We start from the raw sequence: 71,662 nt of genomic DNA, 5'->3' as shown, positions 1-71,662 counted from the left end.
CAAGCCAGTAGTCATCATCACTTCTAATTTTGACAATACGAGGGTCATGTTGGAGGTAGTGCAACAAGAAGGCACTCATGTGTCTTGCACAGCCATGCGGACCAAGTCCACGCTGTGTTTGTGGCATAGAGGTGCTAACCGTTCTTTCTTCCTCTGACATCTCCCCCCAACCTCTTTCAACTGAAATTTGACCAAGGTCCCCCTCATCTGCTGAGTCTTCCATGTCCATGGACAGTTCGTCCTCCATATCTTCATGTCCTCCTGCACCTTCCTCAACATCTCGCCTGCTACCATGCGCCCTTGTTGATCCCTGTCCCCCATGGTCCCATGCCTGGCGCCTTGGTGATGATGAACGTCTGGACCTTGGTGATGTTGTTGTGTCTTGTGCATATGAATCCTCCTGTAGTTCCTCCCCTTCCTGTTGTCCCACCCCCTGACTCCGAATAGTGTTTAGCGTGTGTTCCAGCATGTAAATGACTGGAATCGTCATGCTGATAATGGCATTGTCAGCGCTAAACATATTCGTCGCCATGTCGAAACTGTGCAGAAGGGTGCATAGGTCCTTGATCTGAGACCAATCTAGCAGTGTAATCTGCCCCACCTCTGCATCTCATTGGCCTAGGCTATACGTCATGACGTAATGCACCAGGGCTCGGTGGTGCTGTCTCTGTATCATGTGGAGAGTCGAATTCCAGCGTGTCGATACATCGCATTTCAGGTGATGAACCGGCAGGCTGAAAGACTTCTGGAGCAATGCAAGTCAAGTCAGCTGCGGCGTTTAAACGGCAGAAGTGAGCAGAGAGTGACCATGCCCTATGCAGAAGCCCATCTAGGCCGCGATAGTGGGTTAAAATTGCTGGACAACAAGGTTAAACACGTGAGCCATACAAGGCACGTGTGCCAGCTTGCCCAGGCGAAGGGCCGCACCCAGGTTTGCAGCATTGTCGCACACGGCCTTACCAGGCTGCAGGTTGAGTGGAGACAACCATTTATTAAACTCGGACCGCAGAGCTGACCACAACTCCTCAGCTGTGTGACTCTTATTCCCAAGACATGTCAAGCTAAAGACCGCCTGATGCCGTTGCGCTCTGCTGCCAGCATAGTAATGAGGGTTGCGTGATTCCTTCTGCGCAGTGAGAACGCTGGTGGCCTGACCAGGCAGGCTTGGGGCGGAGGTGGAGGACCCAGATGAGGTGGAGGATGCAGAAGCAGTGGCGGAACTTGGACAGACAGAGGATTGACACACAAGTCGTGGGGACGGCAAGACTTATGCAGCAGACCCTTCACCATCTATCACCATAGTTACCCAGTGGCCAGTCAGCGACATGTAACGTCCCTGTCCATGCTTACTGGTCCAAGTATCGGTGGTGAAATGCACCCGTTCACACACAGAGTTTCTCAAGGAAGCGGTGATGTTGTGTGCGACATGCTGGTGTAGCGCGGGCACACCTTTCTTAGAGAAGTAGTGGCGACTAGGCATCTGGTACTGGGGCACAGCGACAGACATAAGGTCTCTAAAATCCTGTGTGTCCACTAGGCGGAAAGGCAGCATTTCGGTAGCCAACAGCTTACAGAGGGATAGAGTCAACCTCTTAGCTTTGTCATGGGTCGCAGGAAGTGGCCTTTTATTTGACCACATCTGAGGGACAGAGATCTGGCTGCTGTGTGTAGACGGTGATGAGTAGGGTGTCCCTGGAAAAATGCAGGTTTGTGAGGAAAGTGCAGGCGGAGACATGATGTTGCCTTCATCCAACGTTGGTGCTATCGATGTTTGAGAGAGCTGTACACAATCACTTGTTTCCCCTTCCAAACCAACTGACGACCTACCAAGCAAACTGCCTGTTGCGGTTACAGTGGTGGAAGTTGTGGGTGGAAAAACAGGTGTGACAGCTTTCCCCACAGTCCTAGAAGATGACGAGCGCGCGGATGCACTGGAAGGGGCAGGCGGTGGATGGTTGGCTCCGCTAGGCCGCATTGCAGCACGGTGAGCTTCCCACCAGGCCATATGATATTTATTCATGTGACGATTCATGGAAGAAGTTGTCAAACTGCTGAGGTTTTGACCTCTACTAAGATAACCATGCCAAATGTTACAGATCACATAATTTGGGCGATCTTTTTTTATGTCAAAAAAGGACCAGGCTAGGCAAGGCTTAGAGGCCATGCGACCTGTTGATCCACCCCGAATAATGCTCAGAGGCAGAGTGGTGGCTGAGGATGCAGTTGTAGACGTGCTACCAGTGCTCCGACTGTGTCCAGGAAGGCGCAAGGTTACTTCGTCGTCGGTTGCATCCTCCTCCACCGCCTCTGTTGACCTCCTCGAGTGTCTGACTGTGGGTTGACAGTAGGTGGGATCTAGAACTTCATCATCAATTGTTGTGTTTGCACTCCCCTCCCCCTCAGACCGAGCCTCTTCTTGCCCTGACCGAATATTTAAGTTGTCATCCCAATCGGGTATCTGCGTCTCATCTTCATCAGTATGTTCCTCATTGTCTATAACCACAGTTGTTGGAAAGGCAGCATTTTGGTAGCCAACAGTTTGCAGATGATGAAAGTCAACCTCCAAGCCATGTCATGCCCTTCTAAAAGCATGTAAAACACAGCGAGGGGACTCCAACCACAGTCTCCCTCGTTTCCACTAACTGTGCCACACACACCCCACTTGACTGGCATCGGTTGAGCCCCCTTTTGAAAAAGAAAAAGATGCTTTGCATGAAGCACTCTCAAAAATACGCGTGCCTTTCCCGTCCCCTGGCTGACCCAGGGGAAGAAAAGTCCGCTGAGAGCCATGACTTGTTCATCTTGGTTCTTTTAGAGACACAGCGAGGGGACTCCAACCACAGTCTCCCTCGTTTCCACTAACTGGGCCACACACACCCCACTTGACTGGCATCGGTTGAGCCCCCTTTTGAAAAAGAAAAAGATGCTTTGCATGAAGCACTCTCAAAAATACGCGTGCCTTTCCCGTCCCCTGGCTGACCCAGGGGAAGAAAAGTCCTCTGAGAGCCATGACTTGTTCATCTTGGTTCTTTTAGAGACACAGCGAGGGGACTCCAACCACAGTCTCCCTCGTTTCCACTAACTGGGCCACACACACCCCACTTGACTGGCATCGGTTGAGCCCCCTTTTGAAAAAGAAAAAGATGCTTTGCATGAAGCACTCTCAAAAATACGCGTGCCTTTCCCGTCCCCTGGCTGACCCAGGGGAAGAAAAGTCCTCTGAGAGCCATGACTTGTTCATCTTGGTTCTTTTAGAGACACAGCGAGGGGACTCCAACCACAGTCTCCCTCGTTTCCACTAACTGGGCCACACACACCCCACTTGACTGGCATCGGTTGAGCCCCCTTTTGAAAAAGAAAAAGATGCTTTGCATGAAGCACTCTCAAAAATACGCGTGCCTTTCCCGTCCCCTGGCTGACCCAGGGGAAGAAAAGTCCGCTGAGAGCCATGACTTGTTCATCTTGTTTCTTTTAGAAACACAGCGAGGGGACTGCAACCACAGTCTCCCTCGTTTACACTAACTGTGCCACACACACCCCTCTTGACTGACATCAGTTGATGCCCCTTTTCAAAATGAAAAAGATGCTTTGCATGAAGCACTCTCAAAAATACGCGTGCCTTTCCCGTCCCCTGGCTGACCCAGGGGAAGAAAAGTCCTCTGAGAGCCATGAATTGTTCATCTTGGTTCTTTTAGAGACACAGTGAGGGGACTCCAACCACAGTCTCCCTCGTTTCCACTAACTGGGCCACACACACCCCACTTGACTGGCATCGGTTGAGCTCCCTTTTGAAAAAGAAAAAGATGCTTTGCATGAAGCACTCTCAAAAATACGCGTGCCTTTCCCGTCCCCTGGCTGACCCAGGGGAAGAAAAGTCCGCTGAGAGCCATGACTTGTTCATCTTGGTTCTTTTAGAGACACAGCGAGGGGACTCCAACCACAGTCTCCCTCGTTTCCACTAACTGGGCCACACACACCCCACTTGACTGGCATCGGTTGAGCCCCCTTTTGAAAATGAAAAAGATGCTTTGCATGAAGCACTCTCAAAAATACGCGTGCCTTTCCCGTCCCCTGGCTGACCCAGGGGAAGAAAAGTCCTCTGAGAGCCATGACTTGTTCATCTTGGTTCTTTTAGAAACACAGCGAGGGGACTGCAACCACAGTCTCCCTCGTTTACACTAACTGTGCCACACACACCCCACTTGACTGGCATCGGTTGAGCCCCCTTCTGAAAAAGAAAAAGATGCTTTGCATGAAGCACTCTCAAAAATACGCGTGCCTTTCCTGTCCCCTGGCTGACCCAGGGGAAGAAAAGTCCTCTGAGAGCCATGTCCACATTGTCAGTGGACAGACACGTGTGCTTATCTGCTAGCAGACCCCCAGCAGCACTGAAGACAGGTTCCGAGAGAACGCTGGCTGCAGGACAAGACAAGATCCCCAAGGCGTACGTGGCGAGCTCAGGCAATTTATCCAGATTGGAAGTCTAAAATGAGCAGGGCTCAAGTTGCACAATAATGGAATCGATGTTTCCTTGCATATACTCATATATCTGTGTGTCCTCCTCTTTTTCCTTGTCCAGCTGTTTTGTTTTCGCATGAGTATATGTCCTTGTCACTTTCCCATGTGTTTGAGTTGTTTGTCACCTTTTGGACACCTTTGAGGGTGTTTTCTAGGTGTTTTTCTGTGTTTGTGATTGCCTGCCATTGTTTCCTATGCAGTTCGAGTTTGGTTCGTCGAACGTTCGACGAGCCGAACTCGAACGGGACCTCCGTTCGGCGAACCGGCCTCGAGCCGAACCGGGACCGGTTCGCTCATCTCTACTAATGTTATATACCAATTCTTTGGCGGCTGAAGGGTGATATTATCAGGCTGGGAGGGGCCAATAGCCATGGCTCTTCCTTCCCTAGTAAATACCAGCTACCTGCTTTACCTCGGCTGGTTATTAACAATGAGGGGGACTCCAAGCCATTTTTTTTTTTTTACATTACAAAAATCTGTACAGTAACATCTGAAGAGCTAAAATATGTAAACCTGAAATATAGAAATTTTTGCTCTGCATTACTGCTACTGGAAAAAATGAAATACGTGGTTTAAAAATTAGCCAATTTGTGTAACCCCGACAAAGACAAGGCGTACCACTTTTTTGTCTCATTTTTCCCAATAGCAGTAATGCAGTGCCAAATTCTCTGTACTACATGATTTCAAAGTTTAGCTTTTCATTTGCTGCTATACAGATTTTTGAAACGTTGAATTTTCAGTGTGCTTCTGTTCACACCTAGTGGATGTGCTGTCAGTCTTTTTATATTTTTTTTTTATATTTAATAAAAAAATCTGCATGGGATCCTCTATTTTTGATCAGCCACTGGAAAGCAGACAGCTGGGGGGGGGGGGGGGGGTTGCAGCCTACAGCTGCTGCTTTATCTCAGCTGGCTTTCATAAATAGGGCAATAGCCCAAGTCATTTATTTGTTTTTGCTTCTTCAGTGGTGAGCTGCTAATCACAGCCTTATCAATGCTTGATGCGGCTGTAATGGGCCGGTAGTGCCACATAGGAAATGCTTCCTGATTGGCTGCTCTGTATTCTCTTTATTCAGGTCATAAACCTAAACAGGAACCAGACATACAGGTAAAAGCTAGTGTACAGGTGCGATACCCGAACACCCAGTGCCCAGTGTTATCCCCAAACTTCACAGTTCAGGTTTGCTCTTCCTTAGTTAAGAACCATCCTGATTGGCTGCAATTTGCAAAACAAGAAAAAAACACCAGTTCGATCCCCCATCACTAAAAGCAACATATGGACCCATACAGCTGTACAGGGAGGATATACATCGCTATATGGGGTGTATGTGTGGCGCCCCTGAGGCTTCAGTCACCACAGGGTACTACGCCTTACCAGAGGTGCAGTAATCATCCCGGGCAAGGAAGAGGTCGGTGCCGGTCATTCACAATCCACAAACATACATAAGCCAGTTGCCCTCTCACCAGGACGGGGTTAAGGTAGGGTCATTTAGAATGGTCACCACATCGTCTGGGGCCTCCCACCCACTAGCTTAGGTGCTCAGTTGGGCTGGGCAACTGATCTGGGGAGAGAGGAGCCACATACAGCAGTCTAGAAACCAACGGGAACCAAGTGAGATGCAGGAGAACACGGTCGCTGAGGAGAGAGCTCATATCTCACTCATGACTGGCGCACATCTCGAAGCCCTAGGCTGGTGGGCACTTCATGGCCTGCCAGCAGAATTCGTCAGGCAGAAGATGTCAAGTCTTCTGGCCCACAACAGTGCCCTGGGAAAAGTAGCACATAGAGCCAGGAGTCGTGACCAAAGGGCGAACCCATCAACAGGCTCGCGCTGCCTGCTATACGAGACTGGGAACATAATCACCCCCAGGACTCTGATCCCAGCGTAGATCCAAGCCACAGGGACTCGCACAATACAGCACAGGACTCGCACAACACAGCGCAGGAAGAAAGGCCTCACGGAGCAATCCCACCGGTTCAGGCCTCCGAACTATCCGGGATCGGCTGGAGCCCATCACAGCGGAGTTTGGCAGTCAAACAGGAGCAAGTCATTCAGGATACAACTTAAACTGCAACCGCTCTGTTGTCTGATCCATACCGCGCCCTGCACTCTCGCACATGGTTGAATAGCCACCCCCAACCTGGGGCCTAGCTCTGCCTGTGGAGAGCTGCAACACCTAAGCTGCATCACCATCTGCCCCAGAAGAGAGACATTCTGCAGCGGCCGCTAACAACTGGCTGCATACCACAGGTGGCATTACAAATAACTACTACTCCCAACGTCCCCAACCAACCCCTTCATCTCTTATAGACACCGTCGGGGCACGGAACCGGGCCAGGCCGCTGTGACATCCCAAACTGGCTCAGTGACGGGTAAGGGTACTTTCACACTTGCGTTATTTACCTTTTGGCGCAATCCGCCTGTTACGTCCCCTGCGTCACCTGTCCAGTTGTGCCTCTTACGCACACATACAGCATACCCCAGGACCCCTGTGGAGTTAACAGGGTGTTCCAGGATTGGGTGTGTGAACCTATTATCCTCCTTGCCTTCCCAGTCAACGCTACTGGTGTGATCTCTTGGCCTGACGTGTCCTCTACATACGTCACCATTAGCGTAGTGACCAGAAACGCTAATCGAAGGATCGCTCGGCTTGTCGTGTCTAACAGACGTGGCCGACAGGGCGCTGTCGCAGCGGTCTTCTCGGTCAACACTACCTGGTCACCATCCGGCATGACGTGTTCCCTACACACGTGGTCGGGGTTGCGCCAATTCCACCGTAACGCTAACTGGGTTGTCATCCGGTCTGACGTGTCTCTACACACGTGACCGGTTCCCTGGTGTGCTGGTTATCTATGAGTCATCAGTCCTATAAAGTCCACTTAACCCACAGGGATCCAGCAGCTTCATTGCCATCTGGAGCACGGTGGGCCCTGACTGCCGATAGGGATATATACCCCCTTTTCCTAATCTGCCGGTCCCCCCGTAACACCGCCCTTTTGAAAAACAGTGGAATTCGTTAACGGATTCCTCTGTTTCCCATAGACTTGTATGGATGACTGATTGTGCCAAAAGTAACTGCGTTGCTTCCGCTGGCCGACGCTGCGTTGCTTCCACCGGGCGTAAGGAATGCAGCATGTAAAGTTTTTTGAGCGACTGAATTCTTTATTTTTCACTGCGCATGCTTTTTTTTTTTTTTTTAAATCACAGAAACTTTATTTTGTCTCTCGGCGGCCGAACTTTCAGCTGATCGCCTGGCGGCCGGCTATTGAGAGCGATCAGCTGAGCGGCCGGCTTTTGAGAGTGATCAGCTGGGAAATACAAACAGCCTAGTTGGAGTCGAGTGACAGTGAGAGGAGTGGAGTTGTAGAGCTGTCAGGGACCCGGCTAGGAGCCTGGGACCCTTGAACCATCAGGCAGGCAGACGGTGGTGGCCGCCTGCAGGAGTACTGGTACAGCAGCCGACGGAACCTTAGGGACCGGGCCAGGGTTGGAGCCCGCCGGCCCTGAACCAAGGAGTCAACCATTTACCGGAGCACCAGAAACCGGGTACTCAGACCCCATCCTAGCTTAGAAGCCACTGAGTATAGGCAAACTAACTGATTGCAGGCTGGACCTCACGGGTTCATCCTCACCCAAAGTCCAGAAAGAAGGCAAAAGCCCACCGATACCAGGTGAGAGCCACCGCCAAGGGCCAAACATCCGACGGGCCAGCACCTGCGGGCAACCGAGGGCTCCTCCGGCAGCTCAACGCCGGGGAGCGGGCTACCACTGTCCAGGCAGGGGAGCCAAAAACCACAACAAGAGGTGCAAGGGAAAGGGGCCACCATCAACCTCACAAGGGGACACAAGCAGCCGGCTGCGGGACCCTACCATACTCGAACTTTGGTTTACCAGCGACTCTGAATGTGAATTAATCGTAAGTACACCAGTACCATCCGGGCACGACACTGCACCGCAGCATGGCACCCTGCATCCCGACAACAACACCGTTGCCAGTCCCCCACCGGGCCCCGGGACACACCGCCCCTACCCACGGAGGGGCTAACATCTAGGCTGTGACCGCAAGACCGATCCCGGATGAGCCCGCACCTTCACTTCAGCCGCAGCGGTGGTGCATCCCGTCACCACGACCCGTGGGTGGCGTCATGACCCATAGGATGACAACGCGGCCCTCCCCGGCTGCGTGCCTTGTCCCACACCACCACCACACTACTGGCTCTCCCCTTAACAGAGCGACGTGGCCCCCGGTCCGGAGGCGCTCGTGCCACAGACAACCCGAGCCCGGACCTCGAGCGGCTTGCGGTACAATTAAGCCGGACCTGGAGAGGTATTACGTCAATTGCTGCCGTACCAGGGCAATTCGGGATGAACCGGGTAGAGTCCCTGGACTGTGCCATCTAAAGAATGCGGCAATTCCGGGCGGCTGCTGGCTGATATTGTTAGGCTGGGGGGCTCCCCATAACGTGGGGCTCCTCATCCTGAGAATACCAGCCTTCAGCCGTGTGGCTATACTATACTATTACTTATTTTACTGCACGATATAGACCCGCCCACCTGCGGCTGTGATTGGTTGCAGTGAGACATCTGTCACTCAGCGTGGGGGCGTGTCTGACTGCAACCAATCATAGGCGCTGGTGGGCGGGGAAAGTAGGGAATACCAGATTGAATAATGAGCGGCCCGCATTTTCAAAAGAGGAAAAGCCGCCGGAGCAGTGTGACAGCCGTGCAGCGCCGCGCTGGGGATCGGGGAGTGTGAGAGATGGGGAGAGACTGACCGACGGACAGAGAGAGGGACAGACAGAGAGAGAGACAGAACGATCAACTGACAGAGAAAGAGACCGACCGACAGACAGAGGGAGATTCACCGACATTGACAGGGAGACTGAAAAGACCTGCGTTTTGTTTGTCAAAAAGCATGCGGAACGCAACAAAAATGCAGTTCAAGTGCATTTTGGTTGCGTTTTGACCCACATCATTGATTTCAATGTGTGGAGAACGCAGCTACAACGCACAAAAGAAGTGACATGCTGCTTTTTTTTCCGCAGCAATTTTGGGCATCCAAAACTCTGCGTTCACAAACGCAGCGTGTGCATAGATTTTTCGGCTTTCTCATAGACTTTGCTGGGGAAGCTGAATGCATGCAATTTGGCACTGAAAACGCTGCAGTTCAAAACGCAGCATTTGCACGGAAAAAAACGCAACGTGCGCACATAGACAAGTGACCACCCGTGTGCGCATGTACATAGCGGTCTAGAGCTTAGATGTGTTCTGATCACTCCAATATCAGTCTTATCATCGCCACAAAGTTCACTTTCAAGAACTTATCCTCCACATCTGCCTGTTATTTAGCTGAGTCCTTTTGTTCTATAAAGTCATAACAATTGTAGTCACAACTAGAGATGAGCCAACCGGCCGCAGTTCGTCTCAATTCGGTTCGCTGAACGAAGGCCGCGTTCGAGTTCGGTCCGGCGAACCACTCGAACCCTATAGGAAACAATGGGAGACAATCACAAACACATAAAAACACATTATAAATGTACACATACAGTCAGTGGCGTAACTTGAGTTGGATGGGCCCCGGTGCAAAGTTTAGACCTTGGCCCCCCCTCCACATACACAGACACTTGGGGTAGGGGATAATGACACTGACATTCGGGGTACAGGATAATGACGCTGACACTTGGCTCTCACCCACAGCACCCTGAAATCCCTCTATCAGCACCCAGCTTTCCTATGTTTTGATATTTATCTTGTCCTCAGCACCCAGCTTTCCCATATCAGAGCATGAGAAACCTGGGTGCTGAGAGATGTATATCAGAACATGGGAAAGCTGGGTGCTGAGAGATGTATAGCAGAGCATGGGAAAGCTGGGTGCTGAGAGATGTATATCAGAACATGGGAAAGCTGGGTGCTGAGAGATGTATAGCAGAGCATGGGAAAGCTGGGTGCTGAGACATGTATATCAGAACATGGGAAAGCTGGGTGCTGAGAGATGTATAGCAGAGCATGGGAAAGTTGGCTGCTGAGGGAAAGAGCCTTTTTCCCTCAGCACAAAACATTTCCATCCCATACTTGTATCTTTGTCCCCCCTGAATAAAGTTCTCAAAATACTATAACAGCCCCCACATAGCCTTCCAAATAATTGTATAAAGGGTCCCACATAACCCTTCATATATTAGAATGCAGATACATAGCCCTCCATATAATATAATGCACCCCCATAATCCTCCATGTATAAAGTAGCCCTTCAATTATAATGCATTTCCCATAGTTCTCCATGTATTAAAATTCACCCCATAGTTCTCCATATATTATACTGCACCACATAGTCCTCCATGTTTTATAATGCACTTCCATAGTCCGTGTATAAGGTAGCCTCCATATATTATAATGTAGCCCCCATAGTCCTATATGTATTATAACACAACCCCATAAAACCTCAGATGGTATTATGCAGCCCCATACTCCTCCATGTATAATTCACCCCTATATTCCATGTATAGGGTGTCCCTTCATTTTGTATTATACAGCCCCCCCCCCACCTCCATTTTAATGCAGCCCTATAGACCTCCAGTATAAATCAAAATATTCCGTACAAATCCACCTTAAATTGTAATATAGATCAAAAATACCTTAGAGGTGGTCAGGGTTGTTCAGTATACCGCAATAACCCGACGCGCGTTTCAGCGTGCTTTCTTCAGAGCATCCCCTGAAGAAAGCACGCTGAAACACGTATCGGGATATTGCGGTATACTGAACAACGCTGACCATCTCTAAGGTATATTGATTATAGCAATACATTTTGCACTTTGTTAGCACTTTATTTTTACAGGCCATTTTCATTCCATGCCTTTTTTACCATATTTATATAGCGATATTTATGAAGATAGAGCACTTTGCACTTTATGCATTATTTATTTCATAAGCGATTTATGGTAGTTTATACGATTTGGTCTTAACACTGTGGAGTTGTACCTTTTGGTTTTACCGCTGCTGCTCTAACATGGGTATTTGATCCTGTTCTTTTATACTAATCTTTGAGTATGTACTTTATGTATTTTTAACTAAGATTTGTGAATAAAAATTAATAATTTTAAAGAAAAGACACCAATTCCTTTTTTGAACCGTTATTGGTTTTAACCCATTGGTGTAACCGTATTCAGCTGCGGTTTCAGTTACTTTTCCATCTCCCGCTGCTGTCACCCTCCTGCTCTCCGTCCATCTGATTATAGCCTGCGCCTCTGCATATAGGGGAGATTATATTGTGTGGATTCAGGTCTGGGGCAGCTCTACAATACTCCGGATACAGCGCAGTCCTGTCCTCCAGACCTGCTGCCCCCGCACACGGTGATCGCGCTGGATGGAGGATGAGCCGCCATTATTATTCTGAAGGGTTATTAATCTTTGGTGGCCGCCATCGATCCGAGACTATAGTGCCCAAGACGCGGTGATTACATAGAAGTCTATAAACCCGGTACAGTTCCTCCATCTATCCAGCTGCCTCATACAGCGTTATTCCCGGTGAGTATTCGCTGTACCCGATCACCCACACGGGTCTGATCCTAAAAATATTAAGCAGGATCAACACATTCATCTCACAGCAGAACTTTGCTTTTTGCTCTGCAGTAACCGCAGCACAGCAGAATATGCTCAGACTGTGCTCAGATATATCCATGTTCGGCTATACCACCCCCATCACACACCCCTGGGTTAGATGATAGATTAGTGAGAGTGAACAGCATTCACCAGGGCACAGGAAATCTGCCCTCCGCTCACCCCACAGCAGCAGGACATTGTAGCCTTTCAGGTAGATGTGGGCGGCTCTGAAAAGAGCCTTTGGGTTGTGAGGACAGAATAGAGCAGAATTAACCCCCGAAGCCGTAGAGAGTGCGGCCCTGGCGCTTCAGCGCGTACACCACGTCCATGGCGGTGACGGTCTTCCTCTTGGCGTGCTCGGTGTAGGTGACGGCGTCACGGATCACATTCTCCAGGAAAACTTTCAGAACTCCGCGAGTCTCTTCGTAGATGAGGCCGGAGATGCGCTTGACGCCTCCTCTGCGGGCGAGACGGCGGATGGCAGGCTTGGTGATGCCCTGGATGTTATCACGGAGCACCTTCCTGTGCCGCTTGGCGCCGCCTTTCCCAAGACCTTTTCCTCCTTTACCGCGACCAGACATCTTCAGAATAGTTACAATAGATCAAGTAATGAAATGGCGCCAACTCCTCCTTTATGTAGAGGATGGTCGGACCAGAAGGAAAACTGAGGAGATGACGCGTGTCCGGGGCGTGTTTTACAGACTGAGAACTCTGCCTTTCTTCTGCTGATTGGCTGAATACTGAATTGTTAGAGAGTTTGAATTTACCGCCCTTTCTGTTTCTGCCATTGTTCCTTCTAGACTCGAATATAACTTCTTTCCCCATGAGAATTATCCCAAATACAGTCCATAGATAAAATCCACCGAACACTAATGTGTTATGTAAGCAGCTTTCCAGATCTCCGCCATTATCTCCCCAGTCGCTTATTCCTGCAGTCTATGTACAGATCAGTTCCACAGCTACAAGCAGGAGGTCCGTGCTATAACATGAGCTTACATTTTCACAGAGAAGCGGCCTCATACTCAGGCGCCAATGTCCGCTGTGTGGAGGGATATAAACGGCTTCATCACCAGCCAGAGTATGAAGATTGCTGAGTAGTAGTGCAGAGCAGGCACGGGATGATGAGAGCGGTAGTTAGACAGCAGTCACACGGCCGTATAACTGGGGCGGGGATTACATACAATGCTCCCACTGGCGGAGGCTCTTCCTGACCGGAGCGTGAGAGGTCCATGGCAATAGAAGCTTATAAAAATAAAATTCCTTCAGATATTATCCAAGTAAATACTAGTAAAAAGATAGAGTAAAGGGAGAAACCTCAGGGAGACTTGTTTGGTTACCCATGAGGTGTTTGCAAAGCCACTACTAAAAAAAATGAAAAGAAAAACCGGAGAAACAAGTGGGGTATCATGCAAAACAATGACAAACATTTATTTGGGTACAAAAACCATATGAGATACAAATATTGTATATAAAAAAGAAAAGACAGATGCAATAGACTACTGGCAAAAAAACCCCACTACAGACCTGTGTAATTACATATGGGTAAGTAGCACCCTGCTGACAAAATAATAACAATTGTAGTCACCGCCATGTAGTCATTCCATCAAATAATAATTATTGCTATATGAAGGGATACTATGTAGGAGGAATTTTTCTTGCAAAAATAAGGGATTACATACCAAAAAAACAGAGTTTAAATCAATGCAGGAATAAAGTGCCAGCAATGCAAGGGTCTGGAACTTTTAACAAAACCCCTACAAACTTAAACAATTAGTACTGCCCTGCTTAAAAAAACAAAACAAAAAAAAAGCAGTTGTACTCACAAACATAGTCATTTCATCAAATATTAAGTATTGACAAGTGCTGCAATGCTGGAGGATTTTTTTTTTCCAAAAAAAACAAACAAAAAAACCAACAGTGATTACATACCAAAACAGAATTAAATGTAAACCAATGCAGGGATAAAGTGCCAGCAGTGCAATGGTCTGGAGTCCTCCAAGGGGAGGTAACCGAATTTTGCGTGTCACAGAGCAGGCTTCATCAGACCATTAGGGGAGTCTATTCTATTCATTCTATTATGTTAAGGTAATCTCTGGTCTTTGCAAAAATATTCCTCCTGCTTTGCAGCACTTTATATGTCAATCAATACTTAGTATTTGATGAAATGACTGCATGTTTGAGACTACAATTATGACTTTTTTTTTAGCAGTGTAGTACTTACCTATATACCATTCATGTAATTAAGCAGGTGTGTAGCAGCTTTGTTGCTAGATCCAGACCCTTGCACTGCTGGCACTTTACCCCTGCATTGAATTAAATTCTATTTTGGTTAGGTATGTAATCCATGTTTTTTTTTTTTTTTTAAAAAAAAATCCTCCTGCATTGTAGTACATTATCGCTTATTATTTCATGGAATGACTTTATGGTTGTGACTACAATTGTTATGACTTTGTAGAACAAAACGACTTTGTAGAGCAAAATAACAGCAACATATGAAGGATCAGCTCTTCAAAGTGAACTTGGTGGTGATAAGACTGATATTGAGGTGATCAGGAAAGATCTAATCTCTACAGCGCTATGTACCTGAAAACACGGGCAGTCACTTACAATCTAACATTAATGGGTGAACATACTTTATCACTCACTGCTCGCACGTGTCTGTTCTCAGTGATATGGAGCAAGATCAATCCGATTATTTCACGCATTGATTTCCAACTCCGCAGCAATCGCGGTAATGGAGAATGGATGTAGATACAGATATTGCTATATAAACCGTCTGGTGCAGACACTAGTACGGAACATTAGAGGATATAAGCGGCACCAGCTCTGATGAGGAGGATGTGGTGGCTCTGAGAAGAGCCTTTGTGTTGTACTCGGGGTGCAGGACAGATCAAGCCCTCTCCACACGGATGCGGCGGGCCAGCTGGATGTCTTTGGGTGGTGGTATAACCGAACATGGATATATGAGTATAGTCCATATCCTGCTGTGCTGCGGTTACTAGAGCAAAAAGCAAAGTTCTGCTGTGAGATGAATGTTGTTAACGATATTTTTAGGATTAGACCCGTGTGGGTGATCGGGTACAGCGAATATTCACCGGGAATAACGCTGTATGAGGCAACTGGATAGATGGAGGAACTGTACCGGGATTATAGACTCCTGTGTAATCACCGCGTCCTGGGCACTATAGTCTGGGATCTATGGCGGCCACCGAAGATGAATAATAATTCTTCAGAATAATAATGGCGGCTCATCCTCCATGCAGCGCGATCACCGTGTGCGGGGGCAGCAGGTCTGGAGGACAGGACTGCGCTGTATCCTGGGTATTAATTGTGCAGATAATGTGAATTGTACTCAATCGCCGGTACACAATACTCGTCCGCATTTCACAAACCTTGTCCCATATGTCTCCCAGCCTGATTCCTATATGTGCCATATTTCTTACATCAAGGTCCCCATATCTCCCCTATCACGGTCCACATGAGTTCCACTCTCATCCCCATATGTTTCCCATCCTGGTAACCATTTTCTCCTATCCTGGCCCCCATAAGTCTTCTATCCTTGTCCACTTATGTGTTCCTTCCTGATGCCATCTTGGTAACAATATGTTTCCCATTTCTGGTCCCTGTATGACATACATCCCAGTCACCCTATTGTGTGTATTTATATATACCCGTATATATCCTTCTCTACATGCATCCTCTGCTGTTGTACCGGGAGCGGCTCATTGTGCGTCGCCGCTGGCTCTGGTGGTGACGACGCATCTTTTGTGTACACCGGAAATAATACCGGATCCGCGGTAACACGAGCAATGAGGGGTTAACCAGAGTGAGAGAAGAATTAATTAGGAACCAACTTCAGCGTCTGCAGATCGCACAGATCTGTGTCGGGTGATGGGAATCGGCGGATTGTAGAAATCTTACCCTGAGGCCGCGTGTTACACGGATGGGAACAAAGAGTGGGAGGAGCTATCGGCCACTGAGCGGGAAGTTCAAAATTCGATTTTCAGCCAATCACTTTGTAGATAACCGGCAGCTTACAGGCACCACGTGATCCGTCTCTGTTAACTCTTCAGTGTCCGGTGTTTCTCGCCGACGTTCTTCGTTATCACAATCATTTCCTATTTCCTCAGAAGTGAGAACTGAACCCGATCTCCCCGCAGCCGGAACATCCCCCGCAGTCACCGGGTGGCGGACCGCACAGAGGACAGCGGCTGATGACGCTTCAGCTCCTCCTCTTCCTCTAATTCTCCGCCCCATTTCCAATCTCCGTTGTTGTTTTTGTAGCTTCTAATGTGAAATATCTGAATGTAGAAGTAAGAGCCGCTGTCAGGAGAGTGAGCAGCGGCCGCTCAGCACTGAGACTCCGCTCCTGCAGTCACTGCTTCCTCCATGTTATACGGGGCATTACCGGTCACTACAGAGCGGGAGCAGAGTGACGGGCCCCGGATGCACAGCGCCGTGTAGGCTGCGGGGTTTATAGGGCTGTATGCAGGTCTGTAGTATGGGGGAGGTATAGCAGAGAAAAGCTGCTGATGTGACGGCAGAGAGGAGCCAACCAATGAGCTGCAGGGGGCGGAGCTGGATCAGTTTACCTTTGCCACCCCATAGAACAGCGATGTGACAGCAGTGCTCATTTGCATGGCCGGTCTATAAAAACGGCCGCTCTGGGAGGAGCAGGATCACTTTTCTCTTCTGACAAGATATTTATCCTCTCATCATGCCTGATCCCGCCAAGTCCGCCCCAGCCGCCAAGAAGGGGTCCAAGAAAGCCGTGACCAAGACTCAGAAGAAGGACGGCAAGAAGCGGAGGAAGACCAGGAAGGAGAGCTATGCCATCTACGTGTACAAGGTGCTGAAGCAGGTGCACCCCGACACCGGCATCTCCTCCAAGGCCATGGGCATCATGAACTGCTTCGTTGGTGACATCTTCGAGCGCATCTCAGGGGAAGCCTCCCGCCTGGCTCATTACAACAAGCGCCACACCATCACCTCCCGGGAGATCCAGACCGCCGTGCGCCTGCTGCTGCCGGGAGAGCTGGCCAAGCACGCCGTGTCCGAGGGCACCAAGGCCGTCACCAAGTACACCAGCGCTAAGTGAGCCGTTACTGCTGATCCCCATCCTCCACACCACAAAGGCTCTTCTAAGAGCCACCACATTGTCTACAGCAGAGCTTTATACTCCACTGTATTTTGTGTATAATATATGAATATATCAGATGGTGCCTCAAGATTCTTTTCCGGCTGGTCTCCCAGAGGAATTTCTGCGCTAATTGGCGTTTTTACTGAAAATTACATAATATGCCCCAGTGTATAATATCCCCACACACTGCCCCTCTATTTCTCCCACATACACTGCTCCACTGTATGATACCCTCGACACTAAAACACTAATACACTGCTAATCCTATCATCCATCTGTATATTGTGTTTTCCTATATCACCGTAGTCTCTGAATGTGGGGGGCTTGCTATAACTTTGCGGTTTATTTCTGAGGCAGAGAGTTATTCATCCTTCTTTCAGGATAGCTAGTTCTCAGGCTGGGTTCGCGATGCACAGGATGTTAGTTCACCCCTCGGCTACTTCTAGTGTTGATGATTAGCAACAACCAAGACAGTCACAGCAGACTAAAGGCTACTTTACACACTGCGATATCGGTCCCGATATCGCTAGTGTGGGAACCCGCCCCCATCTGTTGCGCGACAAGGGGCAAATCGCTGCCAGTGTCGCACAGCAGCCATCACACATACTTACCTGTCCGGCGACGTCGCTGTGACGGGCGAACCGCCTCCTTTCTAAGGGGGCGGTCCAAGCGGCGTCACAGCGACGTCACTGAAGCGTCACTGAACCGCCGCCCAATAGCAGCAGAGGGGCGGAGCTGAGCGGGACGTAACATCCCGCCCACCTCCTTCCTTCCGCATAGCGGCCCGGAGGCAGGTAAAGAGAGCTTCCTCGTTCCTGCGGCATCACACGCAGCGATGTGTGCTGCCGCAGGAACGAGGAACAACTTCGTTACTGCTGCAGTAACGATTTTTAAGAATGGACTGAATGGAAGAATGCGACGATGCAAAATCGCTTATCGGTGTCACACGCAACGGCATCGCTAATGCGGCCGGATGTGCGTCACAAATTCAGTGACCCCAACGACTCCGCATTAGCAATGTCGCAGCGTGTAAAGGCCGCTTTAGATAAAGTAAGAGGCAACAACTTCTGGGACATATTAAAGAAAGCGGAAAAAGAAGTCTTTAGATTTGCCTCATATTACGTCATCTCCCATAGCCCAGGAACCACCAACACCAAAGCAAATTGCACATAAAAAACTTTAATTGGTTGGGTCAGGCATATAAGTTTAACATGGCATATAAAACATCATAGAAAAAGAAGAGGTTACATGACACAGAGAGGCGAGCAAAAAATCCCCATGTGGGGCTGCATGGATCTAACAGGGTAGATACAAAGGTACATTCCCAGTAGGGCCAGTGTAGGTGCCTTAGCAGTAAGCAAAGTAAATATCAGAACAGAGTAATAGATAGTAAAGAACCATAGGCACATTACCCAAACACATAACCCAGCGGGGGATCCACCGAATGTAAACACTCACATGCAGGCGCACATGGGGAACAGTAATGTAATGTGCCTATGGTTCTTTACTATCTATTACTCTGTTCTACATACACCGGAGCGGCGGTGTATTCTGCAGCTCCTGTCACCTCCAGAGCTGGACGCGACGCTGGAGGACTGTGGAGTACGCCGGACATGGAGGGTTTGTCGGGGTTAATAAATTGGTAATGAGGGACTTTGTTAGTGTTTTTTATTTCTAATAAATGATTTTTTCGGGTGTGTGTGTTTTTAACTGTAATTTACAGATTAATCATGGAAGGAATCTCGGGGAGACGCCTGACATGATTAATCTAGGATTTAGTGGCAGCTATGGGCTGCCATTAACTCCTTATTACCCCGATTTGCCAACGCACCAGGGCAAATCGGGAAGAGCCGGGTACAGTCCCAGAACTGTCGCATATAATGTATGCGGCAATTCTGGGCAGTTGCTGACTGATATTGTTAGGGTTGGGGGCTCCCCATAACGTGGGGCTCCCCATCCTGAGAATACCAGCCTTCAGCTGTATGGCTTTATCTGGTTGGTATTAAAATTGGGGGGGACCGCACGCCGTTTTTTTTAATTATTTATTTATTTATTTTACTGCACAGTATAGACCCGCCCACCGGCTGCTGTGATTGGGTGCAGTGTGACACCTGTCACTCAGCGTGGGGGAGTGTCTCACTGCAACCAATCATAGGCGCCTGTGGGCGTGGAAAGCAGGGAATATGAGATGGCTGTGTACAGAGCACAGCGCACCCGCCGGTATAAAGGCTCGGTCACGCTGTGGAGGCCGGCCAATCACTGCAATTCCACAACTAACAGGGCTGTGGCATTGCAGTGGTCTGCCAGCCAATCCCTGCATGAGGGCTGGCTCTCAAAAGAGCGCCAACATGCAGGGATGAAGACCACGAGTACAGCACGAGTATTGCAAAATTACTCGGTACCCGCCGAGTAGCCCGAGTACAGTGATACTCGTGCGAGTACCGAGTAGTAACAAGCATACTCGCTCATCACTATTAGTAAGGTGATGGCGGCCAGATTAGTTTTCAATGCTCTTGTCACCTTTTTTTTTGCCAATGATCTATTGTGATCTTACATGGTTCCGATCATAACATCCGACGTAATGCAATGGTGTAATGTCCCACGAAGCTCATCGTTTCCTATGGAGCATTGTTCTGAGAGAGGCAGCCCAGAATTTCTCATGAGCATGAATATGGCTGCCAGCCCAAGCACTGCGGTCCCTGGGAATCTACATGAGGGCCTTGGAAAAGTTCATAGTCCTGTGCCACAGCATAGTGCTGCAACTGAGCGTGCTTTTCCCCAGAGAGGGCTCTGAGTGTCCCTTCTGCAACGCGCACCATAGATTCACCACCACTGTCCTAAAGTAACATAATGCATTTCCATTGTTATGTGTTGTTTTATCTTGCTTGTGACCAGCAGCATCTAGATCACAAGTGAATGGCATTAATTATCAGGGCCAAGACATGGTGGAAGGAGATCTGTGGGCAAAAGGAAATCAGTTTCTGTTTGTTAGGCCTTTTTCAGATGTCAGTTTGTTCCGATACGTTTGTGCATTTTTTTTATACGTACCACAATCATTGACATACGCAGACCCATTATAATGAATGGGTCTGCGCACACAGTGATTTTTCACTGACCGTGTCTCCGTGCGGCGCATGCGCGTGTCCGTGATTGCTGTACGAAGAAATGTCAATTTTTTTCTGGCATCACTGCTGTCCCATGGACTACGCAGTGGTGTGATCCGTGAAACACGTACCAGAAAAACACGGACATTTAAAATAATAAACTCACTTTTCCAGCGACGCTCTCTGCAGCTTCCTGGCCGGCTCATGAATATTCATGAATGCAGCCAGAGCTAACCCGGAAGTAGCTGCAGAGAGCAGTGGGCGGAAGCTACAGAGCTGAGGAGTTCAGCACCATGGAGAGCAGGAACGGGACAGGTGAGAATATGTCCATGTGCAATCACAGATTACGGATTGCATATGGACTACCCACGTGTGTCGTGAATCACGAAACACGGAGGTACATGTGCGTGTTTTATACATCAGTGAAGAACGTCTGTGTTTTTCACTGACGTGTGAAACCGGCCTTAGGCCTCTTTCACATGTCCGTGTCTCCGATATGTGTTTGGTCCGTTTCTTCACGTGCTGGAGACACGGGCACACAAAGACCCATTAAAATCAATGGGTCTGCGCTCACGTGCGTGTTTTGCCATGGACCGTGTGTCCGTGTGGAGCAAACGTGTGCCCATGTGCTCCACACGTAGACACGTCTGTTTTTCTCTGGCATCACGGGTGTCAACGGACTGCACACGGACCACACAGATGTGATCCGTGTGACACGCACCAGAGAAAACGCACGTGCCTGTGAAATAAAAAGAATTTCTGTACTCACCTTCACCAGTTTTGCTGTGTCTCTGCCGCTGCTGTCACTTGCTTCCGACCCCTACTCGTTATGCTTATGAATATTCACTCCAGTGCGGGCTGGAAGAAGCAGCAGTGGGGAGTCGGCAGGACTGGAGACTCTAGATCAGAACCACGGACAGCAACATCAGGGACAGGTGAGCAGAAAGTTCCCGTTCTCTGTGTGTTATCATGGGTAGCACACGGAGAACACACGTGTGCCATAAACACGGCACACGGAGGGCAATACGCACCTTTGACACGTCCGTGAAAAACGTTTGTGATTTTCACGGATATGTGAAGGAGGCCTTAGACAGTTAGTAGAAAGTACAGAAAAGAGAAGGACCTTTGGTCTGCGCATATAAATGCAAAAAGGTGTAATGAGTGAAGGGGACAGAGGAGACCATACTCGTGTAAGTTTTGAATTTGACACGTATCAGGTGACACAAGGATTTTGACTTATCTTAGACAAGTGGTGGCCTCTAGCAAGTGTTATCTGTACTAGGTAAGGAGTTGTCGTGTAGCCACATCTGCGGGTAATAGTGAAGACTGACCAGGCTGTGACAAGTGCGCTAGTAATGCAAACTGTAACTAGTCTGAATAGGTACGAAGGAAAGTGGTTCAGAGAACAGCCGAATACCTCTCCTGGGGATGGCAAAATGTTGTCGCCGGGCAGACACCATGGAAAACCGCATCAAAAGGCCGCTGACTGAGGCTAGGGTGAATGCCCTGTGTGCTCCCCCTATAGAGGCCTGTGCATGTCTCCGCTTAATTGTAAGGTGCTTTATATAGCACCAATATATACTAAATAAAACTACTTATTATTATTCCTTTTGCCTCTTCTGTCTGTGCCCAGTAGTCTGTCAGGTGTATGAGGCTACACTACACTGACCGCCATTTCTGTACATTCAGTCCCAGGTCATATTGCTTGCTATGCCATTAGTGGAATGATTAAAGGGAACCTGTCACTAGGTTTTTCCCTTATGAGCTGCGACCACTACCAGTGAGTGGGACGATCCGACGGTTACCGCTGCTCTCGGGCTGGTGCCCCCTCCATCTTGAGGGTTCGCTGTCCTCTTTCCCAGCCCTGTGTGCATGTCGTGTCCTTCACCTCCCTTGTGCTTCTGTGCAGGCGCACTTTAATTTGCCAGACTGAGGGCAGATTAAAGTACTGTAGTGCACATGCAATCTTTGATGTTTTCTCGCACCTACGCATTGCAGTACTTTGCACATGTGCTGGAGCGCAATGGAGGTCTCTCTGTAAATGATGCAGGTAGTATCATGCACACGAGGCTGGGCAGGAGGACAACGATCGCAGCAGAGAGGAGGCGCCTATCGGACTGGACCTCCCCATAGGTGAGTATTATAAAGATGTTTTTTACGTTCTACACATCAGCCTTGGCTCTTATATACATGGCCGGCCTTAGGCATGTGCGACTTGTGCGGTCGCACAGGGCACCGATGGCCATGCTTCAGGGGGGGTGCCGCAGAGAGGTAAGAAGTTAATTTCCTGCCTCCTCCGGTCCCAGCACTGCATTTTTATTGTAACCGCCGCTGCGCGGGCAGAAGGCTCTTATGGGAGGAGCCGCAGGCAGACCTTATGTGTGAAGCTAAACGTATTGTCTCCAGCGGCGCCTCTGCATCCCTTTCTTGAAGCCTGGCATGCCCACACCGTCCATACAAGCGGTGTGATTGGCACGGAGATAGAAAGATGAGTTTAATCTACTGCCCCTGCTCCAATCAGTGAACATGCGCATCCATTCGCTCTCCTGCCTAGCTCCGCGGGCTCACCTCATCTCACATCCCCAGACCTCTCTGTGCGGGCGGCTGGCTGCCTGCCTCTCTGTGCGGATGGCCTACTGCCTGCCTCTCTGTGCAGGCGGCGGGCTGCCTGCCCCTTTGTGTGGGCTTCCGGCTGCCTCTCTGTGCGGATGGCCTGCTGCCTGTCTCTCTGTGCAGGCGGCGGGCTGCCTGCCTCTTTGTGTGGGCTGCCGGCTGCCTGCCTCTGTGCTGGTGGCCGGCTGCCTGCCTCTGTGTGCGGGTGGCCAGCTGCCTGCCTCTCTGTGCGGGTGGGCAGCTGCCTGCCTCTCTTTGCAGACTCTTTGCACACTCTCTATGTGGGCGGCTGGCCGGCTGTCTCTCTGTGCGGGCGGCCGGCCGGCTGTCGTTCTGTGCAGCCGGCCGGGTGCTTGCCTCTCTCTGCGGGCGGCCAGCTGCCTGCCTCTGTGTGTGTGCCCGGCTGCCTGCCTCTGTGCGGGTGCCCGACTGCCTGCCTCTGTGCGGGCGGCTGCCTGCCTCTCTGTGTTGGAGGCCGGCCGGCTGGATATCTGTCTGTGCGGGAAGCGGTGGCTGTGTGGAGCAGGGCGGTGTGGCTGATGTACCAGATGCTCTGGGTTCAAATGATGGCGTCCGGGGCGGCGTGTGTGCAGATGGAGCCCTCAGCTCAATATCTTGTCATTGAGCTGAGAGCTCAATCTGCTCCAGATGCTATTTCTTTGAAGCTCGCACCGCTGACAGCATCTGGGTCACCCTCCGCACCGGCCTGCTCCACATTGCCAGCACAGCTTCCGCTGACAGCACAGCTTCCGCTGCCAGCACAGCCCTGCCGCTGCCAATGTGGGGCCCTGGACAAGCCAGGGGCCACAGATAACTACACCAACACACCCCACACTCCCGGTCAGGCACACCTAAGTCAGACAAAACCCTTGTTGCCTTCCTCCAGGGGCTGATGTTCACACCAGGGGGTGGGCCAGGTGGTTGGTCCCGCCCACCGAGGAGTTCACAGTCCTGGAGGCGGGAAAAGAGCGGAGTTGAGTTGTAGAGTTTGAGAAGTGAAGTGGTAAAGGAGGAGAGAGAAAGCGGTCCGGGTGTGTGGCCCGGACGGAACAGCAAGGTTGGCAGATGGTGGTGACCGTCTGCAGGAGTGGCCTATTGGAGCTAGCCGTAAGGACCGTGGATGGGCGGTGGCCCGGCGGTACCGGACCGGTACGCAAAGAGAAGCCAGCACCATCCGGCAGGGGCTTACGGACCCCGGCAAGGCTAGGAGTCGCCGTGAATTTGCCAAATCCATTAGCGAAGGGAACCTCCTGGGTTTCCCAGCAGCCAAGTCCTGGCAGAAGGCAACAGTCCAACCGAGAGAGGGAAACACAGTCACCGCCAAGGCTAAAGTTCCCAGGGCCAGAGCCTGTGGGCAAAAGGGGCTCCTTCAGCAACCTTCAAGCTCGGGAGCGGGTTACCTGTGGGAACCCATTGGAACCGTTTACACTACAAAGGTGCAGGGAAAGGCAGTCACCATCAACCTGCCGGGAGAAACAACACCGCAGCCGTCTGTGGGACCCGTCCATCCAGCCGTTTGTTTTACCGGAGACTCTGTGTACATCATTGGCTGACTGAGTACCACCGTGCCGTGCGGCACAGCGCTGCCCCCGCGACCCTGCACCTCACCAGGCCCCGTAACCCGCCTGCCATCCATTCCTACCCCATCACCGGGCCCCGGGACAACCAACCTCCCTACCCACGGAGGGGAGAACTACCATCCAGGCTGCTCCCTGTCATCGCTCCCGGGATCCCCGTCCAGAGCAGCGGTGGTGTCACCAATCTCACCACAACCGTGGGTGGCGACACGGAGAATATCAACTTCCCACAATCAATCCCCCCTTTTCACTCACGGGCGAGGAATGCCGCTCGAGTCCCCGGGATCCGGACCACCGCTCGAGCCACCACCGGGCAGCAGCAGCAGCCGGACCCGAGCAGTGGGAGAGCGCAGTGTCCCCTCCTTCACCCGCGACACCAGCACAGCCCTACCGCTGCTAGCACAGCCACACCGTTCCCACCGCCGTGCCTGCTTCCTGTGACTCTGCTCCCCCTCCAATAAGACAACAATGGAGTATAAGACGGAACCCATTTTTTTAATCTATAAATTTGGGGTGTGTCTTATAATCCGGTACATATTATAAAACAAAAAATATGGTATGTGCTATTGTTACCATCAAGGATATGTGATTGTGTTCTTTTAGTGGGCAAACTTCTCATGCAAGGGGTGTTGTGTGTGTGTGTGAGTCCTTACATAGTAGTATATTAACCCCTTCTTGACCGCGGGCAGTAAAATTACATCCTATTTTAACGTGACTTAACGACCAGGGACGTAATTTTACTGCCTAAACTTCATTTGATTGCCGTGGCCATAGCAACGGCTTTCAAATGATGTCCCTTGCTGTTTCTTACAGCAGGGGACCTTTGCTTGACCCCAGGGGGGGTGGCATCGCCACCCCCCATAGGCGATCGATGTGATTGGCTGTTCAAATCGGAACCGCCAATCACATTGATCACGCTGTTTTCGGCAAAAAAAAATGGCAAAAATAGTGTGATCTTGTAAAATCCAGCTAGGACCGGGGCTGCAGCAGCTCCGATCATTGGCTGGAAGCAAGCAGACACCGTGGCCCCCCCCTGCAGCACTGATTGGAGCGATCGTGCTATGACGCGCAATCGCTCCAATCAGTGTGCAGTGGGGCGGTCTGATCTGCCGGTGGCCGCCCTCCCCGGGCCTGTGCTGGTCTGGGGACCGTCCCCCAACATGTCTGCAGCGTGCAGCACTGGCTGGTACTAGTGGTACCACGCCACCGCTGCTGCTGCCACGTCACGTCGCAGGAGCAGGAGCGGTGAGTATTGTGCTCAGCTTGCAGCCCCTGCGCGCTTCCGTAATGGCCCCTGCTCGTGCCCCCCTGCGATCTGCCCCCCCCACATCCCGATCTGCCCCCCGACATCCCGATATGCCCCCCTCCATCTCTATTCTGCAGCTCCTCCGGTATCCCTCCTCCCCTGCTCTCTTGCAGCCCCTGCGCGCTCTTGTGATTTGCTCCTGCGCGCTCCCGTAATGGCCCCTGCGATCTGCCCCACCACATCCCGATCTGCCCCCCCCGACATCCCGGTCTGCCCCCAGACATCCCGGTCTGCCCCCAGACATCCCGGTCTGCCCCCAGACATCCCGGTCTGCCCCCCGACATCCCAGTCTCCCCCCCGACATCCCAATCTGCCGGCCTCCCCCGTGATCTCTATTCTGCAGCTCCTCCGGTATCTCCCTCCTCTGCTCTCCCCCTCTGCTCTCCCCCTCTGCTGTCCCCCTCTGCTGTCCCCGTCCCCCTCTGCTGTCCCCATCCCCCTCTGCTGTCCCCCCGACGTCCTCTTACCTGTCTTCACTGGCCGATCACATCTGCCTCCATCGCTGGGTCCTTCTTCCTGGGTCTTCTGCTGAGCTGTCCAACCTCCTGCCTGCAACTCCTGTAAAGCTGTTCCTCCTGCTAAACCTCTGGGTACTGTGCGTATAACTTTTTTTTTTTCTTTTTTTTCCTCTATCCCCTTTCTAATTTTACACCTCATGCGTCCGTGCGTCCCGCCGAGCGCTGATCAGGGATGCAGATAACGGATCGGCATCCCTGCTCAATTTTTGGCGTGACAAAAAGCATCGGGGATACGGAAAAAAGTCACGCCAAAAATTGAGCAGGGATGCCGATCCGTTATGTGCATCCCTGATCAGCGCTCGGCGGGACGCTGAGCGCGGATCAACATCTCTGCTCAATTTTTGGCGTTTTTTTTTTCCGTATCCCCAGCGCTTTTTGTATCTCATCCGACCGTACCTCCTGCAGCGGCCGATCAGTGCACTGCGTCTGTGCGTTTGAAAAGTCAAATGGCGCTCCTTCTCTTCTGAGCCCCGCCATGCGCCCAAACAATTGATTTCCACCACATGTGAGGTATCTGCGTACTCGGGAAAAATTGCACAATACGTTTTATGGTGCATTTTTTCCTGATACCGTTGTAAAAAGAGAAAAAAAAAACTACCTTGTTGCTGCAAAAATTTAAAAAATTTTTTTTTAAAAAAAAAAATTTTCACGGTTCAATGTTATCAACTTTCAGTGGAGCCCCTGGGGGTACAAGGGGCTCACTAAACATCTAGATAAATTCCTTGAGGGGTCTAGTTCCAAAATGGGGTAATTTGTGTGGAAGCTCCACTGTTTAGGCACCATGGGGGGGGGTCTAAAAACGTGACATGGCGTCCGCTAATGATTCCAATCAATTTTGCTGTCAAATGGTGCCCTTCTCTTCTGAGCCCCGCCATGCGCCCAACAATTACTTTCCACCACATGTGAGGTATCTGCGTACTCAGGAGAAAATGGACAATACGTTTTATGGTGCATTTTTTCCTGATACCCTTGTGAAAAAAAAGCTACCTAGTTGAAGCAACAGTTTTGTGGTAAACATTTTTTTTTTCTTTTCACGGCTCAACGTTATAAACTTCTGTGAAGCCCCCAGGTGTTCAAAGTGCTCACCAAACATCTAGAAAAATTATTTGAGGGCTCTAGTTTCCAAAATGGGGTCACTTGTGGGGGAGCTTTATTGTTTAGGCACCTCAGGGGGTCTTCAAACCTGACATGGCGTCCGCTAATGAGTGCAGCTAATTTTGCATTGAAATGGTGCTCCTTGCCTTCCGAGCACTGCTGTGTGTCCAAACATTTGATTTCCACCACATTTGAGGTATCTGCGTACTCAGGAGAAAATGGACAATACATTTTATGTTGCATTTTTTCCCGATACCCTTGTGAAAAAAAAGCTACCTAGTTGAAGCAACAGTTTTGTGGTAAAAAATTTTTTTTTTCTTTTCACGGCTCAACGTTATAAACTTCTGTGAAGCCCCCAGGTGTTCAAAGTGCTCATCAAACATCTAGAAAAAATATTTGAGGGCTCTAGTTTCCAAAATGGGGTCACTTGTGGGGGAGCTCCATTGTTTAGGCACCTCAGGGGGTCTTCAAACCCGACATGGTGTCCGCTAATTAGTGCAGCTAATTTTGCGTTCAAAAATTCAAATGGCGCTCCTTGCCTTCCGAGCACTGCCGTGTGTCCAAACATTTGATTTCCACCACATATGAGGTATCTGCGTACTCAGGAGAAAATGGACAATACATTTTATGTTGCATTTTTTCCCGATACCCTTGTGAAAAAAAAAGCTACCTAGTTGAAGCAACAGTTTTGTGGTAATAATTTTTTTTTTTCTTTTCACGGCTCAACGTTATAAACTTCTGTGAAGCCCCCAGGTGTTCAATGTGCTCATCAAACATCTAGAAAAAATATTTGAGGGCTCTAGTTTCCAAAATGGGGTCACTTGTGGGGGAGCTCCATTGTTTAGGCACCTCAGGGGGTCTTCAAACCCGACATGGCATCCGCTAATGAGTGCAGCTAATTTTGTGTTCAAAAATTCAAATGGCGCTCCTTGCCTTTCGACCTCTGCCGTGCACCCAAACAATTGATTTTTACCCCATATGGGGTATCAGCGTGCTCAGGAGAAAATGCACAATAAATTGTAGGGTGCACTTTCTCTTTTCTCCCTTGTAAAAATGAAAATTTTATGGCTAAAGTAACATTTTTGTGTTAAAAAGTAACATTTTCATTTTTTCCTTCCACATTGCTTTGGTTCCTGTGACGCACCTAAAGGGTTGATAAACTTCTTGGATGTGGTTTTGAGCAGTGTGAGGGGTGCAGTTTTTAGAATGGGGTCACTTTTGGGTATTTTCTGTCACCTCGGCCTCTCAAAGTCACTTCAAATGTGATGTGGTCCCTAAAAAAAATATTTTGTAAATTTTGTTGGAAAAATTAGAAATTGCTGATGAACTTTGACCCCTTCTAACTTCCTAACGAAAAAAAACATTTCTTTCGAAAATTGCGCTGATGTAAAGTTGACAAGTGGGAAATGTTATTTAGTAACTATTTTGTGTGACATATCTCTCAGATTTATGGGCATAAATTTTCAAATTTTGAAAATTGCGAAATTTTCCAAATTTTCGCACAATTTCCTAAATTTTCACAAATAAACGCAAAAAATATCGGCCTAAATTTACCACTGACATGAAGTACAATATGTCACGAAAAAACAATGTCAGAATCGCCAGGATCCGTTGAAGCGTTCCAGAGTTATAACCTGTCAAAGTGACACTGGTCAGAATTGCAAAAAATGGCCCGGTCATTAGGGTGTTTTAGTGGCCGGGGTTTAAGGGGTTAATATGCACCCATTATTGTAAAATGGCACCTCCTTGAAGCATAACCACATCCACCCTTTTCAATAAAATGATGCCCCACTCCAGTCCATAAAAGGGAAGTCTACTACTTGGACAACTCCTTCTCATTCCCCTTGTTTGCCCCAGAAAAATGAAGAAAGCTATACGCCCCTCCGATGCAGCCTCGGTTCCAGCGATGTCTAAAACTGCGTTCCAGGGGCATCTGTGACATTTTTATGACACACGAGCCCCAAAAGCAATCAGCGCTGGCTTCCTTCTGCCCACCTTTGGACATTTTCGGCAGAAATTCAGTGTAGCGCTCACATCCTGCCAAATGTGTGAAGGCGGAGAGAGAGACACTGGGCGCTGTTTGGTCAAGGGGCCTCATGGAACGCAGCTTTAGACAACGCTGGAACCGAGACCGTACCGTAGGAGAGTATAGCTTTATTTATTTTTCTGGGGCAAACAAGAGGAATGAGAAGGGGTTGTTGACATCCCTATTATGGATTGAAGTGGGGCATCATTTTATTACAAAGGGTGGATGTGGTTATGCTTCAACAAATGGAATGAATAGGGGGTTGTCAAATTTAGTGGACAACCCTTTTAAAGGGGCTGTTCTTTTAGTAAATGTCTAACCTAAGGTGTAGGTTATTATAAAGAAATTATAATGCTGTTATGCAAACACTGTAAAAAAAAAAAAAACTTTGGGAAAAAAAACACTCCAAAAATGTTTTTTAGTCTTACTGAAAACACAAAAATTGAATAAAAAGCCAACAAAAGTCATATGTGAAGGAATAAGCCCTAAAAGCTCTTTTGAACAAAAAATAAATTAAAAACGTTACAGCTCTCAGAATATGGTGATGCAAATAGAAATTAATTTTTGTAAAATATTGCTTTTAGTGTGCAAAAGTCGCAAAGTATAAAAAATTATATAAATCTGGTATAGTGTAATCGTTCTGACCCGAAGAAATAAATCAGTCATCACTTTTATCGCACGGTGAACTGAGCAAAAAATTGAAAAGAATAAGCGAATTGCTGGTTTTCCCTCATTTTGCTCCTGAAAAATCTGAATAAATAGCAATCAAGAAATGTTATGTACCCCATAATAGTACCAAAAATCCCTCAGCTTATTGCGCACAAAATAGGCTTCCACACAGCCCTGTTCGCTCCAAAAAGAAAAAAGTTACAGTTCTCACAATATGGCGACGAAAACATGATACACATACATGATAGCACATGGAGATAAACTCACCTGGCCCCCCCCCCCCCCCCCCCCCCGCTCCTGCTGTCCGTGGTGCTGAACTCTCAGGCTCTGCTGCACCCAGCCGCCGCTGTGTTTCCCCTCTGCAAGTACTTTCGGGTCGGCTGTGCCATGCATAAATGCATATGCATGACAGTAATTAGCCGGGCAGGAAGCAGCAGAGGCTGTAGACAGCGTCGCTGGAGAAGCTGAATATAAAAATCACTTTATTTTCAATGTCTGTGTTTTTCTGATACGTGTTTCATGGATCACACCATAGTGTGGTCTGTGGGATATCAGTGATGCCGGAAAAAAGCGGACATGTTTCTGTGCGCAACAGATAAAGCGTGTGAGCAACAGGGAGTACCTGCCTAAAAAAGCGCTGCAAATACACCATAGCAAAGGGACATGATGCACAGCAATTTAAAAATGATTTTGCTGTGCACATGTTCCATCTTTGGTTAATTATTTTAGCTGCTGTAGGTTTCAAAAACCATGAAACGGCTAAAAGAAGTAACCTTCTCATTCCTGGGGCGGCAAAAATTGGAAGAAGCCACTTGCTCTATATATGTAAGGCCCGTTTCACACGTCAGTGAAAAACACAGACGTTTTTCACTGGCGTGTAAAACACGCACATGTCCCTGCGTGTGCCGAAAATCACGGCACACGTGGGTTGTGTAAGTGCAATCCGGGCTCCGTTCTCCGTGGCCCGTGATTGCACTTAGAAATCAACTCACCTATGCCCGCTCCCGCTCTCCATGGTGCTGATCGCTCCCGCGGTGCAGCATCCGGCCGGCGGTGACCCCCGCAGCAGCTGCTTCCGGGTCGCCTGTGTCGCGCATCATGAATATGCGCGACAATAATCAGCCGGCTTAGAAGTAGCAAGCTGCACGGGCTGCAGAGGACATCGCTGGACGCCGGGTGAGTAAAAATGTTTATTATTTTATATGCGCGTTTTTTTCTGGCACGTGTTTCACGGACCACACCACTGCGTGGTCCGTGGAACATCAGTGATGCCAGAAAAAAATGGACATGTCTCTGTGCGCGTGTACGCCGCACGGAGACACGTGCAGTGAAAAATCACTGACGTGTGAGCAGACCCATTCATTATAATGGGTCTGCGTATGTCCGTGATTCTGGTACGTTTAAAAAAAAGCACAAACGTCCCAGAATCACTGACGTGTGAAAGGGGCCTAAAGGACACATAATACAGTCATTGCATAGACACCAGAAATGAAGCCAGTAACAACGGCGCATACATATAGACTTTCAGGATGTTTTTTGCAAATGATTTTTCATTTTTTTAAATAACTAAATTGCATTATGCTTAGGGTGAGGCTTTTTTTGTCATTTTACAGTACATGAAAAAAAACAAATGCAGCAGAAAAGTAATACAACCGGGCACCGGTGTTTTGTGATCTGCAGCCAATCAGCGGCTGCTTCACTATCCTTCTTTCAAAACTGTAATCCAGAAGAAATGAGAGCTGCTGCTGTTTTATGACTTCCTCTGGATGTCAGTTTTATCTAAAGGATGAGCGAGTAAACCAGCTGCTGATTGGCTGCAGGTGCCTGTGAAATGGTCTGGGGGCACCAAAGGGTAATTTGGCACAGGGCACCATTTAGCCTAAGGCCGGCCCCGCTTATATACAGTCTTCTGGAATGCTGTATATAACTTATAAGAGCTCACTGGTGGTGGCTGCAGCTCATAAGGGAAATACCTGGTGACCGGTTCCCTTTAAATGAAGAATTGAGGTACATGATGATTTTTTTTTTTATCATATTGTACACAGTTATTACCTTATACCCCTTGATTCAGGGATTTGATCACATTTATACTGTTCAAACCAATCACTCACTCTACAGCACATCACTCCCAATATCACTTCGATAAATTGTTTGATTTAATTTTATTTTTACTTATAACTACATTAATTAATACATTTAAATATATTTATTTCATCACATATTGAGCAACTATGGGATTGTGGTCCCCATATGGGGAGTTGTTTAAACACACAATTATTGTGTGTTGATATCTGTCCTGTATTCATATTTATGCACCGCATTTATATTTAATACACCTTAATATAGTTTGCACTTGTATCAGCCCAATGAACGAGGTCCCTTAAAATTTAGCTACCCTATTTATAGATGGGCTCCTTATGTATATAATTAGGTGAGGTTATTCTTTAATGATTAAAATCCACATTTATCTTACTGTCCCGATGTGAATTTCTCTCACGAGGTTGTGCGCATGTCTGTAGAGTTCAGGACTGCGACTCCCACTCGGCGGCTAATTTTGACTGCGCTGGTTCCGTTGTCATGTGACTAATGGAACGCAGTTCGCGTCTCACTGCCGCCGAGCGGAAATCACTCTTACATCCTGCAGTTTTTTAGTTCTCGGATGATGCGCCATTTAATACCGGTGAGTGTAATTTACTTCACAGTGGAGTACACTTTTAAAAGACCGCTATCCTCTACTCTGACATACGCCCCCCGAAGAAGAAGAGGTGAAACGTACGTTGGGGTTAAGGGACGTCAACGTTATGGTCAGCTGTAAGTAATGTTACCAATATGATATGTGTTCATATGACTGAGAACCTGTGGATTGTTCAGTAGCAGCACTAGCAGCACTTTATAGTCATAACAGATGTATTTAAGGAACTAGAAGTCCCAGCTTTGATATGTAGCACTTGGCGCTTTAACCCTTATTAATATATCCTCCTTATAATTGAACATGGTCCCCTGTCATTATAAAACGTTATAGAGACATAGTTGAACCCAGTAAATTCTGATACTTGATAAATACTTTTGGTATTGTTACTTTTAAGATTGAAATATTGAACCAACATTTTTGTGCACAGTACTAAGGTCCTTAAAATTACTGGTCACTATATTCACTTTATTTGACTGGCCTATTTATTTAAATTATTTCTTTATACTGTAGTATGATATGTTATATTTTTTTGTACCGGATTAATATGTAATCAATAATTTTTGACATTACTATTTTACTAATGTGACCCACTTCCATGTCCCTGGGTATTGTACAGTGGAATTTCTTCAGAACTTTTTTTTAACAAAAATCTTGAATAAAAATTAATCTTCTAATATGATTTCTCGAGCTTTGTAATCTGATATACCCGTTTCAGATTGTGTTTATAGCAAATGATGAGAGTAGTAGTAAGAAAACTGGTGCCGGCATTCTGCAAGTAATGGAAGTAATGGTAAAGTGGGTTGTTTTTTAGTGCTCAGCGGCATTTTCAGCAGTGATCTGATCTTTCTCAGTGACTTTTTTTCCTTTAAATCGTAGAGCTATATTTCTTGTGGTTTTATATTCATATAAAAAATATTTATTTGTATTTCTGAATCCTAAATTGTTCCTCCAAAACAGAAAAAGAAGCACAAACAGAGGGAAATACAAACTCCTTAACAAGTCTGGGTTCAGCCAATCAGCAGAGGAAAGGGCGGAGCTAATTGTCATCCTGTAAGAGACACTCTGGACACGCGTCATCTCCTCAGTTCTCCTTCTGGTCCGACCATCCTCTTTATAAAGGAGGAGTCGGTTACAGTTCATCACTTGTTCTGTTCTAAGTTTTCTGAAGATGTCTGGTCGCGGTAAAGGAGGAAAAGGTCTCGGGAAAGGCGGTGCCAAGCGGCACAGGAAGGTGCTCCGTGATAACATCCAGGGCATCACCAAGCCTGCCATCCGCCGTCTCGCCCGCAGAGGAGGCGTCAAGCGCATCTCCGGCCTCATCTATGAAGAGACTCGCGGAGTCCTGAAAGTTTTCCTGGAGAATGTGATCCGTGACGCCGTCACCTACACCGAGCACGCCAAGAGGAAGACCGTCACCGCCATGGACGTGGTGTACGCGCTGAAGCGCCAGGGCCGCACTCTCTACGGCTTCGGAGGTTAATTCTGCTCTATTCTGTCCTCACAACCCAAAGGCTCTTTTCAGAGCCACCCACATCTACCTGAAAAGCTACAATGTCCTGCTGCTGTGGGGTGAGCGGAGGGCAGATTTCCTGTGTCCTGGTGAATGCTGTTCCCTCACTGATCTATCATGTGGCTGATCATACATGTAACCGGGGTGTATGATGGGGGTGGTATAGCCGAAGATGGATATATCTGGGCACAGTCCATATCCTGCTGTGCTCCGGGTTCTGTGAGATGAATGTGACGATTCTGTTTATTTTAGGATCAGACCCGTGTGGGTGATCGGGTACAGCGAATATTCACCAGGAATAACGCTGTATGAGGCAGATGGATAGAAAGACGAACTGTATCGGGTTTATTGTCTCCTATGTAATCACCGCGTCTTGGGCACTATAGTCTCGGATCAATGGCGGCCACAGAAGATTAATAACCATTCAGTACAGTAATGGCGGATCATCTTCCATCCAGAGCGATCACCGTGTGCGGGGGCAGCAGGTCTGGAGGACAGGACTGCGCTGTATCTGAGTATTGTAGAGCTGCCCCAGAATATTATCTCCCCTATTTGCAGGTTTTGGCGGGAAATTCACAACTAACAACGGGTCTGAACAGCCAGTGACCGAGAAACATCCTCAGGCGCCGACCCATGGCCGGTACAAGTGTGCCCTCAGGCGCCGACCCATGGCCGGTACAAGTGTGCCCTCAGGCTCCGACCCATGGCCGGTACAAGTGTGCCCTCCCCGGATTAACTCCAATTCTGATGAGCGCTCTTAATGAAATCTTGGTTTTATATATATATATATATATATATATATATATATATGTTCTGAGCTGCAACTGATTTGAAATTCCCGCTCAGTGGTGACTGTTTCTTCTGTTCCTTTTCTGTAAGACGTGCTCCTGCCTTCTTTGTCCTGCTGCTGTGGGGTGAGCTGCCTGCCGATCTCCTGTGAATGCTGCAAGCTCTCACTGATATCATGTGGCTGATAATTCAGAAAACACCGTGGGTATAGTCCAGTACAAGAGTCTCTTGCCTGATTAACTCCTTAGTGGCCGCGTATCGTCCGATCTCGCTCCACGTGTTCTCACAGTTGCGGCGAGTTCACCCCACATTCTGAGAACACTCGAGGTGATCGGGCAGATCTACACTCTGTCCACAGTTCCGGCTGCGCAAGATTGTGGCCCAATTAGCGGGGAAGTTTGTGACTTATGTAAAATTGCTTGTTTGTAGCCGCACTAAGTTATATGAAAGCTTGGCGTCTCCACTTCACTGCAAAGAAATTACCGCCCTCGGAAAGAACCTCCATCCCCTGTAAATACTGAGCGCAGCTATATACACTATAGAATTGTGTGTCCAGAATAAAACAGCAGCACCATATGATCTCAGCTCTGGAGCAGATCAGCCCAATTATTTCACGCCCTGAATATCTGCTCTGAAGGAAACGCAGCACAGGAGTGCAGATCTACAGATATCTATACACCGCCTTGTGCTCTGGTTCTATCAGACAGTTCGATAAGTGCGGACATTGGCCGATATCAGCGGCCCCAGCTCTGATGAGGATGATGTGGTGGCTCTTAGAAGAGCCTTTGGTTGTACGGACAGGTGACGGATGAGTGGCGCTCACTTGCTCTTCTTGCCGCTCTCGCTCTTCTTGCTGCTCTCGGTCTTCTTGGGCAGCAGCACGGCCTGGATGTTGGGCAGGACGCCTCCCTGGGCAATGGTCACCTCACCCAGCAGCCTGTTCAGCTCCTCGTCATTGCGCACAGCCAGCTGCAGGTGACGGGGGATGATGCGGGTCTTCTTGTTGTCCCGGGCAGCATTGCCGGCCAATTCCAGGATCTCAGCAGTCAGATACTCGAGCACAGCGGCCAGGTAGACCGGAGCGCCGGCGCCCACCCTCTCGGCGTAATTGCCCTTGCGGAGAAGCCTGTGCACACGACCGACTGGGAACTGCAGTCCTGCCCGGGATGAGCGGGTCTTCGCCTTAGCTCGGACTTTGCCTCCTTGTTTGCCGCGTCCAGACATCGCTCTGATCTTCTCTCCAACAGCTCAAAGAAAAAACAATTCTCTTGTGATGACTTTTCTCTCCTCATTCGCTTTTATCAGGTGCTGCCCCGCCCTCCCTTCTCACCATTGGATGGATCTGAAGCTGCCAGTGGAGCGCAGACTTGTGGGAACACCAATGAGATGCAGCGGGCGTAGCCTATGGCACTCCCAGATATATACTGTACAGAAAGCTGTATATATTATACACAATATTCTATACACTTTGCAGACAACTGTATATATTATACACAATACTCTATACACTGTGCAGACAACTGTATATATTATACACACTGCTCTATACACTGTGCAGACAACTGTATATATTATACACACTGCTCTATACACTGTGCAGACAACTGTATATATTATACACACTGCTCTATACACTGTGCAGACAACTGTATATATTATACACACTGCTCTATACACTGTAATACAAATAAAAACGAAAATAGACACTAGAGTTTAACAAACAAACACATCATATATATTCCTATATTTGGTTTGCTTTTATATCCTAAAAAAAATGGGTGAGCTCTTTACTTCGTCTTTCACCTCTAATTCTTCTTTATTATCCCTTTTCTTCGTCCTCATCATCCTCCTCTTGATCTTCGTCATCTTTATGTTGTTTTTTTTTTTCTCTATCTAGTTTGCCTTTAGACAGATACAATGCCATATCCTTCTGCTTCTCCTTCAGTTTTGATGCTTTCTTCTGGTAAGGCATCTGGTCCTCTGATGTTCACATCTCTCCTTGCCTTGCAACGTCCCCAATGGTCAGACCTGGCTGCTGTCCTTTGACTTCAGGATGGAAATCGGAGCAAACAATTAGAAAATAGCGGGTTGTCTCTTGGCTGCATTTGGGTACTTAAAGTTATTTTTTTCTCTCTTTTTGGTGACATGTAAGCTCACGTTTCTCTGATAATGAACCTTGTCAGCTTTCTCCATGTCTTCAAACCTTCTCTTCTCTTTAGCAGAGTCTTCCATCGTTCGTTGCACTTCTTGGAGAATTCGGCAAAGTTCACAGGAGCATCATGAAAATGCCTTGTGCTCTTCTCTGCAAGTCTGCACAAAGTAAGCATAGGAGGAAATTATACTGTACACGCTGATGTATATATTGGAAACTGCTTAAAAAACTGTCCAAACTGGTGTGTATAGATTACACTGTTGCATATGTTATAAATACTGCTCTGTATCCTGTACACAATAGTGCCTACACTGTACAGTGCTGTACACATTGTCCACTGTTGTATATATTGTACACATTGCTTTATATAATGAACACACTGCAGCATATACTGTATACACTGCTGATCATACTGCAGACGCTGCTCTATGGACATTTTGGACAATAATAAGACTGCTGATCTGTGCTGTGCAGTATATACAGCTGTGCTGTGTGTGGATTTTGCATACTCGCTTCTTCCTCAGTATTTCACCTTTTGCACAACAGTTTGAATCATATGCGGGATTTAATATTTCCGTGATTACACAGGGATTTTTCTGCTTTTGGATGGAGTGAGTCGCATTGTGAAGTCATCGCCTCATCCCAGCTCTTCCCACCAGTACAGGCCTCAGAGATAAAAGCTTCACAGAGGATAATACACAATATTCTGCAGGAGATTGCACTCATCTATCTATGGATATGATCTACAAAATGTGAAGACCTGGTTATCCAAAAAAACGCTGCACACACGGGATAGATTTATATTCCAGCTCAGGGAGATGCAGGCAGCGGAGGCCATCGCTTGTGTTACCCTTCTGGGCTCTCAGCAGCTCCAGGTCGCCCCCACATAGTATAATCTGCTGCCTGCACAGTATATATTGTAGTGATGATCCTTATTGTGGTGATAAGAGCCCGGAATAGGAGGACGAGCTCCCGCAGCAGTTTTATTTTCTCAGACACCTCAGTGATGAGCAGATCGGGAGGACGGCGGCGATGATCCCGGGACCTTCTCTACGCTGTTTCCCGGCTTCTCTGGTAGTGACGGCTACAGACGCTCAGTGGAGATGTTGGAGGATGGGAAGTGCTGGAGAAAGCGCGCTCACCCGTCCGGCTGTAGCCGATAAAGGGCTTTTATCCCGGGCAGGGAAGCACAAGGGGAGAGCGGCGCTTCACTCTGGTACGGTCGGGAGAAGGCGGGGCCTGTGCTCAGTGTCAGCCAATAGAAGCTCAGGACAGAGCAGCTTAGCAGCCAATCAGTGCGCAGTAAGACTGTATATAGAACAGACGCCGCCAGCTCCGTCCTCAGTGGTTTCCTCACAGATTATTTTTGTGTGTTATTTTCGCCTCACGCGATGGCAGAGACCGCACCAGCCGCCGCTCCTCCTGCCGCCGAACCGGCCGCCAAATCTAAGAAGCAGCCGAAGAAATCCGGGGCCGCCAAGAAAAGCAAGAAATCCTCCGGTCCCAGTATCTCCGAGCTGATTGTTAAAGCCATTTCCGCCTCTAAGGAGCGCAGTGGGGTCTCTCTGGCCGCCGTGAAGAAGCTTCTGACTGCCGGAGGCTACGATGTACAGAAGAACAACAGCCGGGTGAAGCTGGGCGTCAAGGGTCTGGTCACCAAAGGCGTCCTCCTCCAGGTGAAGGGCAGCGGCGCCTCCGGATCCTTCAAGCTGAACAAGAAGCAGGAGACCAAGGACAAGGTGGCCAAGAAGAAGCCAGCAGCTGCGGCCAAGAAACCCGCTGCAGCAAAGAAAGCGGCCACATCTTCTAAGAAGCCCAAGAAGGCCCCGACCGCGGCTAAGAAGAGCCCGAAGAAGGCTAAGAAGCCCGCAGCTGCCAAGAAGGCGGCAAAGAGCCCCAAGAAGAAGGCCGCTCCGAAGCCCAAGAAGGTGACAAAAAGTCCGGCTAAGAAGGCGGCAAAACCCAAAGCTGCAAAGAGTCCGGCTAAGAAGGCAGCGAAAGCCAAGAAGCCCGCGGCTAAGAAATAAGCTGCAGCCGCCCTGATACTTCCTCACAAAGGCTCTTTTCAGAGCCAACACCTTGTCCCGGCAGAGCTGTGATCAGGAGCGGACATTGCATTTTCATTCTTCCGCACAGTGTCGCCATCTACAGGATCCCGCACACTGGTGTCACTATAATGAGGGTTATTTCCCCGGCTCTGGCGCTGTATATTCCCGCCATATCACTTGTGCAGCTGATCACACCCCGGCCGCGCTCCTGCAGGTCACAGCAGCGGGAGTGATGCGCGTGTAATGAGCTCTTCTGTCGCTGCTCCCTTGTGAGCGCAGATTGGAGCCTACAAGTCACATGTAACCGCATCATCAGATTTTGGCGCCGGGAACATAGAAACCCGCGTTAGGATGTGTAGGAGGGGGAGCGGCGCTGTACAGCTCTGCGGGAATATACACAGGCACATCGGCGGCTCCTGTAACACCCGCTGCTCTGATACAGACACTACCCACAAGGGGGAGCTGCAGAGACCCCACTGCATCTGTAGGGCGGGATTACTAGGCCTCAGGCTCCGCCTCCTGTGAGCAATGATTGGTCGCGGACATCACACCCTATTAGCGGCTCCTGTTATTTTATGAAATATCCAATGGGGTATCCTACATGAAGCGGGAAAACGAGCAGCAGAGTATAAATCTCCTGCTCTCTGCGCTGCTCCTCATCACATCTGTTCTCCTCTATACTGAGCTATGGCCAGAACTAAGCAGACCGCTCGTAAATCCACCGGAGGGAAAGCTCCCCGCAAGCAGCTGGCCACTAAGGCCGCCAGGAAGAGCGCTCCCGCCACCGGCGGAGTGAAGAAGCCTCACCGCTACCGGCCAGGCACAGTCGCTCTCCGTGAGATCCGCCGGTACCAGAAGTCCACTGAGCTGCTGATCCGTAAGCTTCCCTTCCAGCGCCTGGTAAGAGAAATCGCCCAGGACTTCAAGACCGATCTCCGCTTCCAGAGCTCGGCCGTCATGGCCCTGCAGGAGGCCAGCGAGGCTTATCTGGTGGGGCTGTTTGAGGACACAAATCTGTGCGCCATCCACGCTAAGAGGGTCACCATCATGCCCAAAGACATCCAGCTGGCCCGCCGCATCCGTGGGGAGAGGGCTTAGATCTGTCCTGCACCCCGAGTACAACACAAAGGCTCTTCTCAGAGCCACCCACATCCTCCGAGACGAGCTAATATCGTGCATTATTTTATGCCCCCTTGCTTATCTCTGCTCCGGCCGTTGCTGGGTCTGCAGTTAGTGGGGGCTTCTCCCCTCGGAGCCGTTATAAGTGTAGGTAGAAGTGATGATTACACATGTGAGTTTTCATTCCCCCACTGAATGTTACCCGCGCTCCCTGTATTGTTGCTCAGGTCCTCACACCCATTGAGACCTTTCTTCTATGTTTCCAGGAGTCTGTTAGTAGCTGTGGAACTGGGGTGGGCGCAGTTCTCTTGTCTGCATTTTGTACATTCGGGGCAGATCCCTGTCTGGATAACGCGGCTTCACGTTTTCCATCCATTCAGGATCCGCGGGTTCTGTATTATAGAGCGGATACTGCTCTCCTGAGCCGGGAAATCTAGAAACTCCTGTATGGAAAGCGAGTGACCACTGACCGCTCCCCAGGAGCAGGTTTCCTAATAGCCGCGCGTCCTGCGACCACATGGGACATAAAGAAAAAGCCGTCGCCATTGAGCGGGAATTTCAAATTCATTAACCAATCAATCTTTATCCAGTTACAGGCCTGCAGCTCCGCCCACATGTTAACCCTTCATAGTATGCCGCCATTGTCAACAACGATTAGCATTTTCTACAGTAATGGCCCCTTCTTTCTTTTGCTGATTAGCTCCTCCCCTTTCTTATGCTGATAGGCTCAAACAGACCAGTGAGGAAGTTTGAATTTCCCGCTCATTGTCCAGTTCCTGCAGCCTTCTCTTCAGTTGCCATTACATGTAACCTCTTTCCCTATGAATTTTTCCAAACATTGTGACCTCTTTTCCAGATCCCTGTTGAACAATCTGATCAGTGAAATTCATGGTTGGAGACATAATGTGAGAATAATCGAAAATTACTCTCCTTTTATCACATGCTTATGAGATCACAAAAGATCAGGTAACATCAGGATCTGAAGAGCAAAAGATCCAAGTAAAAAAAATCAGTGTGCAGCCCACTTCCATCAGAACTGGAGCTCTATGAATAAATATTAATAATCATTAACCAGATCAGTGAGGGAAATTCCACTGAGCCCTGCAAAAAAACCATCTCTGCTCAGCATGATGCCCCCTATCTGTTATTATTATGAAAAGAAGATGGTTTGATCAACGCTTACTGTATTTTTTTTTCCCAGTGCTCCAGGAGATAAAATAATGTACTCTATTAAACCCAGTACTTCCTTGGAAATAAAACAGATTATTTTCTTTTTTTTTATAGCTATAGCTGCTGGTGTGTTATTTAACTCAATCGACAGCATTCCTTTGTGACACCAGTCAGATCCCAGAACCTCTCAATTGTTGCTATTACATATTTTTGGCGAAGAATGCACCTGATTATAAAACACAGCCCAAATTTAGAGAAAAAAAGGGCGAAAATAACGAGGTCCGTTTTATATTCTGGTGGTGTTTTACCAGAGGAAGGTGGCAACTGTGTTGGGAGCAGGGTCACAGGAGGCAGGGCGATGCTGCGGTGGGTGTCCTAGATGCCCCCCCAGAAACTGTCGCGACTGTGCTGGTGTTTTGCAGTGGCTGTGGAGGCGGGCGGTGAGGGCTTCAAATAAATGGCGCCCCGGGGGTAGCTAAGACCCTGGAGATCATGATTCAGGCTGATTTTTCCAGTCCTCGCTCACGTGATCACTGGTATACACCGCATACCCATGATCATGTTACAGTAAATGACAGCGCCGGTAAAAAATGATTTATCTCCCATCTGGCATGATCAAACATGTCAGATGGGAGATAAATCTCCTCCCCAGTCCCCCGGTGTCACCAAAGTGCCCCCCAATGACCCCCAATACCCCCTCCATAATCTAAGATGGCGGCGATCACATTAGCGCACCACCCGCATTCGTCTTCCTCCTCTGAATTCTGTTGCATGTGCCATGACACATGCGAAAGAAAACTTCTCCCAAGGCCATGACAGGTCACCCCCTAAACCCCCACGGTGTCTCCCGGTGATCCCCTGTACCTTAGCCTCGGCGATCCCCGTGATCCCTCCTTTTCTTCTGTAACGCTAGTCAAAAGCGCAGAGAGTGGCTTTCAGCTCAGCTTCCTGCTTTGCTTTCAGAAACGCTGGTTGCTCGCACTTTGCTGCTGTGACCCGGGGAGAGTGGGTGCAGTGTAATTGCACCCACACTCCACAAATGGAGGGTCTGCGCTCCTAGAAAATGGGGGATACGTTCCCTGAGTGTGCAATCCATATTTTAGAAGGTCCAGAATTGTCATGGGACTTCCAAAATGGATTACTGCGTACCCGATTTTTTTTCTTTTCAATAAATTGGTGAAAGAGGGAATGTTTTCGGGAGTGTTTTTTCTAATATTTTTTTTTTTGTTAATGTTTTTTTATTACTGTCAATTAGTTATGTCTGGGCATCTGATAGACTCCATGATATAACTAACTGCTGGGCTTGATGTCAGGTGACATTACAGCTGGTATCAACCCCATTTATTACCCCGTTTGCCACCGCATCAGGGCAATGGGATGAGTTGGAGCGAAGCGCAAGGATTGGCGTATCTAATGGATATGTGACGCCCTGGATTAGTCAGGTCGTCCCAGCTAGTCACACACACACACACACACACCCTCCCTATTAGGTGACAGCAGCCAACCTAGGAACCCTTTACACCACTCTCCAGGTTTGATGTCCACACCGGGGGGGGCGGAGCCAGGTGGTTGGCTCCGCCCACCGAGGAGTTCACAGGCCTGGAGGCGGGAAAACAGACACACAACTGGTAGTGCAGAGTTAGAGAAGTAAAGTTCACGGGCAGACCTGTGTCCAGGCTTGCCAATAGACCACCCCGGTGGCTGGGTCGGAGCCGAGTCACCTTTGGCAAGGAGGCAGATGGTGGTGGCTGCCTGCAGGAGCTAGGATTACAGCCGGTGGAACCGTAGGGACCGGGGTCGGGCGATGGCCCGCCAGTACCGAACCGGGAAACCGATTGGAAACCGGAGCACCAGCAGGGGTAGACCCAGTACAAAGCCCTGAACCGACAGGGCCGAGTCAAATCAACTGATTGTGGACTGGACTTTAGGACCTATCCCACACAAGACCCGCCATGGCATAAAGACCCAAAGGGCCAGTGTCTGCGGGCAAACGGGCTCCTACGGCATATACAAGTCGGGGAGCGGACTACCGTTACTTAGGCATATGAGTCAAAACATCCATACAAAGAGGTGCAGGAGAAAGGCGGAACCCACCAACCTATTATAGGAGAAGCTGCAGCCGGCTCATCACCCCGTTTGGTTTTCCAGAGACTCCAGTGTATTGTGTCATAGTGAGTACACTGGTGCCTTTGGGCCGCGCACCGCGCTGCACCACACCAGCATGTGCCCGCAACCGCTCCCACGGTTCAGCACCTCCCCCGGGACCATCATTACACTACCCACCTGAGGGGTCAACATCAAGCTGCACAACACCGTCCCCGGAAGGCCTAGTTAATGGCTGCGGTGGTGTCCATCTATTCACCACAACCCGTGGGTGGCGTCACGAACTTACATCCCAAACCAAATCACCGTGGCCCCGGCCGTGGAACTCCCCGTCAAGTCTCAGCGTGTAGCGCCAACTCCCTTGCAGAGCAACGTGACCGCCGGGTCCGTGAGAGGCTTTTATAATAAGTACAGTTTGGAATGTTTAGTGCTGTAGTGCACATTTGGTGCTGGCTTTTTGTTTTTTCTTCATTGAATTGGTCGGTGGTTGACCTCCACCTTGCTATGCACCCCAATTTGGGATGTATTCCATCTGTCTGGATTTTGGCGGTTGGTGACTGTTCACATTAAGTCATCAGGCTTTGTCCACAGGCTATTTACTTCATGCAGCATTTGCTTGGACCTGTCCGCCCACAGCCATGACTCAGTCATGGGTACGGGATTGAAATAGACCAGGTGAGTGCTGCTAAGAGCAGTTCTACTATTCATATGTGAGGCCGTATGGCACATTTTATAAAAATATTTTAGTGTAGGACTGCTTCAAATGAGATTTGCCGTGACGTGGCGAAGCAGCTCAAGAAATTGCAATTTTTTGCCAAAAATCTCAAATTTTTTTTTATAATAAGTACAGTTTGGAATGTTTAGTGCTGTAGTGCACATTTGGTGCTGGCTTTTTGTTTTTTCTTCATTGAATTGGTCGGTGGTTGACCTCCACCTTGCTATGCACCCCAATTTGGGATGTATTCCATCTGTCTGGATTTTGGCGGTTGGTGACTGTTCACATTAAGTCATCAGGCTTTGTCCACAGGCTATTTACTTCATGCAGCATTTGCTTGGACCTGTCCCGCCCACAGCCATGACTCAGTCATGGGTACGGGATTGAAATAGACCAGGTGAGTGCTGCTAAGAGCAGTTCTACTATTCATATGTGAGGCCGTATGGCACATTTTATAAAAATATTTTAGTGTAGGACTGCTTCAAATGAGATTTGCCGTGACGTGGCGAAGCAGCTCAAGAAATTGCAATTTTTTGCCAAAAATCTCAAAATTTTTTTTATAATAAGTACAGTTTGGAATGTTTAGTGCTGTAGTGCACATTTGGTGCTGGCTTTTTGTTTTTTCTTCATTGAATTGGTCGGTGGTTGACCTCCACCTTGCTATGCACCCCAATTTGGGATGTATTCCATCTGTCTGGATTTTGGCGGTTGGTGACTGTTCACATTAAGTCATCAGGCTTTGTCCACAGGCTATTTACTTCATGCAGCATTTGCTTGGACCTGTCCCGCCCACAGCCATGACTCAGTCATGGGTACGGGATTGAAATAGACCAGGTGAGTGCTGCTAAGAGCAGTTCTACTATTCATATGTGAGGCCGTATGGCACATTTTATAAAAATATTTTAGTGTAGGACTGCTTCAAATGAGATTTGCCGTGACGTGGCGAAGCAGCTCAAGAAATTGCAATTTTTTGCCAAAAATCTCAAAATTTTTTTTATAATAAGTACAGTTTGGAATGTTTAGTGCTGTAGTGCACATTTGGTGCTGGCTTTTTGTTTTTTCTTCATTGAATTGGTCGGTGGTTGACCTCCACCTTGCTATGCACCCCAATTTGGGATGTATTCCATCTGTCTGGATTTTGGCGGTTGGTGACTGTTCACATTAAGTCATCAGGCTTTGTCCACAGGCTATTTACTTCATGCAGCATTTGCTTGGACCTGTCCCGCCCACAGCCATGACTCAGTCATGGGTACGGGATTGAAATAGACCAGGTGAGTGCTGCTAAGAGCAGTTCTACTATTCATATGTGAGGCCGTATGGCACATTTTATAAAAATATTTTAGTGTAGGACTGCTTCAAATGAGATTTGCCGTGACGTGGCGAAGCAGCTCAAGAAATTGCAATTTTTTGCCAAAAATCTCAAAATTTTTTTTATAATAAGTACAGTTTGGAATGTTTAGTGCTGTAGTGCACATTTGGTGCTGGCTTTTTGTTTTTTCTTCATTGAATTGGTCGGTGGTTGACCTCCACCTTGCTATGCACCCCAATTTGGGATGTATTCCATCTGTCTGGATTTTGGCGGTTGGTGACTGTTCACATTAAGTCATCAGGCTTTGTCCACAGGCTATTTACTTCATGCAGCATTTGCTTGGACCTGTCCCGCCCACAGCCATGACTCAGTCATGGGTACGGGATTGAAATAGACCAGGTGAGTGCTGCTAAGAGCAGTTCTACTATTCATATGTGAGGCCGTATGGCACATTTTATAAAAATATTTTAGTGTAGGACTGCTTCAAATGAGATTTGCCGTGACGTGGCGAAGCAGCTCAAGAAATTGCAATTTTTTGCCAAAAATCTCAAAATTTTTTTTATAATAAGTACAGTTTGGAATGTTTAGTGCTGTAGTGCACATTTGGTGCTGGCTTTTTGTTTTTTCTTCATTGAATTGGTCGGTGGTTGACCTCCACCTTGCTATGCACCCCAATTTGGGATGTATTCCATCTGTCTGGATTTTGGCGGTTGGTGACTGTTCACATTAAGTCATCAGGCTTTGTCCACAGGCTATTTACTTCATGCAGCATTTGCTTGGACCTGTCCCGCCCACAGCCATGACTCAGTCATGGGTACGGGATTGAAATAGACCAGGTGAGTGCTGCTAAGAGCAGTTCTACTATTCATATGTGAGGCCGTATGGCACATTTTATAAAAATATTTTAGTGTAGGACTGCTTCAAATGAGATTTGCCGTGACGTGGCGAAGCAGCTCAAGAAATTGCAATTTTTTGCCAAAAATCTCAAAATTTTTTTTATAATAAGTACAGTTTGGAATGTTTAGTGCTGTAGTGCACATTTGGTGCTGGCTTTTTGTTTTTTCTTCATTGAATTGGTCGGTGGTTGACCTCCACCTTGCTATGCACCCCAATTTGGGATGTATTCCATCTGTCTGGATTTTGGCGGTTGGTGACTGTTCACATTAAGTCATCAGGCTTTGTCCACAGGCTATTTACTTCATGCAGCATTTGCTTGGACCTGTCCCGCCCACAGCCATGACTCAGTCATGGGTACGGGATTGAAATAGACCAGGTGAGTGCTGCTAAGAGCAGTTCTACTATTCATATGTGAGGCCGTATGGCACATTTTATAAAAATATTTTAGTGTAGGACTGCTTCAAATGAGATTTGCCGTGACGTGGCGAAGCAGCTCAAGAAATTGCAATTTTTTGCCAAAAATCTCAAAAATTTTTTTATAATAAGTACAGTTTGGAATGTTTAGTGCTGTAGTGCACATTTGGTGCTGGCTTTTTGTTTTTTCTTCATTGAATTGGTCGGTGGTTGACCTCCACCTTGCTATGCACCCCAATTTGGGATGTATTCCATCTGTCTGGATTTTGGCGGTTGGTGACTGTTCACATTAAGTCATCAGGCTTTGTCCACAGGCTATTTACTTCATGCAGCATTTGCTTGGACCTGTCCCGCCCACAGCCATGACTCAGTCATGGGTACGGGATTGAAATAGACCAGGTGAGTGCTGCTAAGAGCAGTTCTACTATTCATATGTGAGGCCGTATGGCACATTTTATAAAAATATTTTAGTGTAGGACTGCTTCAAATGAGATTTGCCGTGACGTGGCGAAGCAGCTCAAGAAATTGCAATTTTTTGCCAAAAATCTCAAAAATTTTTTTATAATAAGTACAGTTTGGAATGTTTAGTGCTGTAGTGCACATTTGGTGCTGGCTTTTTGTTTTTACTCCAGTGTATTGTGTCATAGTGAGTACACTGGTGCCTTTGGGCCGCGCACCGCGCTGCACCACACCAGCATGTGCCCGCAACCGCTCCCACGCTTCAGCACCTCCCCCGGGACCATCATTACACTACCCACCTGAGGGGTCAACATCAAGCTGCACAACACCATCCACGGAAGGCCTAGTTAATGGCAGCGGTGGTGTCCATCTATTCACCACAACCCGTGGGTGGCGTCACGAACTTACATCCCAAACCAAATCACCGTGGCCCCGGCCGTGGAACTCCCCGTCAAGTCTCAGCGTGTAGCGCCAACTCCCTTGCAGAGCAACGTGACCGCCGGGTCCGTGAGAGGCTCGAGCCACCACCCACCATACAAGCATGGATCCGAGCGACTCGACGGTCACAGCCGAGCACGCGGGGCGGTACAGATACAACACTTCTGGGGCGGCTGCGGCCTGCTTTTTTTAGGCTGGGAAGAGTCCAATAACCATGGCTCTTCCCACCCTAAGAATACCAGACCCCAGCTGTCAGCTTCACCTTGGCTGGTGATCTAATTTGGGGGAGGGGCCCACATTTGTTTGTTTTTTTTAATTATTTGTTTATAAATAATTAAAAAAAAAACTCAGCCTTGGGAGCCCTTCAAATTGGATCACCAGCCAAGGTGAAGCTGTCAGCTGTTGTTTGCAGGCTACAGCTGTCTGCTTTACCCTAGTTGGCTATCAAAAATAGGGGAGACCCACCATCGTTTATTTTAATTATTTTTTGGGAGGGACTAAATACAAGGCTAGGCACCCTTTAGTGCCACATGAAAGGCACTAAAGGGTGCCAGCTTAGAATATGCAGCGTGGTGGGATGTTATGTATGTTTGACATCTATCCATTCATCCATTGTAGCATTTTAGGCTGTGTGCCCAAAATCAGGGCTTGCAGCGCTTTGACACACACAGAGTGTTTTCCCTGTGTCCATAATGCTGTGTTGTGCAGTAGAAGCCCAGCTGAAGGATTTTTAGAAATCCCATGCCCACTGTGCTTCTTTTCTCCATAGCATAAACTGACCAGTGGTGAAGCTTCCCGAGCCTCAGCATGTCAATTTATGTTGCGGAGACGAGAGTACTCTCTGCAGGTAGAATAAAACTAAAGTCCACAGCAGCCTGAACCCAAATCGAGGGTATGGGCAGCTGCGTTCTCCAATGGACAACACTCACATCTCTGCAGGAAGGCTGACAGTGTGTACTAGACATCGTGTCACTGGATCATGGCCACATAGCCTAAAAGTGAGAAATTTGTTGCTACAGCAAAATTTTTGTGAAGTACCTGTGGATTCAAAATGCTTACTATACTCCTGAATAAAATCCTTGAGGGGTCCAGTTTCCAAAATAGGGTCACTTGTGGGGGGTTTCTGCTGTATAGGTACCCAAGGGACCCTGCAAATGTGATATGCTGCCCGCAATTTATTTAAATGTTTCCAAAATTTAAATGGTGCTCCTTCCATTCCTAGCCCTCCCATTAATCCAAACAGAGGTTTTGGCCACATGTGGTGTATCCCTGCACTCACAAGAAATTGGACAACAACTTGTGGGGTCCAATTTTTGTTGTTGCCTCTTGAAAAAGTGAGAAATTTGATGCTAAAGCAACATTTTTGTGAAAAATATGCAAATTTTCAATTTGGCGACCTAAGCTTATCAAATTCTGTGAAGTACTTGTGGATTCAAAATGCTCACTATACACCTAGATAAAAGCCTTGAGGTGTCTTGTTTTGAGAATGGGGACACTTTTGGGGGACCTCCACTGTTTAGGCACCTTAGGGGCTTTTCCAAACAATTTTGTGGTAAAAATGTATTTTCTTTTTAATTTTCACAACTCAACATTATAAACTTCTGTGAAGCACCAGGAGGTTCAGGGTACTCACCAAACATCTAGATAAATTCCTATATGGGTCTATTTTCCAAAATGTGGCCACATGTTGGAGAGTTTCACTGTATACGCACCTCAGGGGCTCTCCAAATGCAACATGGCGTCCGCTATTGATTCCAGCAAATTTTGCAGTCAAATGGCACTCCATCCCTTCCGAGCCCTGCCGTGTGCCCAAACAGTTGATTTCCACCACATATAAGGTATTGTCAAACTCAGGGGAAATTGCACAATAAATGTCATGGTGATTTTATTCCTGTTACCCTTGCGAAAAGAAAAGCTACCTGGTTGAAGTAACAATTTTGTGGTAAAATTTTATTTTTTTATTTTCATTGCTCAACGTTATAAAATTCTGTGAAGCACCTGGGGGTTCAGCGTACTCACCAAACATCTAGATACATTCCTTGAGGGGCTTAGTTTACAAAATTGGGTCAATTGTGGGGGGTTTCTGCTGTTTATGTACCTTAGGGGCCCTCCAAATGCGACATGGTGCCCGCAATCTTTTTCAGACAAAATTCCTTTCCAAAATTCAAATATTGCTCCTTTCGTTCCAAGCCCTCCCATTTGTCCAAACAAAGGTTTCAGATCACATGTGAGGTATCACTGCGCTCATAAGAAAGTAAGTAACAAACGTTGGGGTCAAATTTTTTAAATTACCTCTTGAAAAAGGGAGAAACTTGATGCTAAAGCAACATTTTTGAGAAAAAAAATAAAAAATGTCATTATGATAATGTAACATTATTAAAATCTGTGCATAACCTGTAGGTCTAAAATGCTCACTATATTGCTAGAGAGAAGTCTTGAGAGGTCTAGTTTCCAAAATAGCGTCACTTGTGGGGGTTTCTGTTCTTTAGGTACCTTAGCGGACCTGTAAATGCAACATGGTGCCCGCAATCTTTTTCATCCACATCTGCTTTCCAAAATTCAAATATTGCTCCATCCATTCCGAGCCCTCCCATTTGTCCAAATAGAGGTTTCTTACCACATGTGGGGTATCGACACATTCATAAGAAAGTGGGTAACAGGTTTTGGGGTCCATTTTGTTGTGTTATTGCTTCTAAAAGTAAATAAACTTGGGTTAGAGCAAAATTTTTAGGTACAATTTTATTTTTTGCTTTTTTTCATTACACATTGCTTTAGTTCCTGTGAAGGACCTGAAGTGTTAATAAACTTATTGGATGTCATTTTGAGTACTTTGGGGGTGCAGTTTTTAGAATGGTGTCACTTTTGGGTGTTTTCTGTCACCTAGACTTCTCAAAGTCACTTCAAATGTGCTGTGGGCCCTAAAAAAATGGTTTTGTAAATTCTGATGTAAAAATGAGAAATTGCTGATGAACTTTGAACCCTTCTAACTTCCTAACAAAAAAAAAAAAAATTGTTTCCAAAATTGCTCTGGTGTAAAGTAAACAAGTTGGAAATGTTATTTATGAACTATTTTGTGTCAAAGAATACTCTGGTTTAACGGTATAAAAATTCAAAAGTTGAAAAGTGCTAACTTTTCAAAATTTTTGTCAAAATTCTTTTTTTTTCATAAATAAGCGCAAAAAATATTGTACTAAATTTGGTACTAACATGAAATCCGATATGTAACGAAAAAAACAGAATCACTGGGATCCGTTGAAGCGTTCCAGAGCTATAACCTCATGAAGTGACACTGGTCAGAATTGAAAAAATTGGTCTGGTCATTAAGGTGAAAATTAGCTCCGTCACTAAGGGGTTAAATATAGGTATTTAATAATATTGGGACCCAGAGACTTTTAAATAAAAACGTCAATTTACGCAGAAATCCCTCTAGGAGATCAGCGGGAAAGGAATCCTGAGGCTCCAGCTCTGATGTAGACGGGGTAGATGCTCTTAGAAGAGCCTTTGGGTGATGGTGGGGCCGGAGCAGATCCCTGCACCTCCAGCACAGCGGGATTTATAGCCGCACATGCAAATGAGCAATGTTGTCTGCTGCTCTTCTACAGGGCAAGAAAGTCGTGCGACAACTAGAAGCGTCATAGGCTGCGCTCGCTGCATCTCATTGGTGTTCCTACGAGTCTCTGCTCCACTTGGGGCTTCAGATCCATCCAATGGTGAGAAGGGAGGGCGGGGCAGCACCTGATAAAAGCGAATGAGGAGACAGAACTGACATCACATAAGAATTCATCAAATTCGGAACTGGAGGAAACAGGTTTAACCCCTTCACGACCGCGGGCAGTAAAATTACGTCCTATTTTAACGTGATTTAACGACCAGGGACGTAATTTTACTGCCTAAACTTCATTTGATTGCCGTGGCCATAGCAACGGCTTTCAAATGATGTCCCCTGCTGTTTCTTACAGCAGGGGACCTTTGCTTGACCCCAGGGGGGGTGGCATCGCCACCCCCCATAGGCGATCGATGTGATTGGCTGTTCAAATCTGAACCGCCAACCACATCGTTCGCACTAATTTCGGCAAAAATAATGCCGGAATTAGTGCGATCCTGTGAGATCCAGCTATGAGATGCCGCAGCTGCTGCAGCATATCATAGGTGGACCTCAAACATGTCGCCCCCAGCCCCTGCAGCACTGATTGGAGCGATCGTGCTATGACAGACAATCGCTCCAATCAGTGTGCAGTGGGGCGGTCTGATCTGGAGGTGGCCGCCCTCCCCAGGCCTGTCCTGGTCTGGGGACCCTCCCCCAACATGTCTGCAGCGTGGTGTGGCTGGTACTTTTGGTACCACGCCACCGCTGCTGCCGCCGCAGACGCCGCCTCTGCTGTCACCGCGCCTGCTCCAATGGTAAGTATTGCGCTTCGGCGATGGCCCCTGCGCGCTCCCGTGAAGGCCCCTGCCCGTGCCCCCCCCGATCTGCCCCCCTACGCCCCGATCTGCCCCCCGGCATCCCGATCTGCTCCCCACGCGCTCTGCCTGCCTCCTCTGTCATCTGCTTCCAAGGTTCCTTCCTTCTGCTTTTGCTTCTCCGCCCCCTCTGCTCTCCCTCTGCCCCCCCATCTGCCCCCCCTCTCCCCATCCCCCCCCCATCCCCCTCTGCTCCCCCCCGACGTCCTCTTACCTGCCTTCACGGGTCGTCCGAGGTCTTCACTGGCCCGATCACATCTGCCTCCATCGCTGGGTCCTTCTGCTGATCTGTTCAACGTCCTGCCTGCTGCTCCTGTAAAGCTGTCCATCTCACTGCCTTCTTGTTCCTCTGCAGCTCTTCTGGTCAGTGATCCTCCTGGTATTGTGAGTATAACTTTTTTTTTTTTTTTTTTCTTGTATCCTGTCCATTTTTACACCTCATCCGTCCGTGCGTCCCGCCAAGCGCTGATCAGGGATGCCGATAACGGATCGGCATCCCTGCTCAATTTTTGGCGTGACTTTTTTCCGTATTTGCGACGCTTTTTGTATCGCGTCCGTCCGTGCGTCCCGCCGAGCGCTGATCAGGGATGCAGATAACGGATCGGCATCCCTGCTCAATTTTTGGCGTGACTTTTTTCCGTATTCACGACGCTTTTTGTATCGCGTCCGTCTGTGCGTCCCGCCGAGCGCTGATCAGGGATGCAGATAACGGATCGGCATCCCTGCTCAATTTTTGGCGTGACTTTTTTCCGTATTTGCGACGCTTTTTGTATCGCGTCCGTCTGTGCGTCCCGCCGAGCGCTGATCAGGGATGCAGATAACGGATCGGCATCCCTGCTCAATTTTTGGCGTGACTTTTTTCCGTATTTGCGACGCTTTTTGTATCGCGTCCGTCCGTGCATCCCGCCGAGCGCTGATCAGGGATGCAGATAACGGATCGGCATCCCTGCTCAATTTTTGGCGTGACTTTTTTCCGTATTCACGACGCTTTTTGTATCGCGTCCGTCTGTGCGTCCCGCCGAGCGCTGATCAGGGATGCAGATAACGGATCTGCATCCCTGCTCAATTTTTGGCGTGACTTTTTTTCCGTATTCACGACGCTTTTTGTATCGCGTCCGTCCGTGCGTCCCGCCGAGCGCTGATCAGGGATGCAGATAACGGATCGGCATCCCTGCTCAATTTTTGGCGTGACTTTTTCCGTATTTGCAACGCTTTTTGTATCGCGTCCGTCCGTGCGTCCCGCCAAGCGCTGATCAGGGATGCACATAACGGATCTGCATCCCTGCTCAATTTTTGGCGTGACCTTTTTTTTTTTCCGTATCCCCAACGCTTTTTGTATCTCATCCGACCGTGCATCCTGCAGCGGCCGATCATTGTACCGCGTCTGTGTGTTTGAAAAGTTAAATGGCGTTCCTTCTCTTCTGAGCCCCGCCGTGCGCCCAAACAATTACTTTCCACCACATATGAGGTATCTGCGTACTCAGGAGAAATTGCACAATACGTTTTATGGCGCAGTTTTTCCTGAAACCGTTGTAAAAAAAAAAGCTACCTGGTTGATACAAAAATTTTGTGGTTAAAAAAAAAAAAATAATTTTCACGGTTCAACGTTATCAACTTCTGTGGAGCCCCAGAGGGTACAAGGGGCTCACCAAACATCTAGATAAATTCCTTGAGGGGTCTAGTTCCGAAATGGGGTAATTTGTGGGGGAGCTCCACTGTTTAGGCACCATAGGGGGTCTCCAAACGTGACATGGCGTCCGCTAATGATTCCAACCAATTTTGCTGTCAAATGGCGCTCCTTCTCTTCTGAGCCCCGCCATGCGCCCAAACAATTACTTTCCACCACATTTGAGGTATCTGCGTACTCAGGAGAAATTGCACAATACGTTTTATGGTGCATTTTTTCCTGATACCCTTGTGAAAAAAAAGCTACCTGGTTCAAGTAACAGTTTTGTAATGAGAAAAAAAAAATTGTATTCATGGCTCAACATTATCAACTTCTGTGGTGCCCCTTGGGGCTCGCTAAACATCTAGATAAACTCCTTGAGGGGTCTAGTTTCCAAAATGGGGTCACATGTGGGGGAGCTCCACTGTTTAGGCACCATAGGGGTATCCAAAACGTGACATGGCGTCCGCTAATGATTCCAACCAATTTTGCTGTCAAATTGCGCTCCTTCTCTTCTGAGCCCCGCCATGCGCCCAAACAATTACTTTCCACCACATATGAGGTATCTGCGTACTCAGGAAAAAATGCACTATAAATTTTATGGTGAATTTTTTGCTGATACCCATGTGAAAAAAAAAGCTACCTAGTTGAAGCAACAGTTTTGTGGTAAAAAAAAAATTTTTTTCTTTTCACGGCTCAACGTTATAAACTTCTGTGAAGCCCCCAGGTGTTCAAAGTGCTCACCAAACATCTAGAAAAAATATTTGAGGGCTCTAGTTTCCAAAATCGGGTCACTTGTGGGGGAGCTCCATTGTTTAGGCACCTCAGGGGGTCTTCAAACCCGACATGGCGTCCGCTAATGAGTGCAGCTAATTTTGCACTCAAAAATTCAAATGGCGCTCCTTGCCTTCCGAGCACTGCCGTGTGTCCAAACATTTGATTTCCACCACATATGAGGTATCTGCGTACTCAGGAGAAAATGCACAATACGTTTTATGGTGCATTTTTTCCTGATAGCCTTGTGAAAAAAAAAGCTACCTAGTTGAAGCAACCGTTTTGTGGTAAAAAAAAAAAAAAATTCTTATCACGGCTCAACGTTATAAACTTCTGTGAAGCCCCCAGGTGTTCAAAGTGCTCACCAAACATCTAGAAAAAATATTTGAGGGCTCTAGTTTCCAAAATGGGGTCACTTGTGGGGGAGCTCCATTGTTTAGGCACCTCAGGGGGTCTTCAAACCCGACATGGCGTCCGCTAATGAGTGCAGCTAATTTTGCACTCAAAAATTCAAATGGCGCTCCTTGCCTTCCGAGCACTGCCGTGTGTCCAAACATTTGATTTCCACCACATATGAGGTATCTGCGTACTCAGGAGAAAATGCACAATACGTTTTATGGTGCATTTTTTCCTGATAGCCTTGTGGAAAAAAAAGCTACCTAGTTGAAGCAACCGTTTTGTAGTAAAAAAAATTTTTTTTCTTTTCACGGCTCAACGTTATAAACTTCTGTGAAGCCCCCAGGTGTTCAAAGTGCTCACCAAACATCTAGAAAAAATATTTGAGGACTCTAGTTTCCAAAATGGGGTCACTTGTGGGGGAGCTCCATTGTTTAGGCACCTCAGGGGGTCTTCAAACCCGACATGGCGTCCGCTAATGAGTGCAGCTAATTTTGCGTTCAAAAATTCAAATGGCGCTCCTTGCCTTCCGAGTCCTGCTGTGTGCCCAAACAATTGATTTTTACCACATATGGGGTATCAGCGTACTCAGGAGAAAATGCACAATAAATTGTAGGGTGCACTTTCTCTTTTCTCCCTTGTGAAAATGAAAATTTTATGGCTAAAGTAACATTTTTGTGTTAAAAAGTAAAATTTTCATTTTTTCCTTCCACATTGCTTTGGTTCCTGTGAAGCACCTAAAGGGTTAATAAACTTTTTGGATGTGGTTTTGAGCAGAGTGAGGGGTGCAGTTTTTAGAATGGGGTCACTTTTGGGTATTTTCTGTCACCTCGGCCTCTCAGTCACCTCAAATGTGATGTGGTCCCTAAAAAAAATTATTTTCTAAATTTTGTTGGAAAAATGAGAAATCGCTGATGACCTTTGACCCCTTCTAACTTCCTAACGAAAAAAAATTTTGTTTTGAAAATTGCGCTGATGTAAAGTACACAAGTGGGAAATGTTATTTAGTAACTATTTTGTGTGACATATCTCTCAGATTTATGGGCATAAATTTTCAAAGTTTGAAAATTGCGAAATTTTCAAAATTTTTGCAAAATTTCCTAAATTTTCACAAATAAACGCAAAAATTATCGGTTTAAATTTACCACTGACATGAAGTACAATATGTCACGAAAAAACAATCTCAGAATCGCCAGGATCCGTTGAAGCGTTCCAGAGTTATAACCTGTCAAAGTGACACTGGTCAGAATTGCAAAAAATGGCCCGGTCATTAGGGTGTTTTAGTGGCGGTGGGTGAAGGGGTTAACACCGCGCTTGAAGACCACGGACATCAGTGTTGAACACACAATTCTTTTATTTCATTTCATCCTACGCGTTTCGGAGACCACAACTGCCTCCTTCTTCAGGGAAAGAATTTTACAGAAACCAAGGAGGAGCCCTTAAAAAGGATGTACAGAAAAAAAGAGAACAAAAGAGAGAGAGAAAGGAAGAGGGGGATCCCTGGCTATGACGTCAGTTCACCGTGTGCTGCAGAGCAATGACTCATTGCCACGTGGAGTAAAGCCGCATTACATGGCCCTTACAAGAATCGAATATAGTACATATTGATACATTTAGCCCAAACAGAACATTCATAATCAAACATCATAGCAATAAGAAATTCAGAAAAAAATGAATTTTAAGTGAAAAAGAAAACAAAAGAAAGGGGGTATAAATATACAACTGATAGTGATATTTGACACGAACCCGGAGTAGAGAGGCCGTGAGATTGACCGGCCATCTCACTAACATTGTACTAACAGAGGGATTTAATGGTGCCTCATGATTAGCTACAAGAACCATTAAAAACCAAGTGCAAATAACATGCACTAGGCAAAACCCAGCAAATAGAACGGGGCATATATTATATTTGCAAGTAGGACAAATAATATTATTTTTATTATTATTAAATATCAGACTTTTTAATTACCCAATTTTAATTAATTATATATGAGTGAAGTGCACTTGAATTAGAGCGACTAATAAGAAGGATCCGTTGTAATAAAACAGGAGGAACAACAGAGGAATAGTGTTGTGCGCATGTGTAAGAATAGAGACAAATTCTCTTAATGAGAAGAGGTGAAAGGAGTTCAAGTCGTGGGGAAAAATTGCAAAGCGCAGGTGCGCTTCACATGGAAAGTAGCAAGCTCCTCACTAGAGTTGAGCGCGGTTCGTGGTTCTCCAGTTCTAGGCTCGAGTGATTTTGGAGCCTGTTCTAGATCGAACTAGAACTCGAGCTTTTTGCAAAAGCTCGATAGTTCTAGAAACGTTCGAGAACGGTTCTAGCAGCAAAAAAACAGCTAATTCCTAGCTGGCTTTCCGCTGTAATAGTGTAAGTTACTCTGTGAATCACACTATTATGACATTTCAGTGTATAGTGTGCGGGAACAGCGCATTCAGATCACTGCTGTTTCTATAATGGCGATCGCCATTTTTTTTTTTTTTCCTTGTCTTCCTTCCCTAAGCGCGCGCGTCTTGTGGGGCGGGCCAGCATGTCAGCCAATCCCAGACACACACACAGCAAAGTGGACTTTTAGCCAGAGAAGCAACGGCATGTGTGATAGGATGTCCATGTCACATGTCCCTGCATTATAAAACCGGACATTTTCCTCCAGGACGCCATTATCTCTTCTGCGTCTTTGGTGTCAGACATCACTGTCGCAGCTCCGTCCTTTGTCCTATCGCTGATACAGCTGTATGCGCTCCATACACAGCGCTGGACAGCATAGGGATAACACTTTCCATCAGTCCTTTTAAGGGCTCAAACCGGCAGGGTCAGAGCCATAGGTGACAGGTCCTGAAAACAGCGACAGCGTCTGTGTAGCAAAGGTCAGGGATTTCCTCCCTGCATTTCCCTATTAGGAGGAAATAGAAAGGCAGGCTTCCTTTCCTCTACCCAGAGCCCCACAATCCTGGCACTGTACCCTCCTGTCCTCTGCACACTCCAACTCATTATAACTAAGCCATTATACTAGCAAACACTCAGTGTACCTAGTGGCATCCTAAACGTGGCTATTGGACTTTGCTATAGTCCCACTAGTGCAAAGACATTTGCAGCACCTCTGCCTGCATTGCACACTCCAACTCATTATAACTAAGCCATTATACTAGCAAACACTCAGTGTACCTAGTGGCATCCTAAACGTGGCTATTGGTCTTTGCTATAGTCACACTAGTGCAAAGACATTTGCAGCACCTCTGCCTGCATTGCACACTCCAACTCATTATAACTAAGCCATTATACTAGCAAACACTCAGTGTACCTAGTGGCATCCTAAACGTGGCTATTGGACTTTGCTATAGTCACACTAGTGCAAAGACATTTGCAGCACCTCTGCCTGCATTGCACACTCCAACTCATTATAACTAAGCCATTATACGTGCAAACACTCAGTGTACCTAGTGGCATCCTAAACGTGGCTATTGAACTTTGCTATAGTCACACTAGTGCAAAGACATTTGCAGCACCTCTGCCTGCATTGCACACTCCAACTCATTATAACTAAGCCATTATACTAGCAAACACTCAGTGTACCTAGTGGCATCCTAAACGTGGCTATTGGACTTTGCTATAGTCACACTAGTGCAAAGACATTTGCAGCACCTCTGCCTGCATTGCACACTCCAACTCATTATAACTAAGCCATTATACTAGCAAACACTCAGTATACCTAGTGGCATCCAAAACGTGGCTATTGGACTTTGCTATAGTCACACTAGTGCAAAGACATTTGCAGCACCTCTGCCTGCATTGCACACTTCAACTCATTATAACTAAGCCATTATACTAGCAAACACTCAGTGTACCTAGTGGCATCCTAAACGTGGCTATTGGTCTTTGCTATAGTCACACTAGTGCAAAGACATTTGCAGCACCTCTGCCTGCATTGCACACTCCAACTCATTATAACTAAGCCATTATACTAGCAAACACTCAGTGTACCTAGTGGCATCCTAAACGTGGCTATTGGACTTTGCTATAGTCCCACTAGTGCAAAGACATTTGCAGCACCTCTGCCTGCATTGCACACTCCAACTCATTATAACTAAGCCATTATACTAGCAAACACTCAGTGTACCTAGTGGCATCCTAAACGTGGCTATTGGACTTTGCTATAGTCACACTAGTGCAAAGACATTTGCAGCACCTCTGCCTGCATTGCACACTCCATCTCATTATAACTAAGCCATTATACGTGCAAACACTCAGTGTACCTAGTGGCATCCTAAACGTGGCTATTGAACTTTGCTATAGTCACACTAGTGCAAAGACATTTGCAGCACCTCTGCCTGCATTGCACACTCCAACTCATTATAACTAAGCCATTATACTAGCAAACACTCAGTGTACCTAGTGGCATCCTAAACGTGGCTATTGGACTTTGCTATAGTCACACTAGTGCAAAGACATTTGCAGCACCTCTGCCTGCATTGCACACTCCAACTGGCTAAGTTCACACATCCTGTGTTTTCAATCCGTCAGGTCCGTCAGCAACGGATCAGTCATTTTCAAGATGTCAACTGATGCAACTGATGTGTTTTTCACAGGATTCCTTTCACAGGAATCCTGTGAAAAAACGGATCAGTTGCGTCCGTTACATCCGCTGTGCGTCCGTTTTTTGACGGATCAGTCATGATCCGTCTGTGTTTGGGACAGCCCAGTGGGCGTGCCAAGCATGCTGGGCATGCTCAGTAGAGCATGACGGAATCCTGCGCTGGATTCCGTTGTAAGACGGATTACGACGGAATCCAGCACCATAGACATGCATTACAAGCTTGACGGATGGCGACGGATTCCTGCGCGGCGCGTTAATTTTGACGGCCCGAAAAACGTTACATTCTGCGTTGCTACCCGCTCGGCGGTCAGTCAAAAACGACGGACCGCGACGCAGCGGATGCAACGCAGGGTCATCAGTCGCAATCCGTCGCTAATAGAAGTCTATGGGGAAATACAGGATTCCTGCAAAATATTTTGCAGGTTACCGTAATTCCCCAAGGCGACGGATTGTGACTGATGCACAACACAGGATGTGTGAACTTAGCCTTAGCCATTATACTAGCAAACACTCAGTGTACCTAGTGGCATCCTAAACGTGGCTATTGGACTTTGCTATAGTCACACTAGTGCAAAGACATTTGCAGCACCTCTGCCTGCATTGCACACTCCAACTCATTATAACTAAGCCATTATACTAGCAAACACTCAGTATACCTAGTGGCATCCAAAACGTGGCTATTGGACTTTGCTATAGTCACACTAGTGCAAAGACATTTGCAGCACCTCTGCCTGCATTGCACACTCCAACTCATTATAACTAAGCCATTATACCAGCAAACACTCAGTGTACCTAGTAGCATCCTAAACGTGGCTATTGGACTTTGCTATAGTCACACTAGTGCAAAGACATTTGCAGCACCTCTGCCTGCATTGCACACTCCAACTCATTATAACTAAGCCATTATACTAGCAAACACTCAGTGTACCTAGTGGCATCCTAAACGTGGCTATTGGACTTTGCTATAGTCCCACTAGTGCAAAGACATTTGCAGCACCTCTGCCTGCATTGCACACTCCAACTCATTATAACTAAGCCATTATACTAGCAAACACTCAGTGTACCTAGTGGCATCCTAAACGTGGCTATTGGACTTTGCTATAGTCACACTAGTGCAAAGACATTTGCAGCACCTCTGCCTGCATTGCACACTCCAACTCATTATAACTAAGCCATTATACTAGCAAACACTCAGTGTACCTAGTGGCATCCTAAACGTGGCTATTGGACTTTGCTATAGTCACACTAGTGCAAAGACATTTGCAGCACCTCTGCCTGCATTGCACACTCCAACTCATTATAACTAAGCCATTATACTAGCAAACACTCAGTGTACCTAGTGGCATCCTAAACGTGGCTATTGGACTTTGCTATAGTCACACTAGTGCAAAGACATTTGCAGCACCTCTGCCTGCATTGCACACTCCAACTCATTATAACTAAGCCATTATACTAGCAATTTTTGCTGCCAGTTTAAGGGCCGTAGATGCATTGTCAGGGATATTTATTCTTTATTATTCTGCTGTTAATAAAGCTAGACCACCACTGCAATCTACACCACCTCTCAATTTTTACTACCATATTTTCAGTCCACAATCTTGTCGCAATCAACATGAGTGGCAAAATGACAGATGCTGGTGGAAAGGGGAAGAAGCGTGGTGGAAAAGGCAAAAAAGGTTTTGTCCGTGGGGAAGGTGGCAAAGCTCCATTATCATCTGCTGAAGATCGACCATCTACCAGCAAAAGTAAGATGCCTACTACTTACCGTGGACAATCCGATGTGCTCCCTTTTTTACGGACACGAACAACAGGAACAAAGGTAGATGATGGCCAAAAAAGGAAAGTGCTTGAATGGATCTCAAGTGGTCCAACAAGTGCCCTCTCAGCCACTTCAAGTACCGCATCCAAAAAACACCAGTCCTCTGAGTTGTCATCCCAATCAAACTTGATTTCTCCCAGCTCTGAAGTCTCCATCAGCCCTGCACAGTATGGTGGAACTGAGATGGCTGAGTCTGCAGAGCTGTTCAGTCACACTATAGCCTGGGAATCAGAGGTCATTTCCCAAGCTACAGTGAGTACAGAACAGGAAATGATCTGCAGTGATGCCAAGAACCTTTGTGACTCTGATTCAGGCCGTGAGGACCAAGTTTCGGAGCATAATGTTGACCCTTTGTCACAAACTGTAACACCTGTGGTTATAGACAATGAGGAACATACTGATGAAGATGAGACTCAGATACCCGATTGGGATGACAACTTAAATATTCGGTCAGGGCAAGAAGAGGCTCGGTCTGAGGGGGATGGGAGTGCAAACACAACAATTGATGATGAAGTTCTAGATCCCACCTACTGTCAACCCACAGTCAGGCACTCGAGGAGGTCAACAGAGGCGGTGGAGGAGGATGCAACTGATGACGAAGTTACCTTGCGCCTTCCTGGACAGAGTCGGAGTACTGGTAGCACGTCTACAACTGCATCCTCAGCCACCACTCTGCCTCTGAGCATTATTCGGGGTGGATCAACAGGTCGCATGGCCTCTAAGCCTTGCCTAGCCTGGTCCTTTTTTGACATAGAAAAAGATCGACCAAATTATGTGATCTGTAAAATTTGTCATGGTTCTCTTAGTAGAGGTCAAAACCTCAGCAGTTTGACAACTTCTTCCATGAATCGTCACATGAATAAATATCATATGGCCCGGTGGGAAGCTCACCGTGCTGCAATGCGGCCTAGCGGAGCGAACCATCCACCGCCTGCCCCTTCCAGTGCATCCGCGCGCTCGTCATCTTCTAGGACTGTGGGGACAGCTGTCACACCTGTTTTTCCACCCACAACTTCCACCACTGTAACCGCAACAGGCAGTTTGCTTGGTAGGTCGTCAGTTGGTTTGGAAGGGGAAACAAGTGAGTGTGTACAGCTCTCTCAGACATCGATAGCACCAACTTTGGATGAAGGCAACATCATGTCTCCGCCTGCACTTTCCTCACAAACCTGCATTTTCCCAGGGACACCCTACTCAACACCGTCTACACACAGCAGCCAGATCTCTGTCCCTCAGATGTGGACAAATAAAAGGCCATTTCCTGCGACCCATGACAAAGCTAAGAGGTTGACTCTATCCCTCTGTAAGCTGTTGGCTACCGAAATGCTGCCTTTCCGCCTAGTGGACACACAGGATTTTAGAGACCTTATGTCTGTCGCTGTGCCCCAGTACCAGATGCCTAGTCACCACTACTTCTCTAAGAAAGGTGTGCCCGCGCTACACCAGCATGTCGCACACAACATCACCGCTTCCTTGAGAAACTCTGTGTGTGAACGGGTGCATTTCACCACCGATACTTGGACCAGTAAGCATGGACAGGGACGTTACATGTCGCTCACTGGGCACTGGGTAACTATGGTGATAGATGGGGAAGGGTCTGCTGCACAAGTCTTGCCGTCCCCACGACTTGTGTGTCAATCCTCTGTCTGTCCAAGTTCCGCCACTGCTTCTGCATCCTCCACCTCATCTGGGTCCTCCACCTCCGCCCCAAGCCTGCCTGGTCAGGCCACCAGCGTTCTCACTGCGCAGAAGGAATCACGCACCCCTCATTACTATGCTGGCAGCAGAGCGCAACGGCATCAGGCGGTCTTTAGCTTGACATGTCTTGGGAATAAGAGTCATACAGCTGAAGAGTTGTGGTCAGCTCTGTGGTCCGAGTTTAATAAATGGTTGTCTCCACTCAACCTGCAGCCTGGTAAGGCCGTGTGCGACAATGCTGCAAACCTGGGTGCGGCCCTTCGCCTGGGCAAGGTGACACACGTACCTTGTATGGCTCACGTGTTGAACCTTGTCGTGCAGCAATTTTTAACACACTATCCCAGCCTAGATGGCCTTCTGAACAGGGCACGAAAACTGTCTGCTCACTTCCGCCGTTCAAGCGCCGCAGCTGAGCGACTTGCATCGCTCCAGAAGTCTTTCGGCCTGCCAGTTCATCGCCTGAAATGCGATGTGGCGACACGCTGGAATTCAACTCTCCACATGTTACAGCGACTGTGGCAGCACCGCCGTGCCCTGGTGCAATACGTCATGACGTATAGCCTGGGCCAACGAGATGCAGAGGTGGGGCAGATCACCCTGATGGAGTGGTCTCAGATCAAGGACCTATGCACCCTTCTGCACAGTTTCAACATGGCGACGAATATGTTTAGCGCTGACAATGCCATTATCAGCATGACGATTCCAGTCATTTACATGCTGGAGCACACGCTAAACACTATTCGGAGTCAGGGGGTGGGACAACAGGAAGGGGATGAACTACAGGAGGATTCATATGCGCAAGACAGAACAACATCACCAAGGTCCAGACATTCATCATCACCAAGGCGCCAGGCATGGGACCATGGGGGACAGGGATCAACAAGGGCGCATGGTAGCAGGCGAGATGTTGAGGAAGGTGCAGGAGGACATGAAGAAATGGAGGACGAACTTTCCATGGACATGGAAGACTCAGCAGATGAGGGAGACCTTGGTCAAATTTCAGTTGAAAGAGGTTGGGGGGAGATGTCAGAGGAAGAAAGAACGGTTAGCACCTCTATGCCACAAACACAGCGTGGACTTGGTCCGCATGGCTGCGCAAGACACATGAGTGCCTTCTTGTTGCACTACCTCCAACATGACCCTCGTATTGTCAAAATTCGAAGTGATGATGACTACTGGCTTGCCACATTATTAGATTCCCGGTACAAGTCCAAATTTTGTGACATAATTCCAGCCATAGAAAGGGACGCACGTATGCAGGAGTATCAGCAGAAGCTGTTACTCGATCTTAGCTCGGCTTTTCCACCAAACAACCGTGCAGGTGCAGGGAGTGAATCTCCCAGTTGTAACTTGCCAAACATGGGACGGTCTCGTCATGTTCAACAGTCTACACGTACCAGTAGGACCGTATCTGGTGCTGGTAACAGCAATTTTATGGAATCTTTTCATAATTTTTTTAGACCCTCCTTTGCAAGTCCACCAGAGACAACAAGTCTGACACATAGTCAACGGCTGGAGAGGATGATACAGGAGTATCTACAAATGAACATTGATGCCATGACTTTGCAAATGGAGCCTTGCTCATTTTGGGCTTCAAATCTAGAAAAATGGCCAGAGCTATCCAGTTACGCCTTGGAGATTTTGTCGTGTCCAGCTGCCAGCGTTGTCTCTGAACGTGTCTTCAGTGCTGCTGGGTGTGTGCTGACAGATAAGCGCACGCGTCTGTCCAGTGACAATGTGGACAGACTGACGTTCATCAAAATGAACAAGTCATGGATCCACAAGGAATTTACTACCCCTGTGTCATCCTGGGGAGAGTAAATGCTTGTGGATTTGGAATGTGCTTGATGCAAATCTAGCTGTGAAGTGTACAACTATGGCACAACTGCTGCCACTGAAGGGGTGGGTGTGTGTGGGGCCCAATTTTTGGAAAAAAGGGAGACTCCGCTTGGAGTAACCCTTGCTTGCTGTGTTTTTAAAAAAAGCCAAGATGAACAGAGCTGGGATCAGGAAAGACTTTGCTACCTATCCTGGTGTCATCCTGGGGATGGTTAATTAGGTCGTATTTTTGAATGTGCTTGATGCAAATCAAAACATCATGTTTGCAACTAGGGCACAAGTGCTGCCACTGAAGGGGTGGGTGTGTGTGTGGCCCATTTTTTGGAAAAAAAGGGAGACTCCGCTTGGAGTCACCTTGCGGTGTTTTACATGATTTTAGAAGGGCGTGCCATGCCTATATCTGTGTCTCGTCCTCTTTTCCTCGTTACGCTCTTTTGTTTTCGCATGAGTATATGTCCTTCTCACTTTCCCATGTGTTTGTGTTGTGAGTTCTTTGTCACCTTTTGGACACCTTTGAGAGTGGTTTCTAGGTGTTTTTATGTGTTTGTGATTGCCTGCCATTGTTTCCTATGCAGTTCGAGTTCCGTTCGTCGAACGTTCGACGAGCCGAACTCGAACGGGACCTCCGTTCGGCGAACCGACCTCGAGCCGAACCGGGACCGGTTCGCTCATCTCTACTCCTCACATCTCGAGGTTAAGAAAGTTCAGAAGCGTGGGAATTAACTATAGTGCGCGTGCGTGCAATCAGTGTCAGTAAAGGATTTTAACACAAAAATCCATGTAATCATGCCGTGGAGAAGGAAAGACAACATATCACGGATGAATTACTCAGGGAAGTGTGAAGCGGGATCAAGCCCGACAGTGCTAGGAAGAACAAAGGGTAGTTCATTTTAATCTGACAAGGCATCCAAATCTCTCTCATAATTGGTGTGCCGAAAAAAACTAATCTTAACACTGGAAGGCAAGGAAAGGGGGAAGGATAGTTTAAAAACAATAATACATTATTTCAAACACGTAGTAATATCGGCAAGAAAATGAATGAATAAAAAATGAATAAAAATGAATATAGAAACTAGAGTTGAGCGCGGTTCGTGGTTCGAGGTTCTCCAGTTCTAAGCTCGAGTGATTTTTGGGGCTGTTCGAGATCAAACTAGAACTCGAGCTTTTTGCAAAAGCTCGATAGTTCTAGATACGTTCGAGAACGGTTCTAGCAGCAAAAAGCAGGGCTTTTTACAGCTACAGTGTGCAGGAGCCATCGCTGGCAGCCTGCCACAAGCTGGTAACCAAGATAAACATCGGGTATCCAAGCAAAGCGCTTTGGTTAGTAACCCGATGTTTATCTTAGTTACGTGCAGGAAGCCCACACTTCCCGCTCAGCTCACTCCGCCCCCTCCTGCCCGCGGCATGTACACATATACACACACACGTACATATACATACACACACACACATCCCCCCCCCGCTCGGCTTACCTGCGGTGATGAAGTCCCGCCATCCCGACCTCAGCGCTGTCACTGTCCTCCATGGCCGCCGCTTGTCACATCACCTCTCGCTTCCGACCCGAGACTGACTAGCGGTGACGTCACGGACCTCTCGCGATGTTTGGCTGTGAAGGAGCCGGTCACTGAACTCAGTGACAGGGGCTGTCGGCAGTGCTGGAGATCAGCGCAGGTAATGTACCTCGCTGACAGCAGCACTTGTCATGCCCTGCAGTGACCTGGGCTGACCCATTGATGTTAGCTCAGGTCACTGCACTGCTCTCCCAGCCAATGGGGAACATCCTGCTCTTCATTGACTGGGACAGTGTGGATCGTCATGGCAACCCCTTGGATTACACCAGACCTGGATTTGTTTTTCATTCTAATAAATTGGTTAAAGAGGGAATGTTTTGGGGAGTGTTTTTTCAAATAAAAATGTGTTTGTCGTCTATTTTTTTTTATTACTGACTGGGTTTGTGATGTCGGGTATCTGATAGACGCCTGACCTCACCAACCCCAGGGCTTGATGCCAGGTGACATTACACATCTGGTATTAACCCCATATATTACCCCGTTTGCCACCGCACCAGGGCGCGGGATGAGCTGGGGCGAAGCACCAGGATTGGCGCATCTAATGGATGCGCCACTTCTGGGGCGGCTGCGGCCTGCTATTTTTAGGCTTGGGAGAGTCCAATAACCATGGACCTCCCTAGTCTGAGAATATCAGGCCCCAGCTGTCTGCTTTACCTTGGCTGGTAATCCAATTTTGGGGGACCCCTACGTGTTTTTTTTTTTTTTTTTAAATTATTTATGTAATTTAAAATAACAGCGTGGGGTGCCCTCAGTTTTGGATTACCAGCCAAGGTGAGGTTTCCAGCTGTGGTCTGCAGGCTGCAGCCGTCTGCTTTACCCTAGCTGGCTACAAAACTAGGGGGAACCCTACGTCATTTTTTTTTTCATTTTTTTGGCTAAATACAAAGCTAAGCACCCCTTAGTGCCACATGAAAGGCACCAAAGGGTGCTCCACTTTTTCTCCACTTTTTCTCCACTTTTTCTCCACTTTTTCTCCACTTTTTCTCCATTTTTTTCTCCACTTTTTCTCCACTTTTTCTCCACTTTTTCTCCATTTTCTCCATTTATTCTCCACTTTTACTCCACTTTTACTCCACTTTTTCTCCACTTTTTCTCCACTTTTTCTCCACTTTTTCTCCATTTTTTTCTCCACTTTTTCTCCACTTTTTCTCCATTTATTCTCCACTTTTACTCCACTTTTTCTCCACTTTTTCTCCACTTTTTCTCCATTTTTTTCTCCACTTTTTCTCCACTTTTTCTCCATTTATTCTCCACTTATTCTCCACTTTTTCTCCACTTTTTCTCCACTTTTTCTCCATTTATTCTCCACTTTTACTCCACTTTTTCTCCATTTTTTTCTCCACTTTTTCTCCACTTTTTCTCCACTTTTTCCTCCACTTTTTCTCCACTTTTTCTCCATTTATTCTCCACTTTTACTCCACTTTTTCTCCATTTTTTTCTCCACTTTTTCTCCACTTTTTCTCCATTTTTTTCTCCACTTTTTCTCCACTTTTTCTCCACTTTTTCTCCATTTATTCTCCACTTTTTCTCCATTTATTCTCCACTTTTTCTCCATTTTTTTCTCCACTTATTCTCCACTTATTCTCCACTTTTTCTCCACTTTTTCTCCACTTTTTCTCCATTTATTCTCCACTTATTCTCCATTTTTTTCTCCACTTTTTCTCCACTTTTTCTCCACTTTTTCTCCACTTTTTCTCCACTTTTTCTCCATTTTTTCTCCATTTATTCTCCACTTTTTCTCCATTTATTCTCCACTTTTTCTCCATTTTTTTCTCCACTTATTCTCCACTTTTTCTCCATTTATTCTCCACTTTTACTCCACTTTTTCTCCATTTTTTTCTCCACTTTTTCTCCACTTTTTCTCCACTTTTTCTCCACTTTTTCTCCACTTTTTCTCCATTTATTCTCCACTTATTCTCCATTTTTTTCTCCACTTTTTCTCCACTTTTTCTCCACTTTTTCTCCACTTTTTCTCCACTTTTTCTCCATTTTTTCTCCATTTTTTTCTCCACTTTTTCTCCACTTTTTCTCCACTTTTTTTCCATTTATTCTCCACTTTTTCTCCACTTTTTCTCCACTTTTTCTCCATTTATTCTCCACTTATTCTCCATTTTTTTCTCCACTTTTTCTCCACTTTTTCTCCATTTTTTTCTCCACTTTTTCTCCACTTTTTCTCCACTTTTTCTCCACTTTTTCTCCATTTTTTTCTCCACTTTTTCTCCACTTTTTCTCCACTTTTTCTCCACTTTTTCTCCATTTATTCTCCACTTTTTCTCCACTTTTTCTCCACTTTTTCTCCACTTTTTCTCCATTTTTTTCTCCACTTTTTCTCCATTTATTCTCCACTTTTTCTCCACTTTTTCTCCATTTTTTTCTCCACTTTTTCTCCATTTTTTTCTCCACTTTTTCTCCACTTTTTCTCCACTTTTTCTCCACTTTTTTCTCCACTTTTTCTCCATTTTTTCTCCACTTTTTCTCCACTTTTTCTCCACTTTTTCTCCACTTTTTCTCCACTTTTTCTCCACTTTTTCTCCATTTATTCTCCACTTTTTCTCCACTTTTTCTCCACTTTTTCTCCACTTTTTCTCCATTTTTTTCTCCACTTTTTCTCCATTTATTCTCCACTTTTTCTCCACTTTTTCTCCATTTTTTTCTCCACTTTTTCTCCACTTTTTCTCCACTTTTTCTCCACTTTTTCTCCACTTTTTCTCCATTTTTTTCTCCACTTTTTCTCCACTTTTTCTCCACTTTTTCTCCACTTTTTCTCCATTTATTCTCCACTTTTTCTCCATTTTTTTCTCCACTTTTTCTCCATTTTTTTCTCCACTTTTTCTCCACTTTTTCTCCACTTTTTCTCCACTTTTTCTCCATTTTTTTCTCCACTTTTTCTCCACTTTTTCTCCATTTTTTTCTCCACTTTTTCTCCACTTTTTCTCCACTTTTTCTCCACTTTTTCTCCACTTTTTCTCCACTTTTTCTCCATTTATTCTCCACTTATTCTCCATTTTTTTCTCCACTTTTTCTCCACTTTTTCTCCACTTTTTCTCCACTTTTTCTCCACTTTTTCTCCACTTTTTCTCCATTTTTTCTCCATTTTTTTCTCCACTTTTTCTCCACTTTTTCTCCACTTTTTCTCCACTTTTTCTCCATTTATTCTCCACTTTTTCTCCATTTTTTTCTCCACTTATTCTCCACTTATTCTCCACTTTTTCTCCACTTTTTCTCCACTTTTTCTCCATTTATTCTCCACTTATTCTCCATTTTTTTCTCCACTTTTTCTCCACTTTTTCTCCACTTTTTCTCCACTTTTTCTCCACTTTTTCTCCATTTTTTCTCCATTTTTTTCTCCACTTTTTCTCCACTTTTTCTCCACTTTTTCTCCATTTATTCTCCACTTTTTCTCCACTTTTTCTCCACTTTTTCTCCATTTATTCTCCACTTATTCTCCATTTTTTTCTCCACTTTTTCTCCACTTTTTCTCCATTTTTTTCTCCACTTTTTCTCCACTTTTTCTCCACTTTTTCTCCACTTTTTCTCCATTTTTTTCTCCACTTTTTCTCCATTTATTCTCCACTTTTTCTCCACTTTTTCTCCATTTTTTTCTCCACTTTTTCTCCATTTTTTTCTCCACTTTTTTTCCACTTTTTCTCCACTTTTTCTCCACTTTTTTCTCCACTTTTTCTCCATTTTTTTCTCCACTTTTTCTCCACTTTTTCTCCACTTTTTCTCCACTTTTTCTCCACTTTTTCTCCACTTTTTCTCCATTTATTCTCCACTTTTTCTCCACTTTTTCTCCACTTTTTCTCCACTTTTTCTCCATTTTTTTCTCCACTTTTTCTCCATTTATTCTCCACTTTTTCTCCACTTTTTCTCCATTTTTTTCTCCACTTTTTCTCCACTTTTTCTCCACTTTTTCTCCACTTTTTCTCCACTTTTTCTCCATTTTTTTCTCCACTTTTTCTCCACTTTTTCTCCACTTTTTCTCCACTTTTTCTCCATTTATTCTCCACTTTTTCTCCATTTTTTTCTCCACTTTTTCTCCATTTTTTTCTCCACTTTTTCTCCACTTTTTCTCCACTTTTTCTCCACTTTTTCTCCACTTTTTCTCCATTTTTTTCTCCACTTTTTCTCCACTTTTTCTCCATTTTTTTCTCCACTTTTTCTCCACTTTTTCTCCACTTTTTCTCCACTTTTTCTCCACTTTTTCTCCACTTTTTCTCCATTTATTCTCCACTTATTCTCCATTTTTTTCTCCACTTTTTCTCCACTTTTTCTCCACTTTTTCTCCACTTTTTCTCCACTTTTTCTCCATTTTTTCTCCATTTTTTTCTCCACTTTTTCTCCACTTTTTCTCCACTTTTTCTCCACTTTTTCTCCATTTATTCTCCACTTTTTCTCCACTTTTTCTCCACTTTTTCTCCACTTTTTCTCCATTTTTTTCTCCACTTTTTCTCCATTTTTTTCTCCACTTTTTCTCCACTTTTTCTCCACTTTTTCTCCATTTTTTTCTCCACTTTTTCTCCACTTTTTCTCCATTTTTTTCTCCACTTTTTCTCCACTTTTTCTCCACTTTTTCTCCATTTTTTTCTCCATTTTTTTCTCCACTTTTTCTCCACTTTTTCTCCACTTTTTCTCCACTTTTTCTCCACTTTTTCTCCATTTATTCTCCACTTTTTCTCCACTTTTTCTCCACTTTTTCTCCACTTTTTCTCCATTTTTTTCTCCACTTTTTCTCCACTTTTTCTCCATTTTTTTCTCCACTTTTTCTCCACTTTTTCTCCACTTTTTCTCCACTTTTTCTCCATTTTTTTCTCCACTTTTTCTCCACTTTTTCTCCACTTTTTCTCCACTTTTTCTCCACTTTT

The 71,662-nt window shown here is 47.0% G+C and overlaps 5 protein-coding genes and 1 pseudogene across 5 annotated transcripts; 4 read left to right on the top strand and 2 right to left on the bottom strand.

Annotated features, from left to right (window-relative positions):
* Positions 1–12,384: 12,384 nt before the first annotated feature.
* LOC142246219 (histone H4) lies at positions 12,385–12,696 on the bottom strand. The gene has a single exon (XM_075319255.1). It carries the CDS (start codon positions 12,694–12,696, stop codon positions 12,385–12,387), a length of 312 nt encoding a protein of 103 aa, XP_075175370.1.
* A 4,136-nt stretch (positions 12,697–16,832) lies between these two features.
* LOC142246218 (histone H2B 1.1-like) lies at positions 16,833–17,213 on the top strand. The gene has a single exon (XM_075319253.1). It carries the CDS (start codon positions 16,833–16,835, stop codon positions 17,211–17,213), a length of 381 nt encoding a protein of 126 aa, XP_075175368.1.
* A 16,810-nt stretch (positions 17,214–34,023) lies between these two features.
* On the top strand, positions 34,024–34,335 carry LOC142246217 (histone H4). Its single transcript, XM_075319252.1, has one exon. It carries the CDS (start codon positions 34,024–34,026, stop codon positions 34,333–34,335), a length of 312 nt encoding a protein of 103 aa, XP_075175367.1.
* A 1,480-nt stretch (positions 34,336–35,815) lies between these two features.
* On the bottom strand, positions 35,816–37,742 carry LOC142246708 (high mobility group protein B1-like 1; annotated as a pseudogene).
* Positions 37,743–38,697: 955 nt separating this feature from the next.
* LOC142246216 (histone H1.5-like) lies at positions 38,698–39,333 on the top strand. The gene has a single exon (XM_075319251.1). The coding sequence runs from the start codon at positions 38,698–38,700 to the stop codon at positions 39,331–39,333; it is 636 nt and encodes a 211-aa protein (XP_075175366.1).
* A 708-nt stretch (positions 39,334–40,041) lies between these two features.
* On the top strand, positions 40,042–40,452 carry LOC142246215 (histone H3). The gene has a single exon (XM_075319250.1). It carries the CDS (start codon positions 40,042–40,044, stop codon positions 40,450–40,452), a length of 411 nt encoding a protein of 136 aa, XP_075175365.1.
* Positions 40,453–71,662: the final 31,210 nt, after the last annotated feature.

Source organism: Anomaloglossus baeobatrachus, chromosome 7 (assembly GCF_048569485.1).
Source record: "Anomaloglossus baeobatrachus isolate aAnoBae1 chromosome 7, aAnoBae1.hap1, whole genome shotgun sequence".
NCBI lineage: Eukaryota > Metazoa > Chordata > Amphibia > Anura > Aromobatidae > Anomaloglossus > Anomaloglossus baeobatrachus.
This window is presented reverse-complemented; position numbering and strand designations above follow the sequence as displayed.

Bases quoted from the DNA above. Each gene is read 5' to 3' on its own strand.
- LOC142246219 (XM_075319255.1), bottom strand. From the start codon at position 12,696: ATGTCTGGTCGCGGTAAAGGAGGAAAAGGTCTTGGGAAAGGCGGCGCC.
- LOC142246218 (XM_075319253.1), top strand. From the start codon at position 16,833: ATGCCTGATCCCGCCAAGTCCGCCCCAGCCGCCAAGAAGGGGTCCAAG.
- LOC142246217 (XM_075319252.1), top strand. From the start codon at position 34,024: ATGTCTGGTCGCGGTAAAGGAGGAAAAGGTCTCGGGAAAGGCGGTGCC.
- LOC142246216 (XM_075319251.1), top strand. From the start codon at position 38,698: ATGGCAGAGACCGCACCAGCCGCCGCTCCTCCTGCCGCCGAACCGGCC.
- LOC142246215 (XM_075319250.1), top strand. From the start codon at position 40,042: ATGGCCAGAACTAAGCAGACCGCTCGTAAATCCACCGGAGGGAAAGCT.